The sequence below is a fragment of the Ranitomeya variabilis genome, chromosome 3 (assembly GCF_051348905.1).
Source record: "Ranitomeya variabilis isolate aRanVar5 chromosome 3, aRanVar5.hap1, whole genome shotgun sequence".
Taxonomy (NCBI): Eukaryota; Metazoa; Chordata; class Amphibia; order Anura; family Dendrobatidae; genus Ranitomeya; species Ranitomeya variabilis.
In genome coordinates, this window is record NC_135234.1 from 110,461,685 (window position 1) to 110,533,773 (window position 72,089).

The following is a 72,089-nucleotide window of genomic DNA, read 5'->3' on the forward strand; positions in this document are numbered from 1 at the left end:
TCTCTGGGTCTCTGCCCCGAGTCTCCTCTCTGGGTCTCTGCCCCGAGTCTCCTCTCTGGGTCTCTGCCCCGAGTCTCCTCTCTGGGTCTCTGCCCCGAGTCTCCTCTCTGGGTCTCTGCCCCGAGTCTCCTCCCTGGGTCTCTGCCCCGAGTCTCCTCTCTGGGTCTCTGCCCCGAGTCTCCTCTCTGGGTCTCTGTCCCGAGTCTCCTCCCTGGCTCTCTGCCCTGAGTCTCCTCTCTGGGTCTCTGCCCTTGGACTTTTCTCTGGGTCTCTGCCCTGAATCTCTTCTCTGGGTCTCTGCCCCGAGTCTTTTCTCTGGGTCTCTGCCCTAAGTCTCCTCTCTGGGTCTCTTTCCTGAGTCTCTGCCCCGAGTCTCCTCTCTGGGTCTCTGCCCTAAGTCTCCTCTCTGGGTCTCTGCCCCGAGTCTCCTCTCTGGGTCTCTGCCCCGAGTCTCCTCTCTGGGTCTCTGCCCCGAGTCTCTTCTCTGAGTCTCTGCCCCGAGTCTCTTCTCTGGGTCTCTGCCCTAAGTCTCTTCTCTGGGTCTCTGCCCCGAGTCTCCTCTCTGGGTCTCTGCCCCGAGTCTCCTCCCTGGCTCTCTGCCCCGAGTCTCCTCTCTGGGTCTCTGCCCTGAGTCTCTTCTCTGGGTCTCTGCCCCGAGTCTCCTCCCCGAGTCTCTTCTCTGGGTCTCTTCCCTGAGTCTCCTCTCTGGGTCTCTGCCCCGAGTCTCCTCTCTGGGTCTCTGCCCCGAGTCTCCTCCCTGGCTCTCTGCCCCGAGTCTCCTCTCTGAGTCTCTTCTCTGGGTCTCTGCCCCGAGTCTCCTCCCCGAGTCTCTTCTCTGGGTCTCCTCCCCGAGTCTCCTCTCTGGGTCTCTGCCCCGAGTCTCCTCTCTGGGTCTCTGCCCCGAGTCTCCTCTCTGGGTCTCTGCCCCGAGTCTCCTCTCTGGGTCTCTGCCCCGAGTCTCCTCTCTGGGTCTCTGCCCCGAGTCTCCTCTCTGGGTCTCTGCCCCGAGTCTCCTCTCTGGGTCTCTGCCCCGAGTCTCCTCTCTGGGTCTCTGCCCCGAGTCTCCTCTCTGGGTCTCTGCCCCGAGTCTCCTCCCTGGCTCTCTGCCCCGAGTCTCCTCTCTGGGTCTCTTCTCTGGGTCTCTGCCCCGAGTCTCCTCCCCGAGTCTCTTCTCTGGGTCTCCTCCCCGAGTCTCCTCTCTGGGTCTCTGCCCCGAGTCTCCTCTCTGGGTCTCTGCCCCGAGTCTCCTCTCTGGGTCTCTGCCCCGAGTCTCCTCTCTGGGTCTCTGCCCCGAGTCTCCTCTCTGGGTCTCTGCCCCGAGTCTCCTCTCTGGGTCTCTGCCCCGAGTCTCCTCTCTGGGTCTCTGCCCCGAGTCTCCTCTCTGGGTCTCTGCCCCGAGTCTCCTCTCTGGGTCTCTGCCCTGAGTCTCTTCTCTGGGTCTCTGCCCCGAGTCTCTTCTCTGGGTCTCTGCCCTAAGTCTCTTCTCTGGGTCTCTGCCCTAAGTCTCCTCTCTGGGTCTCTGCCCCGAGTCTCCTCTCTGAGTCTCTGCCCCGAGTCTCCTCTCTGGGTCTCTTCCACGAGTCTCCTCTCTGGGTCTCTGCTGTCATGAATCCCCAATGGCTAGGGATAGCACAGGATAAGCAAAGTATAATAAATATCGGACGAGCTCTAGGGTGATGGAACCTGGGCTGACCGCTGCCCTACGCCTGACAAACGCAACTAGAGATAGCCAGGGAGCGTGCCTACGTTGGTTCTAGACGCCACGCACCAGCCTAAGAGCTAACTAGTACTGCAGAGAAAACAAAGACCTCACTTGCCTCCAGAGGAATTAACCCCAAAGATATAGTTGCCCCCCACATGTATTGACGGTGAAATGAGAGGAAGGCACATACATAGAGATGATGTATATAGCTTTAGCAAATAGAGGCCCGCTGAAAACTAGAAAGCAGAATGACACAAAAGGGGACTGAGCGGTCAGCAAAAAACCCTAATCAAAAAAAACCATCCTGAGATTACAAGAACCCATGTGCCAACTCATGGCACATGGGGAGAACCTCAGTCCACTAGAGCAACCAGCTAACAAAGAGACATTCTAAGCAAGCTGGACAAAAAACCAAACAACTGAAAATCAGCACTTAGCTTATCCTGAAAGATCTGGGAGCAGGTAGGCAGGAACCAAACAGAGCACATCTGAACACATTGATAGCCGGCAAGGGAAATGACAGAGAGGCCAGGTAAAATAGGAAACACCCAGCCTCTGATAGACAGATGGAAACCAAAGGCCGCAACCCACCAAAGTCACCCAGTACCAGCAGTAACCACCAGAGGGAGCCCGCAAACAGAATCCACAACACTCTGCCCCGAGTCTCCTCTCTGGGTCTCTGTCCCAAATCTCCTCTCTGGCTCTCTGCCCTGAGTCTCCTCTCTGGGTCTCTGCCCTTGGACTTTTCTCTGGGTCTCTGCCCCGAGTCTCCTCTCTGGGTCTCTGCCCTGAATCTCTTCTCTGGGTCTCTGCCCCGAGTCTCTTCTCTGGGTCTCTGCCCTAAGTCTCCTCTCTGGGTCTCTTTCCTGAGTCTCCTCTCTGGGTCTCTGCCCTAAGTCTCCTCTTTGGGTCTCTGCACCGAGTCTCCTCTCTGGGTCTCTGCCCCGAGTCTCCTCTCTGGGTCTCTGCCCCGAGTCTCCTCTCTGGGTCTCTGCCCCGAGTCTCTTCTCTGGGTCTCTGCCCCGAGTCTCTTCTCTGGGTCTCTGCCCTAAGTCTCTTCTCTGGGTCTCTGCCCCGAGTCTCCTCTCTGGGTCTCTGCCCCGAGTCTCCTCCCTGGGTCTCTGCCCCGAGTCTCTTCTCTGGGTCTCTGCCCCGAGTCTCTTCTCTGGGTCTCTGCCCTAAGTCTCTTCTCTGGGTCTCTGCCCCGAGTCTCCTCTCTGGGTCTCTGCCCCGAGTCTCCTCCCTGGCTCTCTGCCCCGAGTCTCCTCTCTGGGTCTCTGCCCTGAGTCTCTTCTCTGGGTCTCTGCCCCGAGTCTCCTCCCCGAGTCTCTTCTCTGGGTCTCTTCCCTGAGTCTCTGCCCCGAGTCTCCTCTCTGGGTCTCTGCCCCGAGTCTCCTCTCTGGGTCTCTGCCCCGAGTCTCCTCTCTGGGTCTCTGCCCTGAGTCTCTTCTCTGGGTCTCTGCCCTAAGTCTCTTCTCTGGGTCTCTGCCCCGAGTCTCTTCTCTGGGTCTCTGCCCTAAGTCTCTTCTCTGGGTCTGTGCCCTAAGTCTCCTCTCTGGGTCTCTGCCCTGAGTCTCCTCTCTGGGTCTCTGTCCCGAGTCTCCTCTCTGAGTCTCTGCCCCAAGTCTCCTCTCTGGGTCTCTTCCACGAGTCTCCTCTCTGGGTCTCTGCCCCGAGTCTCCTCTCTGGGTCTCTGCCCCGAGTCTCTTCTCTGGGTCTCTGCCCCAAGTCTCTTCTCTGGGTCTCTGCCCCGAGTCTCTTCTCTGGGTCTCTGCCCTAAGTCTCCTCTCTGGGTCTCTGCCCCGAGTCTCTTCTCTGGGTCTCTGCCCCGAGTCTCCTCTCTGGGTCTCTGCCCCGAGTCTCCTCTCTGGGTCTCTGCCCCGAGTCTCCTCTCTGGGTCTCTGCCCCGAGTCTCCTCTCTGGGTCTCTGCCCCGAGTCTCCTCTCTGGGTGTCTTCCACGAGTCTCCTCTCTGGGTCTCTGCCCCGAGTCTCCTCTCTGGGTCTCTGCCCCAAGTCTCTTCTCTGGGTCTCTGCCCCAAGTCTCTTCTCTGGGTCTCTGCCCCGAGTCTCCTCTCTGGGTCTCTGCCCCGAGTCTCCTCTCTGGGTCTCTGCCCCGAGTCTCCTCTCTGGGTCTCTGCCCCGAGTCTCCTCTCTGGGTGTCTTCCACGAGTCTCCTCTCTGGGTCTCTGCCCCGAGTCTCCTCTCTGGGTCTCTGCCCCGAGTCTCCTCTCTGGGTGTCTTCCACGAGTCTCCTCTCTGTGTCTCTCCCCCGAGTCTCCTCTCTGGGTTTCTGCCCCGAGTCTCTTCGCCCCTCGTCTCTCTCCTCTCTGGCTACTTTCACACTAGCGTCGTGCTGATGCAACGACGCTAGTGTTGAAAGCGCCGCACAACGGGGGCAGCGGATGCAGTTTTTCAACACATCCGCTGCCCCATTGTAAGGTCCGAGTAGGAGGGGGCGGAGTTCCGGCGGCGCATGCGCGGTTGGAAATGGCGGACACGTCGCACAAAAAAAGTTACATGTAGCGTTTTTTTGTGCCGACGGTCCGCCAAAACACGACGCATCCGTCGCACGACGGATGCGACGTGTGGCAATCCGTCGCTAATGCAAGTCAATGGAGAAAAAACGCATCCTGCAAGCAGTTTTGCAGGATGCGTTTTCTCCAAAACGACACATTGCGACGGAGGCCAAACGACGCTAGTGTGAAAGTAGCCTCTGGGTCTCTGCCCCTTGTCTCTTCGCCCCTCGTCTCTCTCCTCTCTGGGTCTCTTCTCTGGGTCTCTGCCCCGAGTCTCCTCTCTGGGTCTCTGCCCGAGTCTCCTCTCTGGGTCTCCTCTCTGGGTCTCTGCACTGAGTCTCTACCATGTCTTTCTTGGCCGAGAGCGGACACAGCGCAAACACCCAGAGAAAAGACTCAGGGGGGCTGAGGACCCAACCCAGGAGCCTATGACTCCGCGCTGTTTGCTCCAGACACTGCACAGCCACATAGACATACAGCAGCACTTCCGCCTCGCACTCCAGTCTGCTACCTGCTACGAGCGCCACAACTGCTGATTGGATACAGCAGGTTACATGCCACACCCCCCTGGTTGATTATTGGAGGACGTATATAACGCCCCGCCTTCCTAAGGCTGTAGCTGAACTAAGAGGATGTTGTCGCCAAGGAGACGGGATCTGACTGTTGCCAAGGGGCGGGGCGAAGATGTAGTGACGTCACTCTGCGGCTGCATGTCTCGGCGAGATGCTGGGATCCAGACAACAGAAGAGCCGGACAGGTGGAGGCGATTGTTCTCGGGCGGCTGTCATCGGGCGGTTGTTCTCGGGCGGCTGTCATCGGGCGGTTGTTCTCGGGCGGCTGTCATCGGGCGGTTGTTCTCGGGCGGTTCCGCCTTTCAGGACTTGTCTGTACGAGGGCGATACCAGTCTATAGAGGAGGAGCTCCATTGCCAGGCACCTCACTGTCCTCTAACTACTCCCATCAGTGCAGGTATCGGAGGAGTAGTAGTCGGTTACTTGTGTGTAGGTTTCCTGTGCTTAGAATATGCATAGTGCATAGTCAGTGTTGTCATAGTAACAGTAGCGCTGTAGTGCTGGAAAGCAGGTGACAGTCCCTAAATCTGGGGTAGCGGTCCCTGCTAAGCTGCATAGCCAAGCCGGGAGAGAAGGACTAGGTTGTGCTGGGGTCGGGGCCGCTGCTGCTCTGTGTGAATTAACCTTCTGATTTCCAGTGCTCTCTGCCTTCCTGTGGAGGACATGTGTGCGTCGCTGACTCATCTGCTTTCTTTCTCTCCAGGTTTCGTGGCGTCATCCATAACAGTTCTGTGCCAGGAGAGATGCTGTAGGGGGCTCCATGGTCCTCACCCTCCTGATCTCCGCTTATAAACTCTGCAGATACATCACCATGTGTAACAACGAGCGCCTCCTCATGCCGGGGTACATGAACAGTATCTGCTGGTGGCAGAGCACAGGGGGCACAGGCAAGAGGGAGCAGGGGTCTCCGGGAGTCAGCACTGACGTTCAGGTGGCTTTGGACAGAGTCTTGCCTGACCTCCATGTTGCGATCTCTAAGCTGAAGCAAGCCATGTGTGAGGAGAGTGTATGTGACACCATCTCCGAGATATTTCAAATGGTGGAAGAGGCCTGGGTGATGCCAGCGGTGGGGCGGGAGGTTGCCCAGGGGTTGTGTGAGACAATCAGACTTGAAGGTGCGTTGGACCTGCTCCTCGGCTTTCTTCAGTCCACAGAGAAGGAGGTGCAGTACAAGGCATGTCACCTGCTGGAGCAGGTTCTGGTGCTAGAGAACAGGTGAGGTCTGCACTGCACACGGTGTCTGCATGTTACATGGGGGGTGCGGAACACATTGACATGTAGAATGGCCACCACGTGAGCAGGCCGCGTCCACCAGAGGGGGAGCTGACCAGCTGAATGGCTCCGGGTCACAGAGGGGGGACACTAGGATCTCCATATAACCCAACGGGGCGGTCATGATGGGACTGTACCGAGTGTCAACCCTTTACAACAACATTGGCAGAGACCAGGCTGACGGTCCATTGTCTACACGACAGCCTGCAGGAAGAGCTGCATACATCCATCCCTGTTCACACCGCTCATACTGAGATTTTTTTCTCTTCAACAGTGGCGTAACTACAAAGTTATGGGCCCCGGTGCGAACTTCCAAATGGGGCCCCCCCTACCCCCCCCCCTACCCCCCCCCCACCTTCCCCCGCCCCCACAACCCCCCCACCCCGCTTCCCCTAGATACGCCTCGGACTGTTGCAGGAATCTCCTGCACTGCAACATGGTGTTGGGTGCCAGCACAGCCCACACAGTGGTATATCCAGCACAGCCCGCACAGTGGTATATCCAGCACAGCCCGCACAGTGGTATATCCAGCACAGACCGCACAGTGGTATATCCAGCACAGACCGCACAGTGGTATATCCAGCACAGACTGCACAGTGGTATATCCAGCACAGACCGCACAGTGGTATATCCAGCACAGCCCTCACAGTGGTATATCCAGCACAGCCCGCACAGGGGTATATACAGCACAGCCCGCACAGGGGTATATACAGCACAGCCCGCACAGGGGTATATACAGCACAGCCAGCACAGGGGGTATATAGAGCACAGCCCTCACAGTGGTATATCCAGCACAGACCGCACAGTGGTATATCCAGCACAGCCCGCACAGTGGTATATCCAGCACAGCCCGCACAGTGGTATATCCAGCACAGCCCTCACAGTGGTATATCCAGCACAGACCGCACAGTGGTATATCCAGCACAGCCCGCACAGGGGTATATACAGCACAGCCCGCACAGGGGTATATACAGCACAGCCCGCACAGGGGTATATACAGCACAGCCCGCACAGGGGTATATACAGCACAGCCCGCACAGGGGTATATACAGCACAGCCCGCACAGGGGTATATACAGCACAGCCCGCACAGGGGTATATACAGCACAGCCAGCACAGGGGGTATATACAGCACAGCCCTCACAGTGGTATATCCAGCACAGCCCGCACAGTGGTATATACAGCAGAGCCCGCACAGTGGTATATACAGCACAGCCCGCACAGTGGTATATACAGCACAGCCCGCACAGTGGTATATACAGCACAGCCCGCACAGTGGTATATACAGCAGAGCCCGCACAGTGGTATATACAGCAGAGCCCGCACAGTGGTATATAGAGCACAGCCCGCAGTGGTATATAGAGCACAGCCCGCACAGTGGTATATAGAGCACAGCCCGCACAGTGTTATATACAGCAGAGCCCGCACAGTGGTATATACAGCAGAGCCCGCACAGTGGTATATACAGCAGAGCCCGCACAGTGGTATATACAGCAGAGCCCGCACAGGGATATATACAGCAGAGCCCGCACAGGGATATATACAGCAGAGTCCCCACAGGGGTATATACAGCAGAGCCCGCACAGTGGTATATAGAGCACAGCCCGCACAGTGTTATATACAGCAGAGCCCGCACAGTGGTATATACAGCAGAGCCCGCACAGTGGTATATACAGCAGAGCCCGCACAGTGGTATATACAGCAGAGCCCGCACAGGGATATATACAGCAGAGCCCGCACAGGGATATATACAGCAGAGTCCCCACAGGGGTATATACAGCAGAGCCCGCACAGTGGTATATAGAGCACAGCCCGCACAGTGTTATATACAGCAGAGCCCGCACAGTGGTATATACAGCAGAGCCCGCACAGTGGTATATACAGCAGAGCCCGCACAGGGATATATACAGCAGAGCCCGCACAGGGATATATACAGCAGAGTCCCCACAGGGGTATATACAGCAGAGCCCGCACAGGGATATATAGAGCACAGCCCACATCTCATCTCATCCCCCCCCCCCCCGATAATGGCCCCACAGTCCGGTTAAAAAGAAAAAAAACCAAAAAACTCTCCTCACCTTTCCTTTTGCCCGCGCTGCTCCTGGCGGCTGAAGTCTGCCCAGGACACTGCAGGTGCGCGATGATATGACGTCATCGCGCACCCGCAGTGTACTGTCAGAGGCAGAGCGGGGAATGATGGGAGAGGAAGCGTCAGGTGACGCTCTCTCCTCCCATCATTGCATTGAACTATACCGGTGTCATAGACGCCGGTATAGTTAAATGCGGCGGCGGCGGCGGCACTGGGGGGGGTTCCGGGGGAGGAACAGTGCAGCGGCCCACTACTGGCATCGGCTCTTCTGGCATTTGCCAGAAGTGCCCGATGGCCAGCCTGGCCCTGCTCAGACCTGCCGGCCCGGGGCCCCTGACCTGCGGGGCCCGGTCGCAATGGCGACCGCTGCGACCGCGGTAGTTACGCCCCTGCTCTTCAACTAACACACGGAGGAGTAATCGCCCTCCGTACCATTGTGCATCCGGCTTTGTCTGCACCGACTCTGATGTCTGCTATGTCTGGGTAGTGAAAAAAACCTAGCACTCAACTTGATGCTTTAGTGAAGTATTTATTGTAGTACCCAATAAACGTTTCGGTCCGACATATGGACCTTCATCAGTAACGTACTATGGTGAGACTTGCTTACAGAGACAATATTGTCTCAGGGTACATGTGGCGCCTTAAGTAGACGCTGGGCCTATATGGAGACTGTGGAGGATATCCTGCAAAGCGCCGCCATCACACGCGGAGTCCACCGCTAGTCTCAGAGACTGAGACTAGCGCTAGCGGTGGACTCCGCGTCTGATGGCGGCGCTTTGCAGGATATCCTCCACAGTCTCCATATAGGCCCAGCGTCTACTTAAGGCGCCACATGTACCCTGAGACAATATTGTCTCTGTAAGCAAGTCTCACCATAGTACGTTACTGATGAAGGTCCATATGTCGGACCGAAACGTTTATTGGGTACTACAATAAATACTTCACTAAAGCATCAAGTTGAGTGCTAGGTTTTTTTCACTATTATAGTAAGGTGTGGGAGCCTACCTTAGCACCATCCTAGCAGTTCGTGCACACGCCTTTACCTCTATGCTATGTCTGGGTGTCACAGGACTTCTGGGGCCTGTCATTGGCTGCAACAGTCAGGTGACTAGAACAGCGCGTCCCTGGGTGTTTCTCTGCTCACGCGATCTTCTAGAGTCACCTGACCGTCAGTGGTGCGGTGACATCCAGATGTGACTCGCAGGCCTATAAGTCAGGACAGGTGTGGTCCAAAACGCATAAGGTGCCACATGTCCTGGTTCTTCCAGTGGATTTTTATCCCTTATGTTCTTATGCAGTTTTGAATAAACTTTGAATTTTTATTAGTGCCGTTGCTGGATTACCATCCTCCATTTTGTTCCCCATTAAAAACATATGGCCAGTAGAAGGGACACACATGCATAGGCGCAGTGACAGTCCCAACTTTTTTAAGATAGGGCGACACATGATTGTCAGTGCGTAAACAGTAATTGTGTCTCCAAAATGCCCCCACACACAGTATGATAGTCCACATTAAATTTCCCACACATTTTGCCCCCACATGCATTGCCCCAGCAAGGTATAATGCCCCTATAGTGCTTACAACATAGTTTAGGAATAGTGCTCTCAACACAGTATATTGTTCCATCCCCCCATAACACAGTATGATGCTCCTACTGTTTACCTTCACAAATTATGATGTTCCTACATTTCACCCACACTTATTATGATGCCCCAACAGTGACCCCAACATAGTATGAAGCCCCCACAGTGTGATGTTCTCACTGTATCTCCATATAGTATGATGCCACCATAAAGACCCTCAACACAGTATAACGCCCCCACAATGACCTCCACACAGTATGATGTTCCACAGTATAATTTCCACACAGCAGCCCACACATTATAATTCCCCCACAGCTGCAAGGACAGTATGATGCCCCCACACACACAGAATGATGTCCCCACAGTGACTCCCCCCCACACACACAGTATGATGTCCCTACAGGGAACCCACACACACAGTATGATGTCCCCACAGTGACCCCACATACTCACAGTATGATGTCCCCACAGGGAACCCACACACACAGTATGATGTCCCCACACACACAGTATGATGTCCCCACAGGGACCCCACACACACAGTATGATGTCCCCACAGGCACCCCACACACACAGTATGATGTCCCCACAGGGACCCCACACACACAGTATGATGCCTCAATAGTGGCGCCCAGACACACAATATGATGCCCTCACACAGTATGATGGACCGCACAGTCCCCTTACGCAGTATAGTGCCTCCAGTTATCCCCACAGTATAATGTCGCCACAGCCATCCCCACAACCCACTCACTCATAGTATGATGCTTCACTAAGCCCCCTGCATAATAGGATGCAACCACAATTTCCCCCCACAAGTTCTGTCTAAGAAAATAATAAAATGACTTGTGTAGCCCTGTCCCCCCAATGTGCAGCTCTGATCTCTGTAGTGTGAGGACTGAGGCGATCTAATCATGTCATCGTGCCTGTTTTGCTTATTCCCAGACACACAGGCTGAATATATTGTGAGGATATACAGTGGGGCAAAAAAGTATTTAGTCAGTCAGCAATAGTGCAAGTTCCACCACTTAAAAAGATGAGAGGCGTCTGTAATTTACATCATAGGTAGACCTCAACTATGGGAGACAAACTGAGAAAAAAAATCCAGAAAATCACATTGTCTGTTTTTTTAGCATTTTATTTGCATATTATGGTGGAAAATAAGTATTTGGTCAGAAACAAAATTTCATCTCAATACTTTGTAATATATCCTTTGTTGGCAATGACAGAGGTCAAAAGTTTTCTGTAAGTCTTCACAAGGTTGCCACACACTGTTGTTGGTATGTTGGCCCATTCCTCCATGCAGATCTCCTCTAGAGCAGTGATGTTTTTGGCTTTTCGCTTGGCAACACAGACTTTCAACTCCCTCCAAAGGTTTTCTATAGGGTTGAGATCTGGAGACTGGCTAGGCCACTCCAGGACCTTGAAATGCTTCTTACGAAGCCACTCCTTCGTTGCCCTGGCGGTGTGCTTTGGATCATTGTCATGTTGAAAGACCCAGCCACGTTTCATCTTCAATGCCCTTGCTGATGGAAGGAGGTTTGCACTCAAAATCTCACGATACATGGCCCCATTCATTCTTTCATGTACCCGGATCAGTCGTCCTGGCCCCTTTGCAGAGAAACAGCCCCAAAGCATGATGTTTCCACCACCATGCTTTACAGTAGGTATAGTGTTTGATGGATGCAACTCAGTATTCTTTTTCCTCCAAACACGACAAGTTGTGTTTCTACCAAACAGTTCCAGTTTGGTTTCATCAGACCATAGGACATTCTCCCAAAACTCCTCTGGATCATCCAAATGCTCTCTAGCAAACTTCAGACGGGCCCGGACATGTACTGGCTTAAGCAGTGGGACACGTCTGGCACTGCAGGATCTGAGTCCATGGTGGCGTAGTGTGTTACTTATGGTAGGCCTTGTTACATTGGTCCCAGCTCTCTGCAGTTCATTCACTAGGTCCCCCCCGCGTGGTTCTGGGATTTTTGCTCACCGTTCTTGTGATCATTCTGACCCCACGGGGTGGGATTTTGTGTGGAGCCCCAGATCGAGGGAAATTATCAGTGGTCTTGAATGTCTTCCATTTTCTAATTATTGCTCCCACTGTTGATTTCTTCACTCCAAGCTGGTTGGCTATTGCAGATTCAGTCTTCCCAGCCTGGTGCAGGGCTACAATTTTGTTTCTGGTGTCCTTTGACAGCTCTTTGGTCTTCACCATAGTGGAGTTTGGAGTCAGACTGTTTGAGGGTGTGCACAGGTGTCTTTTTATACTGATAACAAGTTTAAACAGGTGCCATTACTACAGGTAATGAGTGGAGGAAAGAGGAGACTCTTAAAGAAGAAGTTACAGGTCTGTGAGAGCCAGAAATCTTGATTGTTTGTTTCTGACCAAATACTTATTTTCCACCATAATATGCAAATAAAATGCTAAAAAAACAGACAATGTGATTTTCTGGTTTGTCTCCCATAGTTGAGGTCTACCTATGATGTAAATTACAGACGCCTCTCATCTTTTTAAGTGGTGGAACTTGCACTATTGCTGACTGACTAAATACTTTTTTGCCCCACTGTAAATACTGTACCATTGAAATTGAGAGGTGGGGAGCAGTGCTGTTCTCTACTGAGCCCCCAACTCACGGGCCATGTAGTCTTCCACTTTTAGCAGCACGCCACTGGCCTAAGATGTGCAGGGTATGTTTTCTTAGTTATTTCCATGCATTTGTTAAAAGTAGAGCAGCTGCACTGTGACAAGATGCTAATTGGTATATATGGGAAAATATCCATCATACATAAGAAGCGAGCACTAATACACAGACAGCACTAAGATCCCATCAGCATTAATGTCCATCCACTGGATCAGTGGTTAGGAGGTGAGCCTTAGAGCTGTTCTGAACCTTCAGTAAGTGGCTCCGGGGGAAAACCACCAAGTATTCACTATGGTACGTCAAATATTCTGACTCAAAAAGCACATCGTGGGAACGTAGCCTTAGGCCACATGCACACATTGAGTACTTGGTCAATATTTTACCTCAGTATTTGTAAGCCAAATCCAGGAGTGGAATAATCAGAGGAAAAAATACGATAGAAACACATCACCACTTCTGTATTTGTCACCCTCTCCTGGTTTTGGCTCACATATACTGAGGTAAAAAAATTACCAAATACTGAACGTGTGCACATGATCTTATGGAAATCTCATGCCCATAGGTAAAAAACACATTTGTCTCGTTCTGTATCTCATACACTTGTATTGAGAGCCTGTGACATAACTTCTGACTTCCGGACAGGCAGAAGTTGCAGTCGCTAGATGGTTCTGGCACAGAAAAAAAAACAGGTGACATGGTGCTTTACTTACATGGTCATGGAAATCTCTGCAACAAATCTGCTACATGTGAATATACCCATTATGAGGTCTAGCAGCAAACCCCTCATAGTGCACTATTGTCTATATTTCCCACTGTACTCGCAGCTCTTCACTTTATGTTTTCAATAAACAGAACTTATCATAATCAGTGCAATTACTGTCTGATGCTGATGTCATTTTCTGATACTGTGACATCACTGACTGCTGCTGATATTTTCTGGTGCTGTCACATTATTGTCTGGCACTTATGTCAGTAGCTGGAGGTGTGATATAATTGTCTAGCTCTGATGTCATTAGCTGGAGCTGTGATATCATTGTGGAGCTCGGATGTCGTTTGCTGGTGCTGTGACATAATTGTCGTGCTCTGATGTCATTAGCTGGTGCTGTGACATCATTGTCTATCTCTGATATCATAAGCTAGAGCTGTGACATCATTGTCTAGCTTGGATGTCGTTTGCTGGTGCTGTGATATCATTGTCTAGCTCTGATGTCATTAGCTGAAGCTGTGACATCATTGTCGAGCTCTGATGTCATTAGCTGGTGCTGTGACATCATTGTCTAGCTTGGATGTCGTTTGCTGATGCTGTGACATAACTGTCATGCTCTGATGTCATTAGCTGGTGCTGTGACATCATTTTCTATCTCTGATATCATAAGCTAGAGCTGTGACATCATTGTCTAGCTCTGATGTCATTAGCTGGTGCTTTGACATCATTATCCAGCTCTGATGTCATTAGCTGGTGCTGTGATATCATTGTCTATCTCTGATATCATTAGCTGATGCTGTGACATCATTGTTTAGCTCTGATGTCATTAGCTGAAGCTGTGACATCATTGTCGAGCTCTGATGTCATTAGCTGGTGCTGTGACATCATTGTCTATCTCTGATATCATAAGCTAGAACTGTGACATCATTGTCTAGCTCTGATGTCATTAGCTGGTGCTGTGACATCATTATCCAGCTCTGATGTCATTAGCTGGTGCTGTGATATCATTGTCTATCTTTGATATCATTAGCTGGTGCTGTGACATCATTGTCTAGCTCTGATGTCATTAGCTGGTACTGTGACATCATTGTCTAGCTTGGATGTCATTAGTTGGTGCTGTGACATCATTGTCTAGCTCGGATGTCATTAGTTGGTACTGTGACATCATTGTCTAGCTCCGATTTCGTTTGCTGGTGCTGTGACATCATTATCTAGCTCCAATGTCATTAGCTCGTGCTGTGACATCATTGTCTAGCTCCAATGTCATTAGCTGGTGCTGTGACATCATTGTCTAGCTCCAATGTCATTAGTTGGTACTGTGACATCATTATCCAGCTCTGATGTCATTAGCTGGTGCTGTGACATAATTGTCTCTCTGATGTCATTAGCTGGTGCTGTGACATCATTGTCTAGCTCCGATGTCATTAGTTGGTGCTGTAACATCATTATCCAGCTCGGATGTCATTAGCTGGTGCTGTGACATAATTGTCTCTCTGATGTCATTAGCTGGTGCTGTGACATCATTGTCTAGCTCCGATGTCATTAGTTGGTGCTGTAACATCATTATCCAGCTCGGATGTTATTAGCTGGTGCTGTGACATCATTGTCTAGCTCCGATGTCATTAGCTGGTGCTGTGACATCATTTTGTAGCTCTAATGTAATTTCCTGGTGCTGTGACATCATTGTCTAGCTCCGATTTTGTTTACTGGATCTGTGACATCATTGTCAATCTCTGATGTCGTTTTCTGGTGCTGTGACATCATTGTTTAGCTGTGATGTTGTTTCCTGGTTATGTGACATCATTGTCTAGCTCTGATGTCATTTTTTGGTGCTGCGACATCATTGTCTAGCTCCGATTTTGTTTGCTGCTGCTGTGACATCATTGTCTAGCTCCAATGTCATTAGCTGGTGCTGTGACATCATTGTCTAGCTCCGATGTCACTAGCTGGTGCTGTGACATCATTGTTCAGCTCTGATGTCATTAGCTTGTGCTGTGAAATCATTGTCTAGCTCCAATGTCATTAGCTGGTGCTGTGACATCATTTTCAAGCTCTGATGTCATTAGCTCATGCTGTGAAATCATTGTCTAGCTCCAATGTCATTAGCTGGTGCTGTGACATCATTGTGTAGCTCTAATGTCATTTCCTGATGCTGTGACATCATTGTCAATCTCTGATGTCGTTTGCTGGTGCTATGACATCATTGTCTAGCTCCGATTTCGTTTGCTGGAGCTGTGACATCATTGCCTAGCTGCGATGTCATTTGCTGGTGCTTTGACAATATTGTCTAGCTCCGATGTCATTAGCTGGTGCTGTGACATCATTGTCTAGCACTGATGTGGTTTGCTGGTGCTGTGACATCATTGCCTAGCTGCCATGTCGTTTGCTGGTGCTGTGACATCATTGCCTAGCTGCCATGTCGTTTGCTGGTGCTGTGACATCATTGCCTAGCTGCGATGTCGTTTGCTGGAGCTGTGACATCATTGTCTTGCTCTGATGTCGTTTGCTGGTGCTGTGATATCATTTTCTAGCTCTGATGTAGTTTTCTGGAGCTGTGACATCATTATCTAGCTCTGATGTCATTTGCTGGTGCTGTGACATCATTGTCTAGCTCCGATGTTGTTTTCTTGAGCTGTGACATCATTGTCTAGCTCCGATTTCGTTTGCTGGAGCTTTAACATCATTGTCTAGCTCCGATGTTGTTTTCTGGTGGTATTAGATCACATTGCTGTGACGTCACATCCTGGTGCTGATTTAGTTTGCTGGGGCTTTGTCACTAACCTAAGCTCTAGCAAACATTCCCATCCTGGCCTGGGCGCCCAATGTGGGCACAAATTCACTCAGTATTGTAATGACTAGACTACAAACCTGACCACAAAAATGACAGTGACTGCACACATACAAAGAAACCAATATATAGACATTACACATATATTCCTGCAGACAAGCCCACAAAGCTGTGCACAGCAATGGTTTTTAAAGGGCAAGTAAACATAAGTGAGGGCATGCAAACACCCTGCTGTATTATGGTGCAACCTTCTGTATTGATTTGTTATTCTGTGCCAGAGGTATTGTACAATGTGTACTGAGCTCTGCGACAGGCAGTCTCACTTCCTTTCCCATCAAACAGTATACATTCTGCTATTACCTAATCACTAAGGTATCTCGTGTTAATCATGCTAATTTTGGAAGTGAGAAAATGTCTTTTTTCAATGCACTCAGACAGGGTTGGCTGGGACTAAAATTCAGCCCTGGCATTTGAAGTTACACAGGCCCACTTGTCACATGATGACTGTATAATATCTTTGTACACTTGTAGGCAGGGCCGGTTTTAGGCAAAGTGGGGCCCTAGGCAAAGTTTAAAATGGGGCCCCAAATCCTAACATATTGCACATCACACAAAAGCATTTCGGTTGTATTTACATGCGCTGATCTCAGGCCGCTAAATGAGTTTGATCGACAATACTGAAGTTGTTCAACGCTTGTTTCCCGGCCTCTTTCCACCAGCTGAGGAATAATGATGGGACAGAACGATCACTAATAGATCACTAACAGATCACCATACAGTATCATGTTATCAGCAGCACATCTACAGTTTACACTGGCGATGTGCTGCTGAGAACAATGATTTTTGTTCCAGCAAATGCAATCTGAATATGCAGCATTTTACTTGTTTAGTAAAATACACCCCATAGTCCTCCATATATTATAATGTGCACCACAGTCCTCCATATAGTATAATACACTCCCTATAGTCCTCCATATATTAAAATACACTGCTCAGTCCTCCATATAGCATAATACACTCCTCATAGTCCTCCATATAGCATAATACACTCCTCATAGTGCTCCATATAGTATAATGCACCGCCATAGTCATCCATGTAGTACAATTCACTTTCCATAGTATAATGCACCCCATAGTTCTTCATATAGTATAACGTATTCCCCATAGTCCTCAATACAGTATAATGCTGCCCACGTATAGTATAATGCAGCCACCCCAGAGTATAATGCAGCCACCCCATAGAATATAATGCAGCCTCCCCCCTTATAGTTTAATGCAGCCCCCTCATAGAGATGATGCAATCACCCCTCAAAGAATATAAATATAATACAGCCCCCCATAGAATATAATGTAGCCCCGAATAGAATATAATACAGCCCACCTCCCCACAGAATATAATGCAGCCCCATCAAAGAGTATGATGCAATCATCCCTCATAAAATCTAATACAGTCCCTCATAGAATATAATACAGCCCACCTCCCCATAATATATAATGTAGCCCCATAGAATATAATGCAGTCCCCCATAGTATATAACACAGCCTCCCCCATAGAATATAATATACCCCCACAATAGTATATAACACAGCCACATAGTATATAACACAGCCTCCCCCATAGAATATAATATGCCCCACGTAGTATATAGCAAAGCCCCCATAGTATATAGCACAACCCGCATAGTGTATAGCAAAGCCCGCATAGTATATAGCACAACCCGCATAGTATATAGCAAAGCCCGCATAGTATATAGCACAACCCACATAGTATATAGCACAACCCGCATAGTATATAGCACAACCCGCATAGCATATAGCACAACCCGCATAGCAGATAACACAGCCCACGTAGTAGTATACAGCACAGCCCACACAGTAGTATACAGCACAGCCCACACAGTAGTATACAGCACAGCCCACACAGTAGTATACAGCACAGCCCACATACTAGTATACAGCACAGCCCATGTAGCAGTATACTGCACAGCCCATGTAGCAGTATGCAGTACAGCCCACGTAGCAGTATACAGCACAGTCCACATAGCAGTATACAGCACAGCCCACATAGTAGTATATAGCACAGCCCACACAGTAGTATACAGTACTGCCCACACAGTAGTATACAGCACTGCCCACACAGTAGTGTACAGCACAGCCCACACAGTAGTATACAGCACAGCCCACATAGTAGTATACCGCACAGCCTACTTTGTAGTATATAGCACAGCCCACATAATAGTATACCGCACAGCCCACACAGTAGTATACAGCACAGCCCACATAGTAGTATATGGCACAGCCCACACTGTAGTATATAGCACAGTCCACATAGTAGTATATGGCACAGCCCACATAGTAGTATATAGTACAGCCCACATAGTAGTATATAGTACAGCCCACATAGTAGTATACAGTACAGTCCACATAGTAGTATACAGCACATCCCACACAGTAGTATACAGCACAGCCCACACAGTAGTGTATACTGCACAGCCCACACAGTAGTATATAGCACAGCCCACATAGTAGTATACAGCACAGCCCACACAGTAGTATATAGCACAGCCCACACAGTAGTATACAGCACAGCCCACATAGTAGTATACAGCACAGTCCACAGAGTAGTATATAGCACAGCCCACATAGTAGTATACAGCACAGCCCGCATCTCTCCTCCCCCCCGAGAATGGCCCCATAGTCCATTAATAAAAACAAAAAAACACACTCCTCACCTCTCCTCGTGCCCGCGTTGCTCCCTGCTCCTGTCTCGGCGGCTGCCGCTGCATTGCCTGGAACACAGTGAGTGCGCGTGCACCCGCAGTGTCAGACGCAGAGCGGGGAATGATGGGAGAGGGAGCGTCAGCAGACGCGCTCTCCTCCATCATTGCATTCAACTGTACCAGCGTCATAGACGCCGGTATAGTTAAATGCGTCGGCAGCGCTGGTGGGGGGGTGAGTCGGCATGCAGCGGCCCACTACTGGCAGAGGCCCTTCTGGCATTTGCCAGAACTGCCCAATGGCCAGTCCGGCCCTGCACTCAGAGCTCTGTGTGTCGGGATCCTGAGCAGATCGGTGCAGAGAGCTTCTGGACTCTTTTTTCATTTACACTCACCCCAACTGTGCGATTTAAGATGTATATGTACTTTTCCTACCAACCTTAATTTCTACAATGCTTCTAAAATGTAAAAAAAAGGTGCCTTTATAGTGCATTTACACTACATGATTATTGGGAGTGAGCATTCACAAAAACGCTTTTTTTCCCAGATTTAAGCAATATAAACAGGCTACCGATCCCCCGCAAACAAGTAAGACTTCCGTTTTTTGGGTGAAATTATCTTTTGCATAAAAGATTATTGTTCTTAGCAGCGCATCATCCTGTGTAAACAGGACATGTGCTACCAAGAACTATGGCAGCCTATGCGCACTGGATGTGCTGTTACTGATTGTTCTGTCTACAAAGTAAATGAGGTCTGCCTGTCTAAACAGTTTTTAAACTACTGAGAATAAGCAAACAAGTAGTTTATCAGCATTAGTTTATTACTGCAAGTCAAGTGATTAAAACGTCTCGTTACACGTAAAAATATTTAACCAATTTATGTCCAATCAAACCACAGTTGGGTGTGTAAATGACTGTTTGATCTGATTGCGCTCTGTCATTTCTATTAAATAAATCTGAAGTGCTTAAAACTCTGCCAAGGACAATAATGGTTGTGAATAAAGAGATATCTGAACAGCAACTCTATTATCAGAAATTGGAAGTTTTATTTTAGGGCGATTACAACAGATCAGGAAGATGAGAAGATATGTTTATGTAAGTGGCTAAAGTTACTTTTATATACATATTTCTGAAAAATCAGACCAATCTTACAGATGATTTAATTGGCTTGATTTAGGGTTCGTTCACACTGCTCAATCTGTGGCTGTTAAACGACTTCCGATCAGCTACATATTTGCCAATTGGTCATTTAGTAGCCTGTTTAGACAAGCTGATCCCTCCTGTGAATATAGAAACTCACTGTTCTCTGCAGCACGTTTACACAGGACTATGTGCTGCTGAGATCGATGATTTTTAAGCAAGGTTACAAATCATTTCACCTGATGAACAACAATTTTATTCTTTCGTCAGTGATTGACAAACTGTTTACATTGGACGACTATTGGGAAACGGGTGCTTACAAATGCTCATTCAGGGTAACTGGCCATTGTTATGTGCACCCTTAAGACCTCCATACATACACAATAGACTAACGTCCAAACTCACCAATATCTGCTGACTTGACTGACGGTCTAATGTTCACGGAGGCCTATAATGTTGTGGAATATAAAGATCTGGCATGTCCGGTTTTGGACAGCTAATTGTTTTCGGGGAGATAAGCTGCCAAAGGAAGAGTCTGCCGCAGCTCCCGTAGAGAACACGAGCTGGCTGAACACTGGGGCCATCTTTTGGTCTACAGCTGTCTGTTGGGTATAGGGCCCCTTGTACAAGAACAGATATTTTCATCTGTTCAGATTGTCCTAGAATTAACTCTTATTACTACTAAGTTGTCTTTCAGATATCTGCAATTGTTATGCTTGCCAGATAGGTCATTAAGCACACTATATGAATTTTATGGCAGGTAAGGCACATTTTAATCAGCTCAATTGGTCACTTATTTCACAGACCAATTTTGATCTGATTGAACAGAAATTGGACAGACTTCTGTACAAGTAAAGACAACACAACTGGGACTAATGTCAGAATCTGTAAAATTGGTCTAATTGGACAGAAATCTGTGTGTAAGGCTGGCTATACACATTAAATGGATGCTGGCCGAACGTTGCTTCTGACGATCGTCCGGCTGACAGCAGTCTCGGGCGAAACTCCCATACACAGGAGCGCTCGCTTGCCTATGCGCACCTGTGTTCTCTATGGGTAAGCCATTGTTTTGACATGGCCAGCAGCTTATCTCAGGGAGAACAATGCTATGGGCAGTCCGAAATCGGACATACGCTATCAACATCTCTCCCAACCATCAATCAGCCAGCGCCCCCAAACATATTAGTTTGTCGTACCCTAAATGCGGCCGAATCTGTGCCTCCAAACAAACAATGTGCGGGATAAGCCAGGGCCCCATAGCAAACTATTGAATCGGCCACCCTCTCCTTCCCCCGATTATCACCTCCTGGTCCTCCTGTTGTGCATCCCATATTCAGGCTAATTTACCCAGAAGCATCAACCCTCTTTGACAGCACCTGTGTATGTATAGGGAGGCAGCACTGCAGGGGGTCCCAGTGGTGATGAGTGGGGGGGAGTGGATGTCAGAGCAGGTGACAGAGCAGGCAGCACTGCTGTAGAGCCCCATAGTGACATGCGAACACTTGTACTTCTTGACTGCCCAGCATCCTGGGTCCCCCTGAGATCGCGGGCAGCTACGGTTATAGTTCCACCCTTGTATGTTACTTATCGCAATCCTGCAGTCATGTGTTATTTCACTTGCTTTGACGCTTTCACCGTCTACTCATGCATTTAATGTCCCTTTTATAGCACATGAAGTCTTTGTATACAATGTGTTTTATGTTACTCTATTTGCAGAGATCGCATTGCACGTGTTGGATTGGGTGTTATCTTAAACATTTCAAAAGAAAGAGATGACCCAAGACTTGCCCGACACCTGTCCGGCGTCCTTGAGCACATGTTCAAACACTCCGAAGAAACCTGCAAAGAGCTGATAAGTGATGGGGGTCTGGACTCAATCCTTTTTTGGTGTCGATGGACTGATCCAGTAGTGCTGAGACATTGTGCTATGGCTCTGGCCAACTGTGCTATGTATGGTGGACCTTCGAATCAGAGGCTGATGACTGAGAGAAAGACGGCTGAGTGGTTGTTCCCTTTAGTGTTCTCAAAAGAAGATGAGCAGATTCGTTTTCACGCTTGTCTGGCAATCACCGTATTAGCAACGAACAAAGAAATTGAGAAGGAGGTAGAGAGATCTGGCACACTGGCATTGGTTGAACCCTTTATTTCTTCCTTGGATCCTGAGGAGTATGCCCGTTGTCTTCTGAACAATAGTGATAACACACAAGGAAGGACGGCTGGCGACCTTCAGCGTCTGGTGCCACTGCTGGACAGCACACGGCTGGAAGCTCAGTGCATTGCTGCCTTCTACTTATGTGTTGAAGCTGCTATTAAATCCCAGCACAAGAATACAAAGGTGAATTCAGTTTATGTTTCCCAGAACCATTGAATCAATGATACCATGAGGTACATAAAAATAATGCAGCTAAAGCCCCCATACAAAGTAGTTGGCCGAACCCGTCGATATCGTTGGGTTCTGCTTACAGACAATTCTGTATGAAGATTGTTGGGTGAGGTTAGACCCGTCATTTTGGGGTCCCACATTGACGACCCCCTACTAATCACTTCAGGTGGCGGTTGAGCGTGCGAGGTGATGCTCCATATCAAATGAAATACAGAGGCACTAAACGCTGGGCCCTACTGTCTTGTCAGGGTCACCTTCAATGATGTGGTGGGGCGCATGCTCAACCTCTCCTCCATTCAAACTACTCTGCACAGAGAAGGAACAAAGGCTCAGCATCAGCTATCGGACATTTATCAGCTATCCTGTGGGTGGGGAACAAATGTCCATTCTGCAAAAACATCCTTAGGGTACGTTCACACAGGACTTTTTTGCTGCTTTTTTTTATGCTAATTTTCAGCTGCTTTTTACAGTACCATTAAAGACTATGAGATTTCAGAAATCTCATGCACACACGTTGGTTTTTTGTTTGATCAGTATTTTCTGCTTTGCTGCTTTTTTTGGACATAGGGCATGTCACTTCTTTCAGCGTTTTTGCTGCGTTTTCACCCATTGACTTGAATGGGTGATGAAAAAAACGCTGCAAAAACGCATGTAGCATTATTTGCTGCGTTTTTTGTGCAGAAAATCATGGCCAGCAGGAAGGGATCTCACAGCCAAGAGCTTAGGGGTGTGGTTAGTGAGGTGTGAAGATCCATTGTGAGGTGTCCTGATTGTGATCTATTGTGAGGGAGTTCCTGGTAGTAAGGTGTGAAGAGCCATTGTGAGGTGTGAAGAGCCATTGTGAGGTGTCCTAGCAGCTGAAAATTGGCATAAAAAAAAAACTGCAGCAAAAATCTGCAGCAAAAAACTGCAGCAAAAATCTGCAGCAAAAAAGTCCTGTGTGAACATACCCAAAAAACGCACCAAATACGCACCAAAATAACGCACCTAAATTAGCATTAAAAAAAGCAGCAAAAAAAAGCAGCAAAAAAGTCCTGTGTGAACGTACCCTTAAAGGGAACCTGTCACAAAAAAACTATTAACGCGCAGATATGGGATTAGTCTGCAGGTTACTAGCATTCTTAACCTGCCCCGCACTTAGCCAAATGCTGCAGGGGGAAAATGAACTTTATTCCCCCTGACATTGTTTGTGTTTCAGTCACGGGGGCGGCGTTGGTTCAGACACTACTCTGCGTCACTGCTGAGTATACAGAGCGGCGGCTGTAACCGCCCCAAGACTGTAAGTCACTGCTGGGGTGTGTGGTTTCAGCCGCCGCTCTGTATACTCAGCGCAATGACTGAACCGCGCGAAGCCCGCAAAGCACGCCGCAGCATGGCGTTTGGGGTAGCTATGTCCAAGAAAGAGAAAGGATCCAGCTTATACTATATATAAAAAGCATCACATTTTATTTTCTACAGTCAAAAAAGTGAAAAAATATAAATACTGTGCAAAAGGTTTAAGTGAATATCTTCCATAAAAACCAAAGTGTTTCCAACGCAATAGCTTTCTTAGTCTTGGTATGCACTAAGTACGCTGGAAACCAGGACTAGGAATGCTGTAGTGTTTGAAACACTTTGGCTTTTATGGAAGCTATTTATTTCAACCTTTTACAACATATACAGTATATATATATATATATATATATATATATATATATATATATATATATATAAAGAAACATGACATTTAATTTATGGTAATCCATTAAGTAGAGTTACATAAAACATATGCTATACAGGTCCTTCTCAAAAAATTAGCATATAGTGTAAAATTTCATTATTTATCATAATGTAATGATTACAATTAAACTTTCATATATTATAGATTCATTATCCACCAACTGAAATTTGTCAGGTCTTTTATTGTTTTAATACTGATGATTTTGGCATACAACTCCTGATAACCCAAAAAACCTGTCTCAATAAATTAGCATATTTCACCCGTCCAATCAAATAAAAGTGTTTTTTAATAACAAACAAAAAAACCATCAAATAATAATGTTCAGTTATGCACTCAATACTTGGTCGGGAATCCTTTGGCAGAAATGACTGCTTCAATGCGGCGTGGCATGGAGGCAATCAGCCTGTGACACTGCTGAGATGTTATGGAGGCCCAGGATGCTTCAATAGCGGCCTTAAGCTCATCCAGAGTGTTGGGTCTTGCGTCTCTCAACTTTCTCTTCACAATATCCCACAGATTCTCTATGGGGTTCAGGTCAGGAGAGTTGGCAGGCCAATTGAGCACAGTAATACCATGGTCAGTAAACCATTTACCAGTGGTTTTGGCACTGTGAGCAGGTGCCAGGTCGTGCTGAAAAATGAAATCTTCATCTCCATAAAGCATTTCAGCCGATGGAAGCATGAAGTGCTCCAAAATCTCCTGATAGCTAGCTGCATTGACCCTGCCCTTGATGAAACACAGTGGACCAACACCAGCAGCTGACATGGCACCCCACACCATCACTGACTGTGGGTACTTGACACTGGACTTCAGGCATTTTGGCATTTCCTTCTCCCCAGTCTTCCTCCAGACTCTGGCACCTTGATTTCCGAATGACATGCAAAATTTGCTTTCATCAGAAAAAAGTACTTGGGACCACTTAGCAACAGTCCAGTGCTGCTTCTCTGTAGCCCAGGTCAGGCGCTTCTGCCGCTGTTTATGGTTCAAAAGTGGCTTTACCTGGGGAATGCGGCACCTGTAGCCCATTTCCTGCACACGCCTGTGCACGGTGGCTCTGGATGTTTCCACACCAGACTCAGTCCACTGCTTCCTCAGGTTCCGGTCACCTCTTCTCGTTGTACAGCGTTTTCTGCCACATTGTTTCCTTCCAACAGACTTACCATTGAGGTGCCTTGATACAGCACTCTGGGAACAGCCTATTTGTTGAGAAATTTCTTTCTGGGTCTTACCCTCTTGCTTGAGGGTGTCAATGATGGCCTTCTTTAGCAAATAGATAATGGCTGCACTCAAGTTTATTGTGCTAAAGCAAGGAAATGTGCAATACATGAAATGTGAACAGCATAATGGCTTGTGAAATTTATGAAAAAACACATGAGATTTTTAGCACAAAATTTGGCCAAATATTGTGAGCCCATTCACCAAACGTCAAGGTAATCTCAGATCGAATGGGTAACTAACCTGTCTGCCTAGTGTGAACACTTACCTATGGCTAATAAAATGGTAAAGCCTGTATTTATAGAGGAGGTTAGAACCAACTGTGTTTGGATGTAGTTAAAATCACAGCATGGTGAAGGGCGGGGCGTTCAAGTCAGAAAAAGCAATACATAGTAAATATAGAAAAACTGACTGAACAGCCATCTAGTCTGAACTGGTGCATAACCAAAAAGTCTTACATAGCAAATAGATAATGGCTGCACTCAAGTTTATTGTGCTAAAGCAAGGAAATGTGCAATACATGAAATGTGAACAGCATAATGGCTTGTGAAATTTATGAAAAAACACATGAGATTTTTAGCACAAAATTTGGCCAAATATTGTGAGCCCATTCACCAAACGTCAAGGTAATCTCAGATCGAATGGGTAACTAACCTGTCTGCCTAGTGTGAACACTTACCTATGGCTAATAAAATGGTAAAGCCTGTATTTATATGTATAATGATGGCCTTCTTGACATCTGTCAGGTCGCTAGTCTTACCCATGATGGGGGTTTTGAGTAATGAACCAGGCAGGGAGTTTTTAAAAGCCTCAGGTATCTTTAGCATGTGTTTAGAGTTAATTAGTTGATTCAGAAGATTAGGGTAATAGGTCGTTTAGAGAACCTTTTCTTGATATGCTAATTTATTGAGACAGGTTTTTTGGGTTATCAGGAGTTGTATGCCAAAATCATCAGTATTAAATCAATAAAAGACCTGACAAATTTCAGCTGGTGGATAATGAATCTATAATATATGAAAGTTTAATTGTAATCATTACATTATGGTAAATAATGAAATTTTACACTATATGCTAATTTTTTGAGAAGGACCTGTATATAACCTTTCTTGGACATGAGGAATAATACATGAATGACCCTTCCTTTTGTTGTCTGTAGTAAATTTTGATACATGCACGAACAGTAGATGTTTGGCCGTTCATGACAAAATCAACAGGTTTAGGCAACTGTCTTCTTGTGGGTGAGCTGGGATTAACATACAGTACAATATATGAACCTGAAATGCATACAAACTAGATTTTTGTATTGTTTCAAAGTCAACCTACACTTTGTATTAGGACACATTATTCATGATTGTAAGCACTGTACATGTATATTTCTTTATATCAGACATTACATGTGATTTTCTATAGAGTACAGTTAGTCAATGTTCACACTTCAGGTCAGGTTTTGCTGCATTTTTAATTAAAAAAAGCAGGTACATTGGTACGTGAAACCCATTTATTTTAGTGATTTTTTTTCCCCAAGTTTAAACCATAATTTCTTGATGTTCATGGCAGTTGAGAATGGCAGATTAGGATTAGTATAGTTTAATTAAATTAGGGATGTGTGCAAATTAAACATTCACTGACCAAGGTGTGAAATTGAAATGCCTGTTGCCTACCAGAGTGTGAAATTAAACAGTGTCCTACAAACTGAATTCTCTCTCAAAGGCTTAGGCCAGTTTCGCACGTCCGTTTTTTTACGGTGCCATAAAAATGGTATCGGAGAGTTCCGTGTCTGTGTGTAATACTTGTGGCAAACGTGTGTGTGGCACCCGCGTTCTGCATCAGTACCACACGCACTGGTGCCTGGGAAGCAGTGGTACAGTAAGCGCTGTTCCCTGGCGCCGGGTGCTGAAGGCATCATTCTCCTCTGCTCTGCCGGTGATCAGTGCGAGCAGGGGTGAATGATGAGAGTTATATTCAAATGATAACAGTGAGAGCAGGCGATGGCTGATGGGACTATTACTCACATCAGCCTATATTTGCTGCCGCTAAAAACAGTGACAACAGGCGCAGTGGCATGTGGGGTTGATGTCACCTTTGTATTGTCTGGTGACATCAAGTCCACGGCTTAGTAATGGAGAGGATTTATAAATCCTATAGTTATATTGCAAATAAAGACACAGCAAGTATAAAGTCCTTTATTAGAAATAAAACAAAATGCACTTTCCCATTTTTAATTAAAAATAACAAACGCAGTTATACTCACCTAATGCCTTATTCTACTGAATCTCTCGTCTCCTGTAATAAAACAAAAATAAGAACACAACAATATCCCTCACCTGTCTGACGTTCTGTCCCACACCGTAATCCATATTTGGGGATAAATAGTTTTCAACCTGGACAGTGCCAAGATGCGACCGTCCAGGCTGAGAACCACTGATGAATGATCTGCTGCGAGCACAGCATCATTGACCAGTGGTGACCTCATCGTGGTTACCGCCGGTCAGTGAGTGACCTCAGCACCGTGGGAAAAAGTCAGTGATGAGGTAACTGCAGTTCAGCTCTATGAGTATAACTGTGTTTGTTATTTTTAAATAAAAATGCAAAAGTGTATTTTGTTTTATTTCTAATAAAGGACTTTATTCTGGCTGTGTCTTTAATGTATAACAATAGGATTTGTAATGGATAGGTGTCTTATATCCATGGGCTTGATGTCACCAGGCAATACAGAGGTGACATCAACCCCACAAATATGAACCCCACTTGCCACCACTACAGGGTAAGTGGGAAGAAGCGGGTAAAGCGACAAAATTGGCACATCTAATAGATGTGCCTGTTCTGGGTCGCTGCAGGCTGTTCTTTTTAGGCTGGGGAAAGTCAATATCCATGGCTCCTTACCAGCCTGAGAATTCCAGCCCCCAGCTGTCAGCTTTAGCAAGGATAGTTGTCAAAAATGAGGGGGACCCCATGCTGTCTTTTTAAATTATTTTATTTAAAAAAAAAGTGTAGGGACCCCTCTATTCTTGATAACCAGGCATGCTGAAGCTGACAGCTGAGGGATGCAGCCCCAAGCTGTCAGTTTTGTCTGACTGGTTATAGAAAATACTGGGGAACCCATGCTGGATTTATTTATTTATAGGTGATGAATACTGCCATCAGCTGCTCTTGCTCTCACTGTTATTAGGAGCAGCAGGTGTAGGTTGCTGTGGGTAATAGTCCCATCAGCCGCTACCTGCTCTCATTGTTATCACTTGAATGTAACGGTCATCATTCTCCCCTGCTCGCTCTGATCTCCGAGAATTATGAAAACCGTCTTCAGCACCTGGTGCTGGGGAACAGCGCTTACTGTAGTACTTCTTCTCAGGCGCCGGGACGTGTCACACAAATGACATCCCGGTGTGTAATCCATATGCACGTGTGCAGGATGTTTTGTGGGCCGTACTGCCGGTAAAAAACGAACATGTCAGCGAGTTTTGCCCAAGAGCACACGGTCCGTGGGAACACACCGACATATGAACAAACCCATTCACTTGACTGGGTCTGTGTGTGTAAGTGTCTCTTGTACGTGTGAAAACTGTCAACACATCTGGCTTAGACACTGACATGTCAAAGAGCCCTTAGGTAAACTATTCCTGACCAATTCATCTCCCCCACTGTTACACTTTCCAAAAATGGTTTTGGGTTTCACATATGTCTTGCATTGGTGATCTGTATTCCATGCTTTTGTGGTGGAAGCAAAGCTGAATTTTGAGATCCCGAAAAACGCAGCAAAAACGCTGGATTTCTTGTCTCACTTTCTAGATATTCAGTGAAATTGGAGCCGCACAAAGCTTAAGGCGAATCGTATGCTACTCTGTTGATTGTACCGTTTCCACCCTGGCCAAAAAAGCCCTTCAGATGATTGGTGAAGAGGTTCCTTCTCGCATTGCCCGTTCGGTACCTAACTGGAAACCATTGGAAGTACAGCACTGGCTGCAGCAGATTGGCTTTAACAAGTTTTCACAGACATTTTTAGTAAGTTGTGGGAATGTAACAGATATACATGTACTTTATGCAGAAAAGTTTTTAACTAACATTGTGCTTGGTCACAACAGGACCATCAGATTGATGGGGATCTACTTCTGAGGTTAAGTGAAATAGATCTAAAAGAAGACTTGGCCATGACCTCCAGTATCACTCGCAAGAGGTGAGTGTCCGGCCGGCTGCATCACCGCTATCATATGTTGTCTTTTGGTGTAAATGAGGAGACCACATTATAGAAAGCCAGAACAATCAAGAGGAGTGCTTTCAGCTTCTTCTAAAATGTGAAACTTTATTTAAACAAAAATTACTCAAGGAAAAAAAATGGGATATGCTGAAATTCAGATCAGACAAAGAACGACATTCGAAACGCATTGAATTTTTTCCCTTGAGTAACAGCGAATCCATTTTTTAATTTATGCCTAAATAAAGTTTCACATTTTATAAGAAGCTGGAGTCACTCTTCTTGATTGTTTCGGATTACTTACGTTTGTTGAGAACGGCATTGCATGCCCCTGCATACCCCGAGCCTCTATGGTGAGATGCCTTAAACTGAGCTGCTTGTGTGTGGTTCAGGCCCCGTAACTACAGTCAATACCACTGACTGTCCAGAAAATGACTTAAAAATGTTAGTTTGCAAACTACCGTACTTAAAGTTTTTGTCTGTGTTAGAAAACTAACTATCATGCACCGTGATCGTGAAAGGGAATCTGTCATTAGGTTTTTGCCACAAATTTGAGAGATTATCACTAGAGGACTATTAAAGCTGCTGCCATATAATGCTCCATAATCATGAGCTGCATATAACCCCACCTCCCATCACTGAATGGCAGCTTTCTGCCTATGCACAGTGAACACAGAAAGCTACCAATCAGTGGTGTGGGCGGGGTTATACAGAGCTCAGCAGTTAGAGAACTGGTAGGTAAAACTAATTTTATCAAAACTGTAGCAAGCAGCCCAGTAAGTGACACATCGCTGCAACCAGGATCTTCCCTTACATCATGTTACTTTTGTTGTACATTACGCAGACTATGTACTCATTTTGATTAGGCTCTGTGTAATGCCTAGTTTTGCCTGTGGGGGAGCTGCAAGAGGAACTGACCACTTACTGCCACATTTGCCCAGAGACTATAGGTATTTGCTAGGGGTTCCATTTGTGAATAACTTCTTGTCTAGGGACTCTTGTAACAAGTACAGAAAAAATAGCTTTTCGGACAAAGATAGATATTTTTTTTTTCAACTGAACAATGTGACAGCTTTTGTACCCGATCCCATACACATACAAGCTCTATTTACATGTGTTCTCAATTGTGCGTGGACCGTGGGCTGCAGCTTATATACTTTGATGTGAAAGGATTGGACATGCTGACATTTTTGGTGCCCAATCCTGTTCTCCCCACCATGGGCGGAACAAACTTTTGCGACTTATGTATGAAACGCTGAGATCCCGTTTCTTTCCTTTTTTATAGATTTATGAGGGAGCTGGTAGAACTAAAAACGTATGCCAACTACTCAACGTGTGATCGCAGTAACCTGGCGGACTGGCTGGGCAGTGTGGAGCCCCGCTTCAGGCAGTATACCTACAATCTGGTCACTTGTGGCATCGATCGCAATTTCCTCCATCACGTGACGGAGCAGCAGCTCGAGGAGGATTGCCACATCACAACGGGCTTTCACCGTGTCCGTATTCTCACCGCAGCCAGAGGTGAGTCCTTCACCAGCCGCCATGTTTAGAATATAATATTCATTTATATCATCTTTATTATTATTTATTGCACATAAACTGTTTTTTTAATAACTTTAGCATAGAGATTGGCATCCTCAGCCATCCTAGTGTCTTGATATTTACGTGCCAAAACGGCGCTGTTTCAGCAGTACAGAGAAATATTTATTTATTTTGCACACTTATATAGCGCCAACATATTCTACAGCGCTTTACAGACATTATCATCGCTGTCCCCATTGGGGCTCACAATCTAAATTCCCTATCAGTATGTCTTTGTAATGTGGGTGGAAACCAGACAAAACCTACACAAATCCTTGCAGATGTTGTCCTAACCACTGAGCCACCGTGCTGCCCAAACAGAATATTAACATACTGCTTGTTCACTTGTATCGGCCAAATTATTAGCGTATATAACAGGCGAGTACACTGCAACATGCTGGGCATAAAGCAAGCCGAAAATGCTACGTCCAGCTGGAGTGTACCCTCTGCCACCGGCTGCAATCCCTGAAGCCCACTACAACCCATGTGCAGGTTTTCCTCAGAGATCCCCCACCCCTTGCTGCTCCTTTCCCTTTGCTTATATGGGTGAGCCAGGCAAGCCCCTTACCACCCGGTATGAGTGGCACCACATCAATAATAAGCACCATCGTCAACACTTGTCCTGTGAAAGGTAAGAGCAGGAGCTTCTGAAATGGATTTATTAGCCTAGAGTGCAGAACGCCTACAGATGGTGGGCCCATATCAGTGGTCTACCCTTTCATGAACGCTGCTTTTGGGGGCTCCGCCAATAAAAAATGATGGACTTCATGCAAATAATTATTAAAAAGCTGATTTTCGGAGCAGCAGGTTTCCAGCCGTTTTTTTGCACATCAGTATAAGCCTTATCAGCATTAAGCTTTTCTGCTTGTCTGGTTATTGTACAAGATGTACCCATTATGGTCCGCCAGGCAGCATCACATCCGATTACCTGAAGCCAGCGATCTCGGGAGATATCTCCTCTTGTGCAGTTAGGTAATTATTCATGACATTGTGCTTCAGCAGGATCCAGTCACTTATTCTATTTCATACCTCTTTAGACACATTATCGGCATTCACATAATCAGCAATGTTATCCAATTCTGTCTATTTTTGTAGGTTGTATATCATTTTTGCTGTAGTTAAAGGGGTTGTCTGCTTCTGTTAGGCTAAGGCTATGTTCACATGTTGCAATGTTGCAGCATTTTTTTCTGCAATATCTGCTTTCTTAGCAGTAAAGAAGTTGCTTACAAAAAAGTAGGGTTTGCTATGCATTTCCTGCTTTTGCATTTTTGCTGTTTTCTTTGGTGAAGATTATGTGTCCATTAATTTACTTAGCAGAATATCCCATCATGCATCCACCAGCATAGTCAGACGGACCCAACTAACCATAATGGGGTGTGTTGGTTTTGTCATGTTACCCATCAACTTAGTGGGCATGACTGTGCAGCATGTTATGCTGTATTGCCCAGTACTTTTGGTCAGATCTTTCACAGATGTCTAAACCCCGCATATACTGGGATATATGGTGCAAGATTAAAGTACAATTTTTCATGAGAGCCTTCAGGTGATGGATGACTCAAGAATGGCATCAGTCAAAGCTTCTGTTCATATTTGTTACTGAATTGCCGCATATTTTTTATACTGGATGGGGCGAGATTGCATTGAATTGGTATCATGACAAATTGTGTATGTTAGTGCAATTTAAGAAAGAGTGCACCATTTCAATTTATTCTTAATAAATCAATTAAGAGAAGACGAGAGATTTTGATATATATCTTAATAAAGGAAAAAAACTGTTTTTCCACTTACCCGCCACTCTACCACCTTCCCTCCTCCGTGACTTGTACGCTTTCTGTATTTACTGCTTAAATCCATATCTAGTGAAGACAGATTACCAGATCACTGAGGAGGGATACAGTTACAGTTTCTCTCATTGTAAATCTATGGAGAGAAGAGGAGCAGCTAGACGTAGAGAGAAGCAGAAAGGCACAAGGAAATGGCTAATTCTTTATAGTAATTTTTATTTCACCCCAGAGCTGGATTCACATATACACTGCCCAGTACTGGTGAGCAATACCTCCATTGCTGCTGCATCTGACAGTGTGCTACCGAGAGATAGTGGAGCAGAATCTCCTCTTTAGCCGGAGTCACACTTGCGAGTGTAATGCAAGAAACTCGCACGAGTCTCTCGCATCAATACCCAGCACTGCCGCCGGCACTCGGGACCGGAGCGTGCGGCTCCATGTATTTCTATTCAGCTGAACGCTCCAGTCCCGAGTGCCGGCGGCAGTGCCGGGTATTGATGCGAGAGACTCATGCGAGTTTCTCGCATCACACTCGCAAGTGTGACCCCGGCCTGACTGTGTGTGAAGTGTATGGGAGACATCAAAGCAACTAGTCTCCATTCACTCATTAGCTGAGGTCAGGGAAAACCGACAGATTTAAATAGGGAAAAAGCTGCAAAAAATGCAGTATATAAGTCATATAATAGTGCTACTCCTGATGTACACACACTACACACACGAAGGCTTACTGTGAAAAGTCACACTAAAGGTGGACATGTGGACGTCTACAGCAATCATTATAAACGCTGGTGCAGATACGCTGCTTAATAAGCTGACATATCTTTCTTATGTATCTCAGAGATGCTTCACTCGCCACTACCATGTAGTGTGGGCAAATCTAGCTATGATGGTCCGGATGTATTCATCAGTTATCGAAGGAGTACAGGATCTCAGCTGGCCAGGTACGTCATATAAAAGTTCTTAGGCCAGTTCTCTCTGCTAAGCACTACATTGGAATTTCCATCGGAATCCCTGAGAAAATGTATTCCAAGGGTACCCTGAAGGAGCAATTCACTTAAACTAAGGGCTTTTAGACGTCGTCCATGTCTCCGGTACGTGTGGTGACAGTTTTCACACGTATACACGTAGACCCATTCAAGAGAATGGGTCTGTGCACATCACTGTGTTTCCACGGACCGTGTGTCCGTGGGCAAAGCACGCCGACAGGTCAGATTTTTTACCATCAGCACGGGCCGCAAAACGTCCCGCACACATACACACGGATAACACTATAGGAGGTCATCCATGTGATACGTCCCGGCGCCTGAGAAGCAGCTGTACAGTCCCTGGCGCAGGGTGCTGAAAACTGCTCTCATCATTCTCACTATTACTCCGATCAGCCTACACCCACTGCCGCTAATAACAGTGACAGCAGGAGCAGCTGATGGGAGTGTTCATCAGCCGCCGCCTGCGCTATAGATAAATAAATAAAGGAGAAAACTTGTTCCCCTGTATTTTCTATAACCAGCCAGGCAAAACTGACAGCTGGGGGCCTCAACCATCAGCTGCCAGCTTCAGCAAGGCTGGTAATCAAGAATAGAGGGGTCCCCATGCTGTTTTTTTAAATTAAAGAAATAATGAAAAAAAAATGCCATGGGGTCTCCCCCATTTTGGACAACCAGCCTTGCTAAAGCTGACAGCTGGGGGCTGGTATTCTCAGGCTTGTAAGGGGCCATTGATATAGGCCCCCAGCCTACAAATAGCAGCCCCAGCAGCCCAGAAAAGGCACATCTATTAGATGCGCCATTTCTGGCAATCTACCTGGCTCTTCCCACTTGCTCTGTAGCGGTGGCAAGTGGGGTTCATATTTGTGGGGTTGATGACACCTTTGTATTGTCAGGTCACATCTAGCCCACTGCTTACTAATGGAGAGGCGTCTATAAGACACCCATCCTTTTCTAATCCTATAGTTGTATTGTAAATAAAAACACAGCCAGAATAAAGTATTTTATTAGAAATAAAACAAAACACAGTTTTCCATTTTTATTTTTAAAATAATAAACACAGTTATACTCACCTGATGCCTAATTCTACTGTAGCCCTCGTCTCCTGTAATAAAACAAAAATAAAAATATCCATCACCTCTCCGTCATTCTGTCCCATGCCATAATCCATGTTTGGGGGATGAATAGTTTTCAACCTGGATGGTGGCAAGATGCGACCATCCAGGCTGAGAACCACTTGTGAATGAGCTGCTGCAAGCACAGCATCATTGACCAGCGGTGACATCATTGTGGTTACCGCCACTCAGTGAGGCTGCGTTCCCAGCAGGGCTGAACTGCGGTGACCTCAGCACCGTGTGAAAACGTCAGTTATGAGGTCATAGCAGTTCAAGCTTAGTGTCTTCACAGCAGATTTTTTTTATTTTTTCAGGATGATCTGCTGTGAATTCATTGAGCGTGAACTGCAGTGACCTCATCATTGACTTTCTTCCACGGTGTTGAGGTTACCGCAGTTCAGCCCTGCTGGGAACGCAGCCTCACTGACCGGCAGTAACCACAATGATGTCACCGCTGGTCAATGATGCTCGCAGCAGCTCATTCACCAGTGGTTCTCTGGACGATCGCATCTTGGCACCGTCCAGGTAGAAAACTATTTATCCCCCAGACATGGATTATGGCGTGGGACAGAACGACGGACAGGTGAGGAATATTGTTGTTTTTTATTACTTTTTTTTTTACAGAAGACGAGGGCTTTGGTGGAGTAGTCGTTAGGTGAGTATAACTGTAATATAACTATAATAAATATGGTCTGAAGAGCAGACCCATGTGCCTCCTACAGACACTAAGCAAGAACTGGTTCGGGCTGGAGCCAGTGGGCGGTGTATACTGCAGAGGAGGAGCTGATTTTGTTATATTCACTTAGTGTCAGCCTCCTAGCAGCGGCAGCATACACCCATGGTCATGTGTCCCCCAGTGAGGCGAAGGAGAAAATGAGGGGTACATTTATTTAAATAATTAAAAAAAGAGCGTAAGGACCCCTCTATTCTTGGTAACCAGCCTTGCTGAAGCTGACAGCTGAGGTTTGCTGCCCCCAGCTATGAGTTTTGCCTGGCTGGTTATAGAAAATAGAGGGGAACCCACTATTTACATTTTTTTAAATTATTTATTTACAGCACAGGAGCCGGCAGATGAATACTCCCATCAGTCACTGCTCCTGCTGTCACTGTTATTAGAGGCAGCATGTGTATGTTGATGGGAGTAATAGTCCTTTCTGCTGTCATTGTTATCACTTGAATATAACTCTCATCATTTTCCCCTGCTTGCGCTGATGAGAGCCGTCTTCAGCACCCGACACAGCGCTTACTGCAGCACTGCTTTTTCCCTGCCACCCATGCGTGTGGTACTGATGCGGCACACTGTTGCCACATGTGTGCCGCAAGTATTACACACACAGATACACAGATGCTGTCATCTCTGGTACTATCTTTTTTCCGGTACTGGAAAAAAACGGATGTGTGAAACTGGCCTAAGAGGAAGAAGTCACTATGGACACTTTCTGAACTTGAATCTGAACAGTATTAATCTTTTTCAGACATTCACAAAAACATAGTCAGCCACACTTTTGTGCATATCCGGATAAGACGAGTACTGCCAGGGCAGAGGTCAGAGACTGTCTATAGCGTCTCCTTTGGCGATATGTGAATGAATGGCTCTGTAGGGGTTCCCCTTGAAATATATTTTTTTCGGAGATTCTGACAAAAACCCCAATGTGTGAACCTAGCCTTACTGCAAAACGTTTAAACTTTGCATTAGCATTGAAAGTAGATGTCACAGGTGCTATGGTTGTAGTTAAACTTAGATTCAAGGTTCCAGATTCATGAAGACTGAAGTTGTTCACGCCAATCCTGATCAGGGGGCGTGCAGGAATCAGGCGCCTCTTCATGAATCTGGAGCATCTAGCAAGGGGTGTGCGCCTCCATGCAGGTACTGGAGTGAGATTTCTGGTGCGGGGAACGCCACAGCTGGTCATGAATTGGACAAGCTATGGTGTCCTACATCCACCACTCCCCTGTGAAGACGTGAAAATTTGCTAAATTTAGGTACAAAATTTTTGCGACTTTTCAAAGTTTTCAAATCAGGTCCAAGGGGTTTTTCAGTTTTTTAAAATTGATGACCTTTTGGCTGCCATTACTAGATCAGTAGGGGTACGATTCCACTCCTACTCGGCACCTAAGCATTTCACCAAATGTTACATAATAAAGAACTGCAAACCACTTCTAAGCTTGTTCGCACATTGCCTGCAGCAGCAAAGTGAATGAGATTTCGGAAGCCTCATGCACTGGCTGCTTATTTTTTTCATGTAGATTTGAATCTTCCAAACGTTTTTTTTTTTCCCAAGTTTCCTGCATGTCAATTTTTTAAGGATTTTTTTCAGCGTTTTTCACGCATTTACATAAAAGTAAAAATGCATCAAAAACCCATTCATTTGAAGGGGTGGAAAACGTTGCAAAAACGATGAAAGAATTAACATGCTGCTAATGTGAAAAAATGCTTTGGATGTTCAAATCTTCAAGGAAAAAATAAGCACTGTGTGCGTGAGGTGTCAGAAATCTCATTCACTTTGCTGGTACTGCAAACCGCAGCGTTTTTTTCTGGGCAAAAACACGTGGGAAAAAAATGGAAAAAATGCAACGTCTGGACAAGCCTTTAACTAGGTAGATGAACTTTACTCAAAAGACTGATGGGCTTTTATAAATTCTCCTACGCATAGCTGTAGATATACAATATTGTTAATAGTAACCAATAAATATCCAACATAATAGTAGTGTAATATTTCCAGCAATTCCACTTAGGACGGTATCTCTATGGAACGATAAAGAACTGTAATGTGTCTATTACTAACTGTGTTTCCTTTGTCTTTTCATCCATACAGCCTCCTCAAAGTACATTTGTACCTCCATGGCTTCAGTGCCTTTATTGATGTGGAGAAGTTGGAGGCCGGGAAATTTGAGGACAAATTGATACAAAGTGTTATCAGCGCTAGAAACTTTGTCCTAGTCCTCTCTGCCGGATCTTTGGATAAATGCATGGGAGACAATGAATGCAAGGACTGGGTACACAAAGTAAGTGTTACGTTTCAGCCTCAGTTGGGCACGTATGCTGGAACCATCTCCCAACAAGGACCTCCGAAACTAAGCTGTACCGCCAACTACTGTATTTGCTTCATAAATTGTTACATCCCTCATACGAAGCAGTTGCAGACTGCATACACCGCTAACCGCATGCCTTTACAATGGGAGATATGCCACGTAGGGTCACATTTTAAAGAATCTTTTATTGCGCGGTGCATGTGTTTTTGTACACCTTTTTATACAATACTGCGGTCTACCTCATTCTGTCGGCCTCTGTTGGGTGACTGAAGCTTTATGGTTGCACTAAGCATATAGACTCTAAGTGTAGGTCAATGGAATGAAGAGGGTTTTACCCAAGTATGGACCAACAAGATGTCTGTAGAAGGATATTGCCAGGGATTGCATCAGCACTGATCGAGGGGAGCAGCTAGTGGAATGTGAGCTAGAAGGCTTATAGACAGACCTCATCTGTAACATGCAGGCAATAATAACTTCCTATTAGTGAATTATGAGGGCAAGATGATCTGACACTGAAAGGCCCCGAGGTCTGCGAGGAAGGGGACGTTTTTACATTTCTCTGGAGGTATGATATACATGGCGACATCTGTAACATACTCGGATGCTTTACTTACTGTTGCTGGTGAGGTTCAGAATATCATATTGGGCATTTGCAGAATAAATCTTAATTATGGTGTTTTGCTAATTGAGGGGATGGTCAGTCTCAATGTCTGTGAGCTATAGCTCCATGGGAGCTCTGGTTCACTGCACTCTTCTAATGACGTAAATGCCGTCTAGGATGAGCCCACATGGATGTATTATAGGCATACTGTACAAAGTGTGGCAGAATATAAGAACGTAAGGCTGAGTCCATCATACGCTCCATCAGCCTCATACACTCAGGAGGTACGCGTCCAGCATTGGGCACAGTCAGGATAGGTGCCGAGGCATACGTCCATCATGTATACCGCAATGGCCCTCTGTATAACAATGCACACAATCTGTTGCTTTTTCCTTGTCAGTTAAACTCCCTTAGTAGACGCATATCTGTCAGACAGAGGTCGAAAAACAGACTTTCATCCTCCGCCTGGTGAATTGTCGCCTATAGTGATGTTACATTATGCATCATGAAAAACTCCCGACAAACACTGTAGGCTAGGTACAAAGATGCAGTGTGCACCTAGCCTAAGAAAAAGTCCTCAAGAATGAGGACCAGGATTGCCTCCATCATGTCTTGACCCACCTTGTCTTGTTTCGTCTTTTTACCATGTGAATTATGTACATGTGTTTTAGGAGATTGTCACAGCACTCAACTGCGGGAAGAATATTGTGCCGGTCACGGATCACTTCGAATGGCCGAATCCAATTAACCTCCCTGAGGATATGAGAGCCGTGTTAAAATTCAATGGCATCAAGTAAGTGTTACTATTAATCTTTCCAACACTAAAGATTTCCAAGATATTATTAAAAATAGAGAATAATTCATAGCGACTCCAGACAATAATGCCAGACACACAAGCATAAACATCTGCCTTAAGACTATGTGAACACGGAGTCTTTTTGTTGAATTTTCCGAGAGGAAGTTTAGAGGAAACTCAAATTTGTGAGGAGGCTTTTGTAGAGCTCCGACTCAGTTTCTGCTCCAAAAACTCTACAAAAACTCTGTGAGCAGAAAGCCTAAGGATATTTGCACACAATGTCCTCTCAGGCAGATTCCACCCAGAATCATCTCCAAAAGTGCTGAAAATGCTCTCCATAAGGCCGGCGTCACACATCAGTGCCTCAGGTACGTGTGGTGACAGTTTTCACATGTACCGGAGACACTGACACACATAGACCCATTCAAATTAATGGGTGTGTGGACATATCTGTGTTTTCTCACAGACTGTGTGTCCGTGTGCCCCACATGTCGACATGTCCGTTTTTGTGCAACTGCACAGATCACACGGACCCATACAAGTCATTGGGTCCGTGTAAACACGTCCGTGTGCTGTTCGTGTGCCGTCTGTGTGCATTTTTAACCCCTTGAAATGAGCGCATCGCCGACCCCGTCACATGATCGGGGGTCAGCGATGCGTCGGCTTGACAACCTGAGGTCTCCTTGAGACCTCTATGGTTGTTGATGCCGGATTGCTATGAACGCCACCCTGTGGTCGGCGCTCATAGCAATGCAGTAAATCTACTACATAGGGGCGATCTGACAATCGCTCCTATGTAGCAGAGCCGATCGAGTTGTGCCAGCTTCTAGCCTCCCATGGAGGCTATTGAAGCATGGCAAAAGTAAAAAAAAAATGTTTTAAAAAATATGAAAAAAATAAAAAATAAATAAAAGTTTAAATCACCCCCCTTTCACCCCATTCAAAATAAAACAAGAAAAAAATCAAACCTACACATATTTGGTATCGCCGTTTTCAGAATCGCCCGATCTATCAATAAAAAAAGGATTAACCTGATCGCTAAACAGCGTAGCGAGAAAAAAATTTGAAACGCCAGAATTACGTTTTTTTGGTCGCCATGACATTGCATTAAAATGTAATAACGGCGATTAAAAGAACGTATCTGCACCAAAATGGTATCATTAAAGACGTCAGCCCGGCACGCAAAAAATAAGCCCTCACCCAACCCCAGATCATGAAAAATGGAGACGCTACGGGTATTGGAATTATGCGCACATTTGTTTTTTTTTTAGCAAAGTTTGGAATTTTTTTTACCACTTAGATAAAACATAACCTAGACATTTTTGGTGTCTATGAACTTGTAATGACATGAAGAATCAAAAGGGACGGTCAGTTTTAGCATTTAGTGAACCTAGTAAAAAAGCCAAACAGAAAACAAGTGTGGGATTGCACTTTTTTTGCAATTTCATCTCACTTGGAATTTTTTTCCCGGTGTCTAGTACAAGACATGCTAAAACCAATGATGTCGTTCAAAAGTACAACTTGTCCCGCAAAAAACAAGCCCTCATATGACCATATTGACGGAAAAATAAAAAAGTTATGGCTCTAGGAAGGAGGGGAGCGAAAAACGATAATGCAAAACCGAAAAAGGGCAAGGTCTTCAAGGGGTTAAAGTTATAGGATTGACATTAAAACAAATTGTTTCTTTACTAGCCAGGTGTCTAGACCTTGACACATTTGTTACGCCAAAGGACTACTATTACACACAAACCTTTGGCTCTGGTACGTATCCACACGGACAGCACACGGATGGTACACGGATGTGGCACACAGACACACGGACACGGATATTTCCTGTTACTGTTTTTTCCTGTTCCGGAAATATCAGGAGTTGTGAAACCGGCCTAAGGTGAACCTACTGCACAGCAATTCTCAAAACGACATTGTTGTGCACATATTCCTCTTATGTCACTTCTTTTAAAGGCTTCAGGGTTCAGAAAACAGAGTTCAGCAGTGAAGTGATATGCTCATTCTTTGGGCACCTTCCTCTAGAAACCCACCCGATCTCTATACTTGACAGTATAAAATAAAAGACATCGGCAGAGCTGCTCCAATAAAACAACCACCGGTGGTGGCTTTACCTGGGAAAACGTGGCGACTGCGCCGGTGTTTAAAAGACGCCTTGTGCACTTGGCGTAAAGTGGTTTTCTAATTTTACAAAACTCCTCTCTCATGGCTGCATTTTGCTTTAACCCCTTAACAACCACCGATACGCCTTTTAACTGCGGTAGTTAAGGGTACTTAAACCACAGCGCCGTTAATTAATAGCACTGTGGAAAAAGTGCATAGCACCCCCCAGAGTCCGATTTTCTCCGGGGTCTCGGCTGCCGGGTGTAGCCGAGACCCAAGAGAACATGATTGGGTCAGTTTTTACTGACCCCGGGGTTGCGATCACTATTATTAACCATATAACGGCGACCACAAAAAATAAAAAGTCTGATTTGCGATTTAATTTCTCTCTCCTCCGATGTGATCGCACATCAGAGGAGAGAGAAATAGGGTCCCCCGACTCCCCCCCCGATACTTACTGGTGTCCCTGGGTCCTCCTGCCTCCCTCCTGCTTCGAGTAAGAAAATGCCGGGCGAATGCGCAGTGTGCCCACCGAGATCTGCCAGCCGGCACCCGGCAACATTGGGAGATTTTTTCCTATTGTTTCATTTTGATCACTGTGATAGACCCTATCACAGTGATCAAAATAAAAAAATAGTAAATGAACCCCCCCTTTATCACCCCCTTAGATAGCAAAAAATAATGAAATAATAAAAAATATTGATTTCCATTTTTCCATTAGGGTTAGAATTGCGCTAAAGTGAGTTGGGCTAAAGTTAGGGTTGGGGCTAAAGTTAGGGTTGGGGTTAAAGTTAGGGTTGGGGCTAAAGTTAGGGTTAGGGTTGGGGCTGAAGTTAGGGTTACGGTTGGGGCTAAAGTTAGGGTTGGGGCTAGAGTTGGGGTTAGGGTTTGGATTACATTTACGGTTGGGATTATGTTGTGAATTCTGCTCTTGGGCTCCCTCCGGTGGTTATAAGTGGTAGTGCTGCTGTTTTTGCAATCCTGACTGGGCTATTTAGCCTTGCTTGACACTTTAGTCAGTGCCAGTTGTCCATTGTTCCTGGAGGATTCACATCCCTGCCTGCTCTCTCCTGCTTTGCTGTTCATTTCAACAAAGATAAGTTCTGGCCTTGATTTTTGTTCAGTTCTTTTCCATGTTTTTGTCTTGTCCAGCTTGGTCTGTATAAGGATTTGTTTAGCCAAGCTGGTATCTCTGGAGATGCAGATATACCCTCCATATCTTTAGTTAGCTGTGGAGATTTTGTATTTTCTGTGGTGGATATTTTCTAGTGTTTTTAATACTGACCGCATAGTACTCTGTCCTATCCTTTCTATTTAGCTAGAAGTGGCCTCCTTTGCTAAATTCTGATTTCAGTCTGTGTATGTTTTTTCCCTCTCCTCTCACAGTCAATATTTGTGGGGGGCTGTCTGTTGTGAATTCCGTTCTCGGGCTCCCTCCTGTGGTCATGAGTGGTACTGTTTGAGTTTGTTCTTGGGCTCCCTCTGGTGGCCTTTAGCGTTATGGCTGGTCTTGGCTGGGCTCAGCTGTTTCATCTCCTGCTAGGCTGGGCCTATTTAACTCACCTGGACCTTTAGATGTCGCCTGCTGTCGGTGTATTCAGTCCTGATCCCGTGCTCTCCTGAATATTCCTTGTGACCAGTCTCCTGCTATGAGAAGCTAAGTTTGCTTGTTCAGTTTCTCATTATTTCCTTGAAAACGTTTCTCATTATATAATGAGTTCAGCCCAGCTTGCTTTTATGTGATTTTTTGCTTGCTGGTCAGTTCTGGGGTGCAGAGTGCGCCCCTCACATCGTGAGTCGGTGTGGGGGTTCTTGTATTCTCTGCGTGGTTTACTTTTGATAGTTTTTGTACTGACCGCACAGACACCTATCTATTTTCTGCCTATCTAGTATTAGCGGGCCTCATTTGCTAAATCTGTTTCATCTCTACGTTTGTGTTTTCCCCTTGACTCACCGTTATTATTTGTGGGGGGCTATCTAAAACTTTGGGGTACATTTCTCTGAGGCAAGTGAGGTCTTTACTTTCTCTCTAGGGGCAGTCAGTTTCTCATGCTGTGACGAGACGTCTAGGTTTTCAGGTAACGTTCCACAGCTGCCTTTAGTGTGTTTGGATAGGATCAGGATTGCGGTCAGTATAGCTTCCACATCCCCAGAACTTGTCCTATATACTCAGGGTATATTTGTCAGGTCAGTTTGAGATCCTACCACCAGGATCATAACAGTACAGCAGGCCCGAAAGTGTTAATGCAGCTAAAGAGGGAGAAGAGAAATCTTAAGGTCATTTTTTTTTTTTTTTCCTCTGCACTGTGTTTTGCCTCTCTCCTCCCCTTAATCTCTGGGTGGTTCTGTATGCAGCTACTAATATGGACATTCAGAGTCTGTCTTCTAGTCTGGATCATCTCACTGCAAGGGTACAGGGCATTCAGGATTATATAGTCTGCAGTCCTATGTCAGAGCCTAAAATACCTATTCCTGAGCTGTTTTCCGGAGATAGATCTAGGTTTTTGAACTTTAAGAATAATTGTAAGTTATTTCTTTCTCCGAGACCTCGCTCATCTGGCGACTCTGTTCAGCAAGTCAAAATTGTTATTTCTTTGTTGCGGGGTGACCCTCAAGATTGGGCATTCTCTTTGGTGCCAGGAGATCCGGCACTGCTAAATGTTGATGCGTTTTTTCTGGCGCTTGGAGTGCTTTATGAGGAACCAAATCTGGTAGACCAAGCAGAGAAGGTTTTGCTGGCTCTCTCTCAGGGTCGAGATGAAGCAGAGGTTTATTGTCAGAAGTTTAGGAAGTGGTCAGTGCTCACTCAGTGGAATGAGTGCGCCCTGGCGGCGATTTTCAGAAAGGGTCTTTCTGAAGCCCTTAAAGATGTTATGGTGGGGTTCCCCACGCCGGCGGGTCTGAATGAGTCAATGTCTTTGGCCATTCAGATTGATCGGCGTTTGCGGGAGCGCAAACCTGTGCACCCTCTGGCGGTATTTTCTGAGCAGAAACCTGAGCCTATGCAATGTGACAGGATTCTGACCAGAGTTGAACGGCAAAACCACAGACGTCAATGGGTTGTGCTTTTACTGTGGTGATTCTGCTCATGTTATCTCAGCATGCTCTAAGCGCACAAAAAGGGTTGCCAAGTTTGTCACCATTGGTACTGTACAACCTAAATTCATTTTGTCTGTTACTTTGATTTGCTCTCTGTCATCCTACCCAGTTATGGCTTTTGTGGATTCAGGTGCTGCCCTGAATTTGATGGATTTGTCATTTGCCAGGCGCTGTGGTTTTATCTTGGAGCCTTTACAATTCCCTATTCCGCTAAAGGGAATTGATGCTACACCATTGGCCAAGAATAAACCTCAGTACTGGACTCAATTGACCATGTGCATGGCTCCTGTACATCAGGAGGTAATTCGCTTTCTGGTGCTACATAATTTGCATGATGTTGTCGTGTTTGGGTCTGCCATGGCTGCAGGCTCATAATCCAGTCCTGGATTGGAAAGCAATGTCTGTGTCAAGTTGGGGGTGCCAGGGGATTCATGGCGATGCTCCTTTGGTGTCAATTGTTTCTTCTACTCCTTCTGAAGTCCCTGAATTTTTGTCAGACTACCAGGATGTATTTGATGAGCCCAAATCCAGTGCCCTACCTCCTCATAGGGATTGTGATTGTGCCATAAATCTGATTCCTGGTAGTAAGTTCCCTAAGGGACGACTTTTTAATTTGTCTGTACCAGAACATACCGCTATGCGGAGTTATATAAAGGAGTCCTTGGAGAAGGGACATATTCGCCCGTCCTCGTCCCCTTTGGGTGCGGGTTCTTTTTTGTGGCCAAGAAGGATGGTTCTCTGAGACCCTGTATAGATTATCGCCTTCTAAATAACATCACGGTCAAATTTCAGTATCCCTTGCCACTGTTGTCCGATCTGTTTGCCCGGATTAGGGGGGCCAGTTGGTTCACCAAGATAGATCTTCGTGGAGCATATAATCTTGTGCGCATAAAGCAGGGCGATGAATGGAAAACAGCATTTAATACGCCCGAAGGCCATTTTGAGTACTTGGTGATGCCTTTTGGGCTTTCTAATGCCCCCTCTGTGTTTCAGTCCTTCATGCACGATATCTTCCGAGAGTACCTGGATAGATTTATGATTGTGTACCTGGATGATATTTTGGTCTTTTCTGATGATTGGGAGTCTCATGTGAAGCAGGTCAGGATGGTATTTCAGGTCCTGCGTGCCAATGCCTTGTTTGTGAAGGGCTCTAAATGTCTCTTCGGAGTCCAGAAGGTTTCCTTTTTGGGCTTTATTTTTTCTCCTTCTACTATCGAGATGGATCCAGTCAAGGTTCAGGCTATTCATGACTGGACTCAACCTACATCTGTGAAGAGTCTTCAGAAGTTCTTGGGTTTTGCTAATTTTTACCGTCGCTTCATCACTAATTTTTCTAAGGTGAAGCCTTTGACGGATTTGACCAAGAAGGGTTCTGATGTGACGAATTGGTCTCCTGCGGCCGTGGAGGCCTTTCAGGAGTTGAAACGTCGGTTTTCTTCGGCTCCTGTCTTGCGCCAGCCCGATGTCTCTCTTCCCTTTCAGGTCGAGGTTGATGCTTCAGAGATTGGAGCAGGGGCTGTTTTGTCACAGAGAAGCTCTGATGGCTCTGTGATGAGACCATGTGCTTTCTTTTCAAGAAAGTTTTCGCCTGCCGAGCGGAATTATGATGTTGGTAATCGAGAGTTGTTGGCAATGAAGTGGGCATTTGAGGAGTGGCGACATTGGCTTGAGGGAGCCAAGCATCGTGTGGTGGTCTTGACGGATCACAAGAATTTGACTTATCTCGAGTCTGCCAAATGGTTGAATCCGAGACAGGCTCGATGGTCGCTGTTTTTCTCTTGTTTCAATTTCGTGGTTTCATATCTTCTGGGTTCGAAAAACGTGAAGGCTGATGCCCTTTCTAGGAGTTTTGTACCTGACTCCCCGGAAGTTTCTGAACCGACTGGTGTTCTCAAAGAGGGGGTGATTTTGTCTGCTATCTCTCCTGATCTGCGACGGGTGTTGCAGGAGTTTCAGGCCAATAGACCTGACCGTTGTCCACCGGAGAGACTGTTTGTCCCAGGCAGATGGACCAGTAGAGTTATTTCCGAGGTTCATTCTTCGGTGTTGGCGGGTCATCCTGGGATTTTTGGTACCAGGGATTTGGTGGCGAGATCCTTTTGGTGGCCTTCCTTGTCGCGGGATGTGCGTTCCTTTGTGCAGTCCTGTGGGATTTGTGCTCGGGCCAAGCCTTCGTGTTCTCATGCCAGTGGATTGCTTTTGCCTTTGCCTGTCCCGAAGAGGCCTTGGACGCATATTTCCATGGATTTTATTTCGGATCTTCCTGTCTCTCAGAAGATGTCTGTCATCTGGGTGGTTTGTGATCGTTTTTCCAAAATGGTCCATTTGGTACCCTTGCCTAAGTTGCCTTCCTCCTCCGATTTGGTGCCATTGTTTTTTCAGAATGTGGTTCGTTTACGTGGTATTCCGGAGAATATTGTGTCCGACAGAGGATCCCAGTTTGTGTCCAGATTTTGGCGATCCTTTTGTGCTAAGATGGGCATTGAATTGTCTTTTTCGTCAACCTTCCATCCTCAGACGAATGGTCAAACCGAACGAACTAATCAGACCTTGGAAACTTATTTGAGATGTTTTGTTTCTGCTGACCAGGATGATTGGGTGACCTTTTTGCCATTGGCTGAGTTCGCCCTCAATAATCGGGCTAGTTCTGCTACTTTGGTTTCACCTTTCTTTTGCAATTCTGGTTTTCATCCTCGTTTCTCCTCGGGTCAGGTTGAGTCTTCTGACTGTCCTGGGGTGGATTCTGTGGTGGATAGGTTGCAGCAGATTTGGAACCATGTGGTGGACAATTTGACTTTGTCCCAAGAGAAGGCTCAGCGCTTTGCTAACCGCCGTCGCTGTGTGGGTCCCCGACTTCGTGTGGGGGATTTGGTATGGTTGTCTTCTCGTTATGTCCCGATGAAGGTTTCCTCTCCTAAGTTCAAACCTCGTTTCATCGGTCCTTATAAGATTTTGGAAATCCTCAACCCTGTGTCTTTTCGTTTGGACCTCCCAACATCGTTTGCCATTCATAATGTGTTCCATAGGTCATTGTTGCGGAGATATGTGGTGCCTGTGGTCCCTTCTGTTGATCCTCCTGCTCCGGTCTTGGTCGAGGGGGAGTTGGAATATGTGGTGGAGAAGATCTTGGATTCTCGTATTTCGAGACGGAGGCTTCAGTACTTGGTGAAATGGAAGGGTTATGGTCAGGAGGATAATTCCTGGGTTGTCGCCTCCGATGTCCATGTGGCCGATTTGGTTCGTGCCTTTCATTTGGCTCGTCCTGATCGGCCTGGGAGCTCTGTTGAGGGTTCGGTGACCCCTCCTCAAGGGGGGGGTACTGTTGTGAATTCCGTTCTCGGGCTCCCTCCTGTGGTCATGAGTGGTACTGTGTGAGTTTGTTCTTGGGCTCCCTCTGGTGGCCTTTAGCGTTATGGCTGGTCTTGGCTGGGCTCAGCTGTTTCATCTCCTGCTAGGCTGGGCCTATTTAACTCACCTGGACCTTTAGATGTCGCCTGCTGTCGGTGTATTCAGTCCTGATCCCGTGCTCTCCTGAATATTCCTTGTGACCAGTCTCCTGCTATGAGAAGCTAAGTTTGCTTGTTCAGTTTCTCATTATTTCCTTGAAAACGTTTCTCATTATATAATGAGTTCAGCCCAGCTTGCTTTTATGTGATTTTTTGCTTGCTGGTCAGTTCTGGGGTGCAGAGTGCGCCCCTCACATCGTGAGTCGGTGTGGTGGTTCTTGTATTCTCTGCGTGGTTCACGTTTGATAGTTTTTGTACTGACCGCACAGACACCTATCTATTTTCTGCCTATCTAGTATTAGCGGGCCTCATTTGCTAAATCTGTTTCATCTCTACGTTTGTGTTTTCCCCTTGACTCACCGTTATTATTTGTGGGGGGCTATCTAAAACTTTGGGGTACATTTCTCTGAGGCAAGTGAGGTCTTTGCTTTCTCTCTAGGGGCAGTCAGTTTCTCATGCTGTGACGAGACGTCTAGGTTTTCAGGTAACGTTCCACAGCTGCCTTTAGTGTGTTTGGATAGGATCAGGATTGCGGTCAGTATAGCTTCCACATCCCCAGAACTTGTCCTATATACTCAGGGTATATTTGTCAGGTCAGTTTGAGATCCTACCACCAGGATCATAACAGCTGTCTATCCTTTGGGAATTTTCTCTGAGGCAAGATAGTTTTCCCTTTTCTATCTCTAGGGGTAATTAGTCCTCCGGCTGTGTCGAGATGTCTAGGGAGTGATAGGTACATTCCACGGCTACTTCTAGTTGCGGTGTTAAGCTCAGGGTCTGCGGTCAGTACAGGTACCACCTTCTCCAGAGTACGTCTCATGCTGCTCTTAGGCCACCAGATCATAACAGGATTAGGGCTAAGATTGGAATTAGATTTAGGGTTGGGATTAGGGTTATGGTTAGGGGTGTGTTGAGGTTAGGGGTGTTTTGGGGTTAGGGTTGTGGTTAGGGCTTGGATTAGGGTTAGGGGTGTGTTGGGGTTGGAATTGGGTGGTTTCCACTGTTTAGGTTCATCAGGGGCTCTGCAAACGCGACATGACATCCGATCTCAATTCTGCATTGAAAAAGTCAAACGGCGCTCCTTCCATTCTGAGCTCTACCGTGCGCCCAAACAGTGGTTTACCCCCACATATGGGGTATCGGAGTACTCAGTACTAATTGGACAACAACTCTTGGGGTCCAATTTCTCCTGTAACCCTTGTGAAAATAAAAAATTGGGGGCTAAAAAATAATTTTTGTGGAAAAAATATGATTTTTTATTTTCACGACTCTACGTTATCAACTTATGTGAAGCACCTGGGGGTTCAAAGTGCTTACCACACATCTAGATAAGTTCCTTAGGGGGTCTAGTTTCCAAAATGGTGTCACTTGTGGGGGGGTTTCCACTGTTTAGGCACATCAGGGGCTCCCCATACGCGACATGGCGTCCAATCTCAATTCCAGCCAATTATGTATTGAAAAAGTCAAACGGCACTCCTTCCCTTCTGAGCTCTGCTGTGCGCCCAAACAATGGTTTACCCCCACATATGGGGTATCGACGTATTCAAGAGAAATTGCACAATAAATTTTGTGGTTCATTTTCTATTTTTACATTTGTGAAAATAAAAAAAAAACTGGTTCTGAAATAAAATGTTTGTGAAAAAAAAGTTAAATGTTCATTTTTTCCTTCCACATTGCTTTAGTTCCTGTGAAGCACGTAAAGGGTTATTTAACTTCTTGAATGTGGTTTTGAGCACCTAAAAAAAAATGGTGTTGTAAAAATGTGAAATCCCTAGTCAACTTTTGAGGCCATGTGCACACGCTGCAGATTCCGCTGCGGAATTTTCCGCAGCGGATTTGATAAATCCGCAGTGAAAAACCACTGCGGTTTTTAGTGCGGTTTCCTCTGCGGGTTTTCACCTGCAGATTTCTATTGGAGCAGGTGGAAACCCGCAGCGGAATCCGCACAAACAATTGATATGCTGCGGAAAATAAACCGCTGCGTTTCCGCACGTTTTTTTCCGCAGCATGTGCACTGCGGATTTCGTTTCCCATAGGTTTACATTGTACTGTAAACTCATGGGAAACCGCTGCGGACCCGCAGCTGCGGAAACGCTACGGTTCCGCAGTGAAATCCGCAGCGTGTGCACATACCCTAACCCTTATAACTTCCCAAAAAAAAATTTGTTTACAAAATTGTGCTGATGTAAAGTAGATATGTGGGAAATGTTATTTATTAACTATTTTGTGACATCTCTCTCTGATTTAAGGGCATGAAAATTCAAAGTTTGAAAATTTCAAAATTTTAAAAATTTTCGCCATATTTCTGCTTTTTTCATAAATAAACGCAAGTCATATCGAAGAAATTTTACCACTAACATGAAGTACAATGTGTCATGAAAAAACACTCTCAGAATCAGCGGAATCCGATAAAGCGTTCCAAAGTTATAACTCATAAAGTGACAGTGGTCAGAATTGTAAAAATTGGCCTGGTCATTAAGCTGCAAATTGTCTCTGTCACTAAGGGGTTAAAACAAATAAAATGCTTTACTCACCTTACCTGGGTCCAGCGCTGAGTCTCCACTGAAGCTGTTGGTGTCTTATTGTCTGCAGTGTTGATCACGAGTCAGCGCTGCAGACAATCACAGACACCCGAAGCAGTGGCAAAGATTCAGCCTGGATCTGTGGAGGGGCAGTAAAGCAGAGTTAGTTTTTTCAAAACAAATTTCAGCCGGGAAGTGGGGTTTTCCAAAAACAGGAAACCCCTTTAACCTTTTTTTTAGATCTTCTGTGCTCTAATGGAAGACAAAGCAATTCCTTCTTAGCATTTATGGACAATTTTTGCTTTATGGGTGAAAAGTGATTGCTATGGTACCATATTTTCTACTCTGTTTCCACATTGCATCAGTGCCAGATGAGATTTCTAAGTATTTCTTTCTTAATTTGCCTTAAATATGTAATTGTTTTTCCTGGGCTGTGATACGGTCCTTCTAAATCTGGTGTTGTTTCTCTTTTATTCCTGCGCAACGCCGTTTCTCATCCCTGCATATAAAGCTAATCTATTTAGCCACCGATGCGTGACACTAAATTCTTCTGTGTGCATCTTCTAGACGACCACACCCCCTTGGATAACAAGCCTAGATTTATATGCAGGGAATAGAAGACCATATCTCAGGAACAGAGAGGAACAGGAACAAAAGAAAAACACCAGATTCAGGAGACCAGTGGCACTTAGAGCAGATAAAGTAATTGCATATTATCACAAGTGACAGGTGCTCTTAATGTCTCCCCCTTGTCAGTAGTGTAGGGGAGAAAAAGGTCTTATAGTGCACACATATAACAGTTTCCCATGGATTCATGCACACTGATGCCATTTTTCCACCTCCACTTCATCAGTCTCTGGTTTAGGGCTGTCCCACACGTCCAGATAATTCCGGTACCGGAAAAAATCGGTACCGGAGTTATCCGTGTGCCCGTGAGCTCACGTAGGCCATACGTGCGGCACACGTGTGCCACCCGTGTGCCGAGTGGGTACCACACGGAGCGTGTGGTACCCACGCGTGTGGTGCACTGCATCGTGCTGAAGCCGCGATTCATATCTTCTGTGCAGCAGCGTTTGCTGCATAGAAGATATGAATAATAGTGTTTAAAAGAAAGATCTATCTGTCCGCCGCCCTCCCACCCCCTGTGCGCCCCCCCGCTGTTCTGAAAATACTCACCCGCTCCCTCGTTTGCTGTCACTGCTTCCTGGTCTGGCCCCATCTTCTCCTGTATGCGGTCACGTGGGGCCGCTCATTTACAGTCATGAATAGGCGGCTCCACCCCTATGGGAGGTGGAGCCACATATTCATGACTCTAATCTGCGGCCCCACGTGACCGCATACAGTAGAAGGGGCGGCCAGACCAGGAAGCATCGACAGCCAACGAGGGAAGCGGGTGAGTATTTTCAGAACAGCGGGGGGGCGCACAGGGGGTGGGAGGGCGGCGGACAGATAGATCTTTATTTTAAACACTATTATTCATATCTTCTATGCAGCAAACGCTGCTGCAGGAAGATATGAATCGCGGCTTCAGCACCATGTGGGGGGGACAGCACTTACTGTAGCGCTGTCTCCTGCACGCCACACGGACTGCACACGGAGAAGGTCCGTGTGGTCCGTGTTTTACACGGACCCATTGACTTTAATGGGTCCGTGTAATACGTGCGCTCCCATGAACACTGACATGTCTCCGTGTGCCAAACACGGTCCGCAAAAAATCAATGACATCTGCACAGATGCATTGATTTTTATGGGTCTACGTGTGTCAGTGGCTCCGGTAGGTGAGGAAACTGTCACCTCACGTACCGGAGCCACTGACGTGTGAAACCGGCCTTAGCAACATAATTGATTCCTTTTGTGCTTACTTTAGTGCCCAGAAGGCAAATTTAACCTAAATCATTGTTATTTAGGAGAAAATTTGGCATGGGCTACAGCTAATAGTGAGGCGCAGGCATCTGTTTGTACTGGCTTGTGAGGTCCGAGTAAAAAGAAGATTGAGACGCCATGTCTTAGCAGTAATGTGAGCTTTTAACATTTTTTTTTTTTTGCTGTAGCCTCCTTGTGTTTCTCATAAGGTACACATATAAGGTATGGAGACTTGGATCAATGTACAGAGATTTAATTTCTTTAATAGATTAAAGCAGGACCATAGAGCATCTGATCATGGTGCTAAAGCATCTTCATACAAACGTACAGCATCACACAGAGGAAACCTCCATAGTATAACTTCGCCATTGTGTTACTGCTTCCTACCACTTGGTATCGGGGAGGCGGCTTTACATAAATAAGGAAAAAGGTAGTCAAAATAATGGTTGTGTTCTGCTATCCCTATTTCATCTAGAAGTATTTTTCTTCTCCCCCCAGGTGGTCACATGAGTACCAGGATGCAACCATTGAGAAGATCATCCGCTTCTTGCAAGGGCGCTCCTCTCGGGATTCTTCAGTGGGATCTGAGAACAGCCTAGATGGCACTCCTCCACTAGGGGACAAATAGTAAGGTCCAGACTAGATCTTACTAGCAATGACATGTGGACAGTAGTACCAGCAGGAGAATTCTGCGCTTCCTTGTGTCCCTTGGCCTATTGGATCTCCATTGTCCTCCTTAGATACGTCCTTTTTCTGCTTTGGCATTTTCTTCTATCTATATTCAGGGATGAGATCCATTCACAGCTTTAGTGAGTAAGAACCTAGACTGGAATACACAGCCCGACGCCTCTTCTACACGAACACACAGCAAAATGAAAAGCAAAACAAATGTGAAATGGCATCCAGCCACTAAACGTTATCATACTTTGGAAGAATATTAGAAGCATCGTCATCAGTTTCCAGAACTTCTCATCCCAGTGTTATCTTGCAGCACTCTGTTATCCTTTTCCGTCTTGCTCGGAGCATTCATCGGACAGTAGGCACTGATACAGACAGTACATGTCCAGGTACTCTTGTTTAACTAGATGTCATTTTAAAGGAGTTGTCCAGAATTAGTCTATGTTCACATGTCCAGTAATGGTCAGAACCGATCCAGCAGAAATGTGTTAGGAAAAAAGTTGTGCTGACACAAACTTTTAGTTGTTATTCAATAACTGATCTCTGCTGGATCTTTAGTTTTTTTTTTCAAAATTCTATTTTTATTGAAAGATTATATCATTTTCAATTACAAAAATACAAAAAAAAGACTAAACAGGACAATATCAGTATCAATATATCATAGAATATGAGTATAATGCCTAATAAAATATCAAGTTATAGGAAGAAAAAGGAGGGAAGGGAACATTTTAAGTCATCAATATACCATTTACGAAGTTACTAAAATCCAATGGAAACCATAGATAGTGCAGCCAGGCACGGACCGACGAGGAGCATAGTCAGTGAAGAGAAGAAACACACCGGAGAAAAGGGGGGATCACATCAGTCTGATGAAAGGCGGTAGGCATCAGATTCCGGGAATTCAGTCCAGTCTCACCATATCGATCACAGTCGGTGGGGGATCGGGCAGTCAAATGCTCCATCCTATTTAGAAGGGCTATTTCACAGAACCACTCCTCCAGAGTAGGGGGAGAAGTACTTTTCCGGTGACAAGGAATGATATTCTTAGCAGCCTGTAGAAGGTAGTTTATTAAAGACCTTTTGTATCAGGTGAAGCTAGTTGGGATTATAAAGAACAAAAGAGATTCAGGCGAGTCGGACACAGAGAGACTAGTCATTTTTTGAATAGTTTCAATTACCTGAGTCCAGAGACCTCTTATTATGGGACAGCTCCACCAAATGTGTGTCATCGTGTGTAGGATTGTTGAGAGGTTTAAGGACTGATGGATGTGGGTCCCAGGGGAGTGCGGATCCATTATTTTTAACATTGGAGTCAATGGTCAACAGATGCATTAATGAATGCAGCGTCTGTTGTCATATATTTCTATAAATATCAAGATTACATAATAAATCATAGTAAATCACACAATTGCGGTCACATGACCACCCGCTTCCGGCACCGGAGAATCCTCATAGCGCGCAGTGCACGTGCTGTGAAGATTCACGAGTCTGCAGTCACATAGAAGTGACTGCAGACTTGTACCCTAAAGCCGGACAACCCCTTTAAATGTGAGAAATTTTCAGGAACAATAGCACAGGTCTGCAAAAAAATTTTTTTCAAGAGCTGTTTTGGTTATTCCATGTAATCTTTATGTTTTTAAGTGCGCTGAATCCGAAAATGACCTCCGTTTTGTCATAGGACATCACGTTTTCTGACAATTTAGGTAACTATGTTAAATAAGACAATACCTCAAAATACATGAAAATAGACTCATAAAATTATTTTTTTATTACAAATGTTTCATGAAAATCATTTTTTAACTGCAATGAGCTCACTAACACACACTAAAATCAATTCTTCTTCCCTGTGAGGCTTCTCTTGGTCCATTTACGCTTGTGAGTAGCATCTGGAATGTCTCTCTGAAGCGTCCAACAGTAGTCTGCCATCATTGTAATGCTCCATCTTCCCTGGTATCTTCTTTCCATCTCTTTAATGTCCTGGTGGAATCGTTCACCTTGCTCTTCACTCACAGCTCCCAAATTTTCAGGAAAGTTGTCAAGGTGGGAATGGAGGAAATGCACTTTCAAACTCATCAGGCAACCTAAAGCTTAAAATTCGTCCGACGATTTTTTTGTAGTCAGGGTCTTTGTTATTGCCTAAAAATTTCTCTACGACCTCTTTAAATGCAAACCACCCTTCTTTTTGAGGATATTCACCACAAATGTAACAGAAACTGTCAGGCGAATTAATACACTTCCGCTGAGCCATAATGCTATGAAAAAGTGTGAACAGGCGAGAACCAAGATAAAACAATTGAATCAAGCCCGGGCATGTCCGAGCCTGCTCGTTCAGCTTGCAACATGTTGATGCTGGTTTCATTAGCTCACTCTGAAAGTTCTTTTCTTTGAAAGTTATATTTTTTTGGCATTGTATATCTTCAATACATTGATGTGAATTAATTAATAGTAATTTTGACTTTCAAAACCCTAAGATAAAAAAAATACCAAAAATTGAGAAAATATACTAAATTTGAAGAGAATTTTGCATTTTGTGGCAAATCCTGACATCCAGGATTTTTTTCAATATTTTTTTTTGTTTTCAGCACACCAAAATACATGGAAATTAGATGAAAATAATCAAACAGCTTTTTAGTCGCAGACCTGTGTAGTTAGACCAATTAATATGACCCAGATAAGACCAGAATGCCTTGGCACCATGTGTCTTTATCTTTACCGCCTTTTGTCTTTACTTCCCTATACATACGAAAGTAAAAGTATGTTCTCTCACTAGACTGTTATGCCACATTCAATAGATATGCCGTAACAAAATTGATCATGGGTGTCTGAATAATATGAATTTAATGGATCCTAGGAACAAGGATGCCCAGTCCCCAATTGCCAGCACAGAAGTGACCATGCATGTGCTGCTCCTCTACTTTAAAGCGTGACACCAGATTTCACAAAACAAACCTACATACGCTATTAAATAGACCTGATGCACTTACTTTAAAAACCCATGTCATATTAAATTAGCATTTTATGACTCATCTAGACTTGGACTCCAAAAATCCTCAACTTATTAGGCATAAAACTAATCAAAAAGGGTTATACAGCCATTCTGACATCAATGACAGTATGTTTAATAATATATAGCATTTTATATTGTGAAATCTGGTGACAGATCCACCTGTGATACATACTTAAAGGATTATTCTAATTGTCATAAATGAGTATTGTCAGACAGTGCTTGTAAATAGAAGCACTTTTGCAATTTACTGCTTATTAAAGGTTTAAGTCAATCTTGAGATATGAACAAATTTATTTTGTTTACAGCTCGTTGCCTAAGAGACCGACCACCACTACTGTCTCGCTTTTAAGCACTGTGCTGAAAATGGACGGGATTAGGAAGTGACAGCGTGCTCCAGTGATCCTGACAAGCTTCACAACAGCGCTTACAATCTCAATAGAAAAGAGCTTGTAAGCACTGTGCGCGTTCTATTGTCTAGCGGCAAAGGTCGGTCTCCAAGGCAACGAACTGTAAACAAAATAGAAAATTGTTCATATCTCAAGAACGGCTTAAAACTTTACTAAGCAGTACATTGCAAAACAGCTTGTATTTACAAGCACTATCTGACAATTCTCATTTGTTAAGATAGGAATATCCATCCCTCTCTCTCTCTATATATATAAAATGTTTAAATCTAGTGACAAATCTACTCAGTTCATACATAGCAGCTTTTCTGACAAATGCAAATCTGTATTATTATTTCTCTGTCAAAATAAGTGATTCAATGATGTTCTACTCTCAGTTTGCAGGATGAAGGCATGTCAGTGTGATAATATTGTGTGCAATCAATATATCATTATTATCATGATAGAAACCAGCTCGGGTATCTGTACATACTGAAATCACTGACTACCTAACCTCAGAAATACCTCTAAGGACTCATACTCCTCTGCATATCAATCGGACAAGTGCAATCCAATAAAAGAAAAAAAAAATCGCATTGCACTCCGGCTAATATTATTCACTGATTCAGTGTTCATCTGTGATTTTTTTTTCTCACCTGGAATCAGGATGAGAAGAAAAATCGCAGCATGCTGTGAGTGGCCGCGTATATCGGATGAGAAGCACCAATGCAAGTCAATGGGTGCGAGAAAAAAAAACGGACGGCATGCAGAATTCTTCTGATCATGCACAGTGTGCCTCTCTGAGGCTGGCACGCGTACACCCGGCATCAGAGGATCAATGCAGTGAGGGAAAGAAATGTGTATAGCGCTGGTGCTTGTAAGTCATGTTATGCCCACAGGGGCGTGATAACAAGCTAAGTGGGCCAGCTAGTCTGGGGACACTAATGCCATGCCCCATGACTAGCCAAAGGCCTCATTTACAAATCATTGACGGACTTTAGAAATACTTTTTCTAAAGATCTGTTTGTGTGTGTAAGGCTACTTTCACACTAGCGTCGGTACTGGGCCGTCGCGCTGCGTCGGCCCAACGTACCGACGCATACTGTGCAAGCGCCGCACAACGGGGGCAGCGGATGCTCTTTTTCCACGCATCCGCTGCCCCATTGTGAGGTGCGGGGAGGTGGGGGCGGAGTTCCGGCCGCGCATGCGCGGTCGGAAATGGCAGACCGTCGGCACAAAAAAACGTTACATGTAACGTTTTTTGCGTCCGGCGGTCCGCCACAACACGACGCAACCGTCGCACGACAGTTGCGACGTGTGTCAATACGTTGCAATGCGTCGCTAATGTTAGTCCATGGGGAAAAAACGCATCCTGCAGACGACTTTGCAGGATGCGTTTTTCCCCAAAACGACGCATTGCGACGTATGCAAAAAAACGCTAGTGTGAAAGTAGCCTAATGTGATAAAGGGATTGTTAGGCAGGGTATTTATATATGTAGATACAACTGCTAGGGGCGGGGGGGGGGACCTGACAGTATCCCTTTAAGGCTGCCGTCACACTAGCAGTATTTGGTCAGTATTTTACATCAGTATTTGTAAGCCAAAACCAGGATTGGGACAAATAGAGGAAAAGTATAACAGAAACATATGCACCACTTCTGTATTTATCAGCCACTCCTGGTTTTGGCTTACAAATACTGATGTAAAATACTGACCAAATACTGCTGCGTGACGGCAGCCTAAGAAGTAGTGAATTGATAGGGAGGTCACAGAAGAGAAGACAGAAAAGAATTATCACCACTTCGGTCTTCTCTTTTTCACAGCGGTAATGGCGATGCTACTATTGGATGACCAAGGAAGGATAAAGGAAATCCTATTGTATTAGTCCATAGGCTCGCAGACGTGCAAAATATCAAACAGAGTGGAGGGGCATTGCTGCACCCTGGGAGAGTGAGTAGAGATGAGCCACCTCCCTAGTGTTCGGGTTCGGTTCAGTTCGTCGAACAGGGACGTGTTCGACGAACTGTTCGTCGAACGTTCGCCGAACACCGTCGAACCCCATTGAAACCAATGGCAGGCAAACACAAACACAAACAAACCCATGGAAAACACATAGAAAACACCTTAAAAGGTGTCCAAAAGCTGACAAACTGCTCAGAAGACACAACAAACACATGGAAAAGTCACAACTACATATAGTCATGCGAAAAGAAAAGAGGTGGAGGAGTAAAAGGAGGAGGAGACACAGATATAGGCATGTCATGCCCTTCTAAAATCAAGAAAGGCTGGAGTAAAAATCTAAACTCACTCTACCAACACCCAGACCTCTTGACAAAAAAAATAAAAAAATAAATATCTTTAGGTAGAATGGCGGCGGGTCCATTCAGAACACTTTCCTTAGAAGATGTAGTGGTACCCCCATTGGGAGTTGTGCTAAAAAATGAACCCAATACATTCAGACTAATCCACCATTTGTCATATCCAAGGGGCAGGTCAGTAAACGACAACATCGACGCGGAACCAAGTACAGTACTGTGTACTGTACCTCCTTTGACGAGGCAATCAGGCGGGTCAATAAGTTGGTAAGGGGCACCCTAATGGCCAAAACAGACATTGAGGGGGCGTTCCGGTTACTACCTGTGCCTCCGAATAGTGTCCTCCCATTGGGCTGCTTCTGTGAAGGAGCATACTACATAGATTGCTGTTTGCCCATGGGGTGCTCCATATCCTGCTCACTATTTGAGGCGTTTAGTTGCTTCCTCGAATGTGTCGTCATGGACGTTTGTAAGGCGGCACATATTATCCATTACCTCGACAACTTCTTATACCTGGGCCCAAAAGATTTGCCACAGTGTGAAAACATGCGGTAGTCCACCTGTGAGCAGGAGAGAGCTGGAGGGAGAGTGGACACCCCAGAGCCGAGGGGTTAGATTGAGAAAGAAAGAAGGCGGTGTAGCTTGCTTCATGGGTGGGGTACTCTGCTGAGTAGCAGAAATTGCTCTTAGGCCCAAAAGGATTTCCTGGGCCAGATGCTGTTACAAAATAGTAGTTAGGTAAACAGGCGGTGTAGATTGCTTCATGGGTGGGGTACTCTGCTGAGTAGCAGAAATTGTTACTAGGCCCAAAAGGATTTCCTGGGCCAGATGCCGTTACAAAATAGTAGTTAGGTAAACAGGCAGTGTAGCTTGCTTCATGGGTGGGGTACGCTGCTGAGTAGCACTAAATTCTACTAGGCCCAAAAGGATTTCCTGGGCTAGATGCCGTTAAAAAATAGTAGTTAGGTAAACAGGCGGTGTAGCTTGCTTCATGGGTGGGGTACACTGCTGAGTAGCACCAAATTCTATTAGGCCCAAAAGGATTTCCTGGGCCATATGCCGTTAAAAATAGTACTTAGGTAAACAGGCGGTGTAGCTTGCTTCATGGGTGGGGTACGCTGCTGAGTAGCACTAAATTCTACTAGGCCCAAAAGGATTTCCTGGGCTAGATGCCGTTACAAAATAGTAGTTAGGTAAACAGGCGGTGTAGCTTGCTTCATGGGTGGGGTACTGTGCTGAGTAGCACAAAATGCTATTAGGTACAAAATGATTTCCTGGGCTAGATGCAGTTAAAAATTAGTAATTAGATCAACAGGCGGTGTAGCTTGCTTCATGGGTGGGGTATGCTGCTGAGTAGCACTAAATTCTACTAGGCCCAAAAGGATTTCCTGGGCTAGATGCCGTTACAAAATAGTAGTTAGGTAAACAGGCGGTGTAGCTTGCTTCATGGGTGGGGTACGCTGCTGAGTAGCACTAAATTCTACTAGGCCCAAAAGGATTTCCTGGGCTAGATGCCGTTAAAAAATAGTACTTAGGTAAACAGGCGGTGTAGCTTGCTTCATGGGTGGGGTACGCTGCTGAGTAGCACTAAAGTCTACTAGGCCCAAAAGGATTTCCCGGGCTAGATGTAGTTACAAAATAGTAGTTAGGTAAACAGGCGGTGTAGCTTGCTTCATGGGTGGGGTACACTGCTGAGTAGCACCAAATTCTACTAGGCCCAAAAGGATTTTCTGGGCCAGAGGCCGTTAAAAATAGTACTTAGGTAAACAGGCGGTGGGTGGCTGGGCTACTCTGCTGACTAGCAGACACTGAAGCTTTGGAGCAGACCTCTGAATCCCAGGCCATCGTATGAGTAAACAACTCTGCAGACGACCCCACCCACCTGGAATTGACGATGGCAACGTCATGTAAAACTCAGCAAGGGGACTAAATAAGAGTCTCCATTTTTTCAAAAAATTCGGCCACAGACACCACTTAAGTGGCATCAATTTCGCCAGAGTTTTCTAAAACGGTTGGTGAGGTGATTTTCAAAAATCATCAAGCTTTTAGTCTCCCCAAGATGACACAGGGGTAGAAAAGTCCTTGCGGATCCAGGATTTGTTCATCTTGATGAACGTTAGTCTGTCTACATTGTCACTGGACAGCCGCGTGCGCTTATCTGTCAGCACACCACCAGCAGCGCTGAACACACGTTCAGAGAGAACGTTGGCTGCGGGGAACGACAAGATCTCCAAGGCGTGAGTGGCGAGCTCAGGCCATTTTTCAAGATTGGAAGCCCAAAATGAGCAAGGGTCCAGTTCCACAGTCATGGCATCGATGTTAACGTGGAGATACTCTTGTACCATCCTCTCTATGTGTTGGCTGTGCGTCAGACTTCTTGTCTCCTGTGGCCTTGCAAAGGATGGTCTAAAAAAATCTTGAAACGATTGGAAAAAAATTGCTGTTACCACCAGATACGATGTTACTGTTACGGTTAGAGTGATGACTCGATAGTCCCACGGTTGGCAAGTTAGAACTCAGAGATTGACTACGTGCACCACTTGTGTTTTGTGGAAAAGCAGATGTTAGATTCTGTAACAGTCTCTGCTGATACTCCTGCATGCGTGAATCCCTTTCTATGGCAGGAATTATTTCGCCAAATTTGCTTTTGTACCAGGGATCTAAGAGTGTGGCAACCCAGTAGTCGGCATTACTTCGGATTCTGACAATGTTGCAGGTAGTGCAGCAAGAAGGCACTCATGTGTCTTGCGCATCCAGGAGGACCAAGTCCTTGTTGTCTTGGTGGTGGCGAGGTCAGAATCATGCTTCCTTCGTCTGCCCTCTCCCCCCAACCTCGCACAACAGAAATTTGATCAAGGTCTCCCTCATCTGATGAGTCTTTCATGCCCAGCGCCAGTTCGTCCTCCACTTCTTCCTCGCCTCCTGCACCTTCCTCAACAGTTTGGCTGCTACCATGCTCCCTCGGTAATCCCTCTCCCCCAGCCTCCAATGCCAGCCACCTTGGTGCTGCCAACCTTCTTGACCTTGGAGATATGATCCCTTCCGCATACGACTCCTCCTGTTCCTCCTCCTCCTCTTGTTCCACCACCTGACTCCGAACACTGTGTAAGGTGTGCTCCAGCATGTAAATCACCGGAATGGTCATGCTGATAATGGCATCGTCAGCACTAAACATCTTCGTTGCTATTTCAAAACTGTGCAGAAGGGTGCATAGGTCCCTGATCTGAGACCACTCCTGCAGCGTGATTTGCCCCACCTCTTGAGCTCGTTGGCCCAGGCTATACGTCATAACGTATTGCACCAGGGCTCGTCGGACAGTGCAGACACTGCTCCTAGGCCCAAAACTATTAAATGGATTAGATGCAGTAAAAATTGAGATACACAGGTGGTATAGTTTGATTCACAGGCGGGCTACTCTGCTGACGTGCAGACACTGCTCCTAGGCCCTAAACTATTAACTGGATTAGATGCAGTAAAAATTGAGATACTCAGGCGGTGTAGTTAGTTTCACAGGTGGGCTACTCTGCTGACACTGCTCCTAGGCCCAAAACTATTAACTGGATTAGATGCAGTAAAAATTGAGATACAAAGGCGGTATAGTTTGTTTCACAGGCTGGCTACTCTGCTGATGTGCAGACACTGCTCCTAGGCTCAAAACTATTAACTGGATTAGATGCAGTAAAAATTGAGACACACAGGCGGTGTAGTTAGTTTCACAGGTGGGCTACTCTGCTGACGTGCAGACACTGCTACTAAGCCCAAAACCCCAAAACGATTTACTGGGTTAGATGCCGTAAAAATTGAGATACACAGGCGGTGTAGCTAGCTTCACAGGCGGGCTACTCAGATGACTATCAGACAATGCTACTAGCCCAAAAGGATTGGCTGAGGTAGATTACACCAAATGCTGTGACAAACACTTGCACAGCACTGGCTCAGACCTGCCTGGCAAACAGTGCTATGAACTGCTGTAACCTACCCTGAAAAGGGCTGATATTACAACTAGTCCCAACTCCCTAAACCTATCTGACAATTCGCTCCAAAAACACACTCTTAGTCTGTATAGCGCCCACAGCAGCAGCGGTGCCATCTAACACTAAGCTGCAGCAGTGAGGAAATGGTGGCGACGGGGCAAATGGCTGGTTCTCATTGGGCAAGGACATGTGACATACACAGCCAATGACACATGCCCTTGCTTGTGTGCATCACATGCACATTGCTGTGTGTGTGCGCACTGCTGATAGGCTGAGAGACTGCACCGCCCCTCTGTAAATGCGGGAAAGAAAAAAAAAATGGAGATCGGCATTATTTCAGCACAGATTTATCCCCCGCCCACTATGCACGGAAACAGTCCATTAACAGTGAGAAACAGTTTTAATGTGCAAATCAAGCTAGGCTTTTGGTGAATGAAGTTATCGAACAGAAACTCGAACTGCCGAATTTTAAGCAAATTGTTCGGGTTCGTCGAACGACTTGAACATCGCCCAAAACAGCTCGAATTTGAAATTGGCAACAGTTCGACTCAAACACCACTCATCTCTAAGAATGAGTAAAAGCTCAGTTTGTTATAAGTCTGCAAGTTTTTGGGCCAATAAAATGTGTAACAGGACAACCCCTATCAGGCCTGGTCAATGGAGGGATAAATTAAGATCAAAGGTCCTGTAAGTGCAGGATGGGATAATACTATAGCTTGTGACATCTTACAAGCCTATATGTATATACAAGGTATGTATTTTTTTCTTTTTTAAATAAAAAAGGACAGCAATGATAGATGAAGTATTGCTGAACATCAGATGTAAGGTCTGTCAGCTCCAGGTATTCTGGTTGTTGACACATTACAGGAAGCAACAACTTTCTCTCTATATTGTAGATCGTTATAATCTCAAAATGTAAGTGAAATCAGCACAAAGGTAATAAGCCAAGATGTTCACCGACTATATGACCTTACGTAAACCTAAGGGGAAGCATCAAATATTAAAGAACAGATCGCAGTTTACTAGACCTGTAATAGCCATTAATAAGTTGACGTCATCATAACTACCACAGGTAATGGATTTCTCTTCCTTTGGGGCAGTTTTGGTAGAGCGGCCATATTCACTAAGGTTTAATGATAATGCCGTGTATGTGATAGTTTCTAGAAGAAGACGGACAGCTCGTGGTGAAGCACTACACGTCGCGGTGAGTGATTAGGTATTTTTGGCCCAAAATGTTGTGTTACTGCTGATACCAATATATCAGTGTCACCTGAACTCAGATGTATTTTGTTACACCTGAATTAGGAGGAAAAGGAGCATTGCAAAGTTTTGGAGAAACTTTATCATTTATTTACTTCTTTACACAACAGTGAAAACACTGATGATCCAGTGATGGTAAAAACGACAGACAACATACCCGAAAAATATGTTCAAGTCCCTGCGGCTGCATGTCTCACTGCTGTTCGACAGCCGCAACATGTGTGGATTGTCTAACAAACAGACAATCCCTGCATGTGTTACAGCTGTCTAACAGGCGCTAGGCGTGCAGCCACGTTGGGGGCTTAAACATATTTTTCGAGCACGCCAAAGACACTCGGTTAGCACACAAGCATGCTCGGATAGCGCCTTATCGGAGGACGTTCACTCATCACTAATGACATACTGATGCACAACACTGATGACACAAAGTATGGCACTGGGATGTCATCAGAGTGCAGCCTGATTACTGTGGTTGCCAGCAATGGAGGAGATGGAGAAATTACTTTCTCCGTCTCCTCCGCACCTGTGCTGCAATTTTCTCATGCGAGAGGATGGGAGCACAAGTTTGAGTTGAGCCAAGTGTCATTTGCATAATCGGCCCAGATTCTCTCGCAAGAGAAAAAAAATACGCTGGTGTCACTCCGGCTTAAGAGTTTCCTTCGGATGCTGTCCGGGGTGCATAATGCCCATATTGATATGTATGGGTCAGTAAAACTGCACGAGACCCAGGAGTTGTGTAATAGGGGCTCTAAAATTCAGCCCCATTATAACCACTGACTCACTATAGGAACAGATGCAGGCATTACTGAGGCCAAGATCAGGCCATCATGTCTAGGCGTATAGGTTTTAAGCAATTGTTCTGCATGTGAAGAACACACAAAGCAGTGATGTGACTGCTGGTGCCTCTGTAACCGAGCTTCTCCTTACTAAAGAAGAAATGGCCGCGTAATGCAATATGACTATGTAGAGATGTAAATACGTTTCTAAACCTCGCTATTTGCATGTACAGTAACCTGTGATGAGTAGCCAACCTTGGTTTATGCTTTCCTGAACTATTACATTCTTCAGGTAACCAGACTCTGCCTTTAATGCCAGAGCTCGGAAAATGGAAATCAGGTTAAAACCCTTTCCTTGTGGCCTTTTTTTTCCAGATTGTAATTTTTATCTCAAGTTTTTTTTATATATATCTGTACTGTAAACAATTACTATCTGTTATCTCAATACTGTGTCCCTTTATGTCCTGACATTTCCAATAAAGGCTGTTATGAAACTAAGTAGAGAAACATCAGTTTACTTAGTGTGCAAATGTTTTCTGATCAGGTATGTACTGTCTTTATCAATTATAAGTATTTCATACGTTTTTACACTTTTATTGCCCAATACATCAACTTTGCGCAAAGTCTCAATATTTACATTGTTGGCCCTCAGTTTCCCAGACTTCTGCAATGTGCCCTGCCATGCGAGATGCCAAATCCTGACTGATGATGTCCCATTCTTGTCTAGTCAGAGCTTGGAGTTTATCACAATTTCTGTGCTTTTGTTTGCTCACCCACCACTTTTAGAGGATTGTCTGCAGGTTCTCAATGGGATAGAGATTTGGCGAGTTTCGTGGTCATGGACCCAAAATTTCAATGACTTGATCACTAAGTCACTTCGTTATCCCTTTTGCCTTGTGACATGGTCTACATCAGACTGGAAAACCATTGTTCATCACCAAATTTGTCCTCAGTCGTTGGTATAAGTTGTTTTTAGAGGATGTTTAGATAACATTCTTTATTCATGGTAGTGTTCTTAGGTAAAATTGTGAATGATTTCACACCACTGGATGAAAAGCTCCCACACATGAATGGCCTCAGGATGCTTTTCTGTTGGCATGACACATGACTCATGGTAGCACTCACCTTTTCTTCTCCAAACAATCATTCTTCATGATGTCCTAGTCTGAAAGAGGCTTCAACAGAGAAAATTACTTTATCAAAGTCCAATCCATGTTCTTCCTGCAGAATGTCAATCTGTCCTTGATATTTTTCCTGGAGAGAAATGTCTTCTTTGCTATCCTTTATGACACAAGGTCGGCCTCCGTCTCACTGTGGGTGCAGATGCATTGACATCTGTCTCTGCTCTGAGCAAGCTCTGCACTGGTGTTGAACAGATCCCATAGCTGAATCCTCTTTAGGAAATGGTCCTAGCACATTCTGGACATTCTTGAGTACCCTGAAGCTTTATTCACAGCAATTAATGCTCTTGAAGATCCCATAAATACCATAGTTGATTTAGGAGCAAAGCCATGATAACTACATGTGTTCCCTTGAAGGTAACCATGGTTAAGAATAGTCTACTATTGTAATTAAGTCAGCCATAACAGAATGATGTCAGCTGCATTGTCCTTGTTAACATTTTCTCCTGAGAAAACAAGATGATCATTGAAATGGTTTAAACGGGTCTTCCTGTGGCAGAGCTGAAATTCAGGGGAAATGGGGTTTGGGATATCAAGTTAATTGTTCGTGCAAAGAATGACTACTATAATTTTTTTTTTTGCTATTCATGTGATCACACTTCATAACATCTAGAGTGAAAGTGAGTCTACCACCACAGAGTGACTGTTTAAACCAAGTACAGGCACTTGGTGCATCATTCAGAGGCCAGTATTTGGTATTTTCGCCATTAATATTTATAAACCAAAAACAGGAACCTACAGAGAGAAAAACTATAATTGTAAGATTTACACCTCTTGTGTTTTGGAAGCTACCCCTGATTTTGGCTTAGGCCTCTTTCGCACATCCGTTGTTTAGAATCAGTCAAAATCCTTCATTTTTAGAAAAAAAACGGATCCAGCAAATGTTGCTGCTAGATCCGTTTTTTCCCCATAGACTTGTATTGGCGACGGATGGCCTTCGTTTCATCCATCAAACGACAGATCCTTTGTAAAGTCGTTGTCCGTCGGACGGAGACAACGTACATACTAAAGGTTTTTGTGTACGTCGAAAAGACACACAGCGACGGATCCTGCGGCGTCCGTCGCTGTCCGTGTGAAGACAGATTCCAGTGACGGATTTAGTTTTTTGCAAACGAGCATGCCCGGAACCCATTTTTCCTTTCAGGAAAATCTCTCATTCTGTTTCTTTAAATTCAGGCTGTAACTACTTCAACGGATCCAGTGCATCAGTTTTTTACAATCAGCACAGGATCTGTCTTTCCAACACTTTGACGGATTGTGACTGATTCTAAAAAACGGATGTGTGAAAGAGGCCTTACAAATATGAGCCTTACTCACACTTTTTATAGCACTAATTATACAGTTAGGTCCATATATATTAGGACAGAGACAACATTTTTCTAATTTTGGTTATAGACATTACCCCAATGAATTTTAAACAAAACAATTCAGATGCAGTTGAAGTTCAGACTTTCAGCTTTCATTTGAGAGTATACACATTAAAATTGGATGAAGGGTTTAGGAGTTTCAGCTCCTTAACATGTGCCACCCTGTTTTTAAAGGGACCAAAAGTAATTGGACAGATTCAATAATTTTAAATAAAATGTTCATTTGTAGTACTTGGTTGAAAACCCTTTGTTGGCAATGACTGTCTGAAGTCTTTAACTCATGGACATCACCAGACACTGTTTTTCCTCCTTTTTGATGCTCTGCCAGGCCTTCACTGCGGTGGTTTTTAGTTGCTGTTTGTTTGTGGGCCTTTCTGTCTGAAGTTTAGGGTACCGTCTCACAGTGGCACTTTTGTCGCTACGACGGTACGATCCGTGATGTTCCAGCGATATCCATACGATATCGCTGTGTCGGACATGCAGCAGCGATCAGGGACCCCGCTGAGAATCGTACGTCGTAGCAGATCGTTTGGAACTTTATTTCGTCGCTGGATCTCCCGCTGTCATCGCTGGATCGGTGTGTGTGACACCGATCCAGCGATGCGTTCGCTTGTAACCAGGGTAAACATCGGGTTACTAAGCGCAGGGCCGCGCTTAGTAACCCGATGTTTACCCTGGTTACCATCGTAAATGTAAAAAAAACCAAAACGTACATACTCGCATTCCGGTGTCCGTCAGGTCCCTAGCCGTCTGCTTCCCGCACTGACTGACTGCCGGCCGGAAAGTAAAAGCAGAGCACAGCGGTGACGTCACCGCTGTGCTCTGCTTTCACTTTACGGCCGGCACTCAGTCAGTGCGGGAAGCAGACGGCTAGGGACCTGACGGACACCGGAATGTGAGTATGTACTGTTTTTTTTTTTTTACATTTACGATGGTAACCAGGGTAAACATCGGGTTACTAAACGCGGCCCTGCGCTTAGTAACCCGGTGTTTACCCTGGTTACCCGGGGACTTCGGCATCGTTGGTCGCTGGAGAGCTGTCTATGTGACAGCTCTCCAGCGACCACACAACGACTTACCAACGATCACGGCCAGGTCGTATCGCTGGTCGTGATCGTTGGTAAATCGTTTTGTGTAACGGTACCCTTAGTCTTTAACAAGTGAAATGCATGCTCAATTGGGTTGAGATCAGGTGACTGACTTGGCCATTCAAGAATATTCCACTTCTTTGCTTTAATAAACTCCTGGGTTGCTTTGGCTTTATGTTTTGGGTCATTGTCCATCTGTAGTATGAAACGACGACCAATCAGTTTGGCTGCATTTGGCTGGATCTGAGCGCACAGTATGTCTCTGAATACCTCAGAATTCTTTCTGCTTCTTCTGTCCTGTGTCACATCATCAATAAACACTAGTGACCCAGTGCCACTGGCAGCCATGCATGCCCAAGCCATCACACTGCCTCCGCCGTGTTTTACAGTTGATGTGGTATGCTTTGGATCATGAGCTGTATCACGCCTTCGCCATACTATTCTCTTTCCATCATTCTGGTAGAGGTTGATCTTGGTTTCATCTGTCCAAAGAATGTTCTTCCAGAACTGTGCTGGCTTTTTTAGATGTTTTTTTAGCAAAGTCCAGTCTAGCCTTTTTATTCTTGATGCTTATGAGTGGCTTGCACCGTGCAGTGAACCCTCTGTATTTACTTTCATGCAGTCTTCTCTTTATGGTAGATTTGGATATTGATACACCGACCTCCTGGAGTGTTGTTCTCTTGGTTGGCTGTTGTGAAGGGGTTTCTCTTCACCATGGAGATTATTCTGTGATCATCCACCACTGTTGTCTTCCGTGGGCGCCCAGGTCTTTTTGCATTGATGAGTTCACCAGTGCTTTCTTTCTTTCTCAGAATGTACCAAACTGTAGATTTTGCCACTTCTAATATTGTAGCAATTTCTCGGATGGGTTTTTTGTTTTCGCAACTTAAGGATGGTTGTTTCACCTGCATGGAGAGCTCCTTTGACTGCATGTTTACTTCACAGCAAAACCTTCCATATGCAAGCACCACACCTCAAATCAACTCCAGGCCTTTTATCTGCTTAATTGAGAATGACATAACGAAGGGATTGCCCACACCTGTCCATGAAATAGCCTTGGAGTCCATTGTCCAATTACTTTTGGTCCCTTTAAAAACAGGGTGGCACATGATAAGGAGCTGAAACTCCTAAACCCTTCATCCAATTTTAATATGGATACCCTCAAATGAAAGCTGAAAGTCTGAACTTCAACTGCATCTGAATTGTTTTGTTTAAAATTCATTGTGGTAATGTCTATAACCAAAATTAGAAAAATGTTGTCTCTGTCCAAATATATATGGACCTAACTGTAATAACCCTTGAGCTGCAGTCCAACATGCAGCAAACAGGTATATAATTACTGAAAACAAAGCCCAGAGAAGGAAGAGGGTGAACCAAAATAATGAACATATCACACTGATCAGTAATCAGAGTACCGCCACCTCCTCATGTGATGCCATATTAAGGCATAATGTGAAGATAAAGCAGAATAAATTATGAAAATCAAGTTAGGATAAAATCTTTCCATGTAAAGGCTTTATGGTTAGACACTATCGGGTCAATATATAACACATTTCTGGAAGAAAACGCAATTATAGGAAATGTGTGTTGTTCCCCTGGGGCCCACAGGGATAATATGTAGTGGATTCTTTACTGCAGAAATGTCTCTTGGGAATGTATCCAAAATCAAGACAAATGAAGAGGGAAACATAAAAAAATAAAGCAGTGGGAACAAACACTCAGATCAATCTGACAGATACTGAAAATGGTCTGATTCGTTAGAAATCTGCGTGTGTATACTAGAGTGCAACATACAGAGTGAGTAATGGATTTTATATTTAGGTATATCCTATAGTCTGGCTATGGGAAAAGTCAAGTATGCAAGCACATAATTTACATCAGTTATAAGAATACTGTTTTTCTTTTTTTGTACTGTTAAAGGAAGAGGAAAGCAGAATGGACTATGAATCAGGATCATTTCAGGATGTGGCAGTGAAATAACTATTTGTATTCTAGAAGCTCAGATAAGGCCTCTTTCACACTTCCGTTTTTTACAATCAGTCACAATCCGTCAATGTTGAAAAGACGGATCCTGTGCAGATTGTAAAAAACGGATGCACTGGATCAGTTTTTTTGACGGATCCGTAGCGTTTTCCAAGGGATCTGTAGCATCGCTTGGAAAACTGACTGACAGGTGCCTATGCAGCATCAATAAATGTTAAAAATAAAAATCTTGATATTCTCACCTTCCGGCGTCCCTCGCAGCCTTCCCGATGCTCATGACGCTCGCGATGCTCCCATTCCCAGTAATGCCTCGCGAGACCGCTACGTCATCACAGGTCATTCTCGCAATGCATTACTGGGAACGGGAGCATCGCGAGCATTGGGAACGCTGCGGGGGACGCCGGAAAGTGAGAATATCAAGATTTTTTTTTTTTTTTAACATTTTATCTTTTTACTATTGATGCTGCATGGGCAGCATCAATAGTAAAAAGAGAGAGAGCGAGCGAGCAAATTTCCCTGACTAGAAATTCTTCCACGCATGCTCAGTTTCAAAAGACGGAAACAGTTGCTGGATTCCAGCTTTTGACACACAGCGACGGATCCTGCGTCCATAGGCTTCCATTATAGCCAATGACGGACGGTGCATGATTTTCCGACGTGCACAAAAAAGTTCCTCTGTGGGTTTTCTCCGCCCGACGGACAGCGATTTTACGACGGTTTCAGTGCACGATGGATGAAACGGAAGGCCACATCCGTCGCTAATACAAGTCTATGAGAAAAAAAAGGATCCAGCAGAAACATTTGCTGGATCCGTTTTTTTTTCACAAAACGACGCATTGTGATGGAAAAAGACAGAAATTTGAAAGAGGCCTAAGAGAGAGTTCACACTTCTCAGTTATCTTTGTAGTGGAAAAAAATAAATTTATATAAAAATGGAGTAAAAGTGACACAGAAAAATGTTCAAGAGCTTTTCTTTTCAGACTGTGTTTATAAAATCTTATCCACATGGGAAGGAAAATAAAACAAACAAAACAGAAATGTATTATTTATTTATATAGCACCATTAATTCCATGGTGCTGTACATGAGAAGAGGTTACATACAAAGTTGTAGATATCGCTTACAGTAAACAAACTTACGATGATAGACTGGTACAGAGGGGAGAGGACCCTGTCCTTGCGGACATACATCATACGGGATAATGGGGAAGAGACAGAAGGTCGGGGGTGTAGCAGCTCGAGTGGTGGTGAGGGTCAGAATGGTTATTGCAGGCTGTAGGCTTTCCTGAAGAGATGGGTTTTCAGGTCCCGTCTGAAGGATCCGAGGGTGGTGGATATTCGGGCGTGTTGAGGCGTGGAATTCCAGAGGATGGGGGATATTCGGGAGAAATCTTGGAGGCGGTTGTGTGAGGAACGAATAAGTGTGGAGGAGAGTAGGAGGTCTTGGGATGATCGAAGATTACGTGAGGGAAGATATTGGGAGATTAGTTCAGAGATATAGGGAGGGGACAGGTTGTGGATGGCTTTGTAGGTCAGTGTTAGTAGTTTGAACTGGATTCGTTGGGGAATTGGGAGCTAGTGGAGGGATTTGCAGAGGGGAGAAACGGGAGTAGCGAGGAGAGTGGTGGATTAGTCGGGCAGCAGAGTTGAGGACAGACTGGAGTGGTGCAAGAGTTAGCTGGGAGGCCACAGAGGAGGGTGTTGCAGTATTCAAGGCGGGAGATGATGAGAGCATGCACAAGAGTTTTAGTAGATTGAGGGCTGAGGAAGGGGCGGATTCTGGAAATATTTTTGAGTTGGACGCGACAAGAGGTGCAAGAGTTTGGACGTGCGGTTTGAAGGACAGGACAAAA

The 72,089-nt window shown here is 45.4% G+C and overlaps 1 protein-coding gene across 3 annotated transcripts; it reads left to right on the forward strand.

Moving 5' to 3' along the window:
* The first annotated feature begins 4,858 nt into the window (after positions 1 to 4,858).
* On the forward strand, positions 4,859 to 55,377 carry SARM1 (sterile alpha and TIR motif containing 1). 3 transcript variants are annotated; one of them, XM_077294499.1, is made up of 10 exons: positions 4,859 to 4,976; positions 5,495 to 6,006; positions 21,444 to 22,062; positions 28,832 to 29,044; positions 29,125 to 29,216; positions 30,520 to 30,755; positions 33,438 to 33,540; positions 37,514 to 37,703; positions 39,003 to 39,124; positions 52,725 to 55,377. In XM_077294499.1, the coding sequence occupies exons 2-10, from the start codon at positions 5,552 to 5,554 to the stop codon at positions 52,852 to 52,854; spliced, it is 2,160 nt and encodes a 719-aa protein (XP_077150614.1). In that variant the 5' UTR covers positions 4,859 to 4,976; positions 5,495 to 5,551; the 3' UTR covers positions 52,855 to 55,377. The 3 variants fall into 3 exon arrangements, with proteins under 3 accessions (XP_077150614.1, XP_077150612.1, XP_077150613.1); XM_077294497.1 differs by having other exon boundaries at positions 4,902 to 5,188; positions 52,725 to 55,371; XM_077294498.1 differs by having other exon boundaries at positions 4,955 to 5,106; positions 52,725 to 55,371.
* The last annotated feature ends 16,712 nt before the right edge of the window (positions 55,378 to 72,089 follow it).

What these genes read in the sequence shown, in the direction of transcription:
- SARM1 (XM_077294499.1), top strand. Translation starts at nt 5,552, where the DNA reads ATGGTCCTCACCCTCCTGATCTCCGCTTATAAACTCTGCAGATACATC. An exon ending in CCCAGCACAAGAATACAAAG is followed by an intron (nt 22,063 to 28,831) that starts GTGAATTCAGTT and finishes CTCACTTTCTAG; the next exon opens with ATATTCAGTGAAATTGGAGC. An exon ending in TATTCTCACCGCAGCCAGAG is followed by an intron (nt 30,756 to 33,437) that starts GTGAGTCCTTCA and finishes TATGTATCTCAG; the next exon opens with AGATGCTTCACTCGCCACTA.